The sequence below is a fragment of the Lytechinus pictus genome, chromosome 2 (assembly GCF_037042905.1).
Source record: "Lytechinus pictus isolate F3 Inbred chromosome 2, Lp3.0, whole genome shotgun sequence".
Taxonomy (NCBI): domain Eukaryota; kingdom Metazoa; phylum Echinodermata; class Echinoidea; order Temnopleuroida; family Toxopneustidae; genus Lytechinus; species Lytechinus pictus.
This window is the reverse complement of record NC_087246.1, coordinates 21,084,164-21,141,645: the sequence shown is the minus strand read 5'-3', so window position 1 is coordinate 21,141,645 and position 57,482 is coordinate 21,084,164. Positions and strand designations below refer to the sequence as shown.

General features: G+C 35.7%; 2 protein-coding genes across 3 annotated transcripts; both read right to left on the bottom strand.

Moving 5' to 3' along the window:
* Window positions 1-17,264: 17,264 nt before the first annotated feature.
* LOC135157444 (uncharacterized) lies at window positions 17,265-27,929 on the bottom strand. The gene is made up of 9 exons (XM_064112746.1): window positions 27,824-27,929; window positions 26,799-27,084; window positions 26,304-26,501; window positions 25,616-25,709; window positions 23,390-23,569; window positions 22,956-23,156; window positions 22,243-22,423; window positions 21,743-21,819; window positions 17,265-20,471 (listed from the first exon to the last, which is right to left on the bottom strand). Exons 2-9 carry the CDS (start codon window positions 26,978-26,980, stop codon window positions 20,199-20,201), a joined length of 1,386 nt encoding a protein of 461 aa, XP_063968816.1. The 5' UTR covers window positions 26,981-27,084; window positions 27,824-27,929; the 3' UTR covers window positions 17,265-20,198.
* A 19,849-nt stretch (window positions 27,930-47,778) lies between these two features.
* LOC129283615 (transmembrane emp24 domain-containing protein 2-like) lies at window positions 47,779-55,110 on the bottom strand. Of its 2 annotated transcripts, XR_010296421.1 has the most exons (5): window positions 54,759-55,074; window positions 53,955-54,147; window positions 52,984-53,091; window positions 50,027-51,632; window positions 47,779-49,643 (listed from the first exon to the last, which is right to left on the bottom strand). XR_010296421.1 is itself a non-coding variant. In XM_054919344.2 (4 exons), the coding sequence occupies exons 1-4, from the start codon at window positions 54,942-54,944 to the stop codon at window positions 51,508-51,510; spliced, it is 612 nt and encodes a 203-aa protein (XP_054775319.1). In that variant the 5' UTR covers window positions 54,945-55,110; the 3' UTR covers window positions 47,779-51,507. The 2 variants fall into 2 exon arrangements, 1 of the variants encoding a protein (XP_054775319.1); XM_054919344.2 differs by having other exon boundaries at window positions 47,779-51,632; window positions 54,759-55,110.
* Window positions 55,111-57,482: the final 2,372 nt, after the last annotated feature.

Sequence of the window (57,482 nt, the reverse complement as noted above, 5' to 3'; positions counted from 1 at the left end):
CAAGGATAAAATGTACAAAGTTTGAACACAACTGATGCAGAAATAAAGAGATGAGAGCAAGTGGAACAACAACTTAAAAAAGAGCCAAAAATTTCCTGGTTATATCATGGAACAGGAAATGGCGTCATGAGGCAAACATTTTTAGGGGGCGATATGGTGTATCGGGCAAAAAATGAAAATGCGAGCGAGCAAAAATTTTGACATTTTACAAAAATCCAATTTTGTGATAGATTTTGACATAATTTAAAAAACAAATATCATATTTCACCCTTATCTCTCTTTTTTGTACGTCACGGTGAATAGGATTTTTGTTATGATTGTGCGCATCAGGGCGAAGCTCTATACGCTCGAGGGGGCCCAGTATAGCATATGTGGCAAGAAGTAGCTTAATATAAGTCCCGAGCGAGCGAAGCGAGCGAGATAAAAAAAATCACCTTTTCATGAGAATCTATCATGAAGATAGATTTTGACGTGATATTCACGAAAATATAATACACTTTTCCTTTGCTTTTCTTTCTGTCTTTCTTTCTTTCTTCCCTTTTTTGTTTGTTTGGTTGTAGAACTTTTGGGGGCCATGGTCCAAACTCATCCATACGAGAGGGCCCAGTATGGCGCGTGTGGCAAGAAGTAGCTTAATATAAGTCCCGAGCGAGCGAAGCGAGCGAGATAAAAAAAATCACCTTTTCATGAGAATCTATCATGAAGATAGATTTTGACGTGATATTCACGAAAATATAATACACTTTTCCTTTGCTTTTCTTTCTGTCTTTCTTTCTTTCTTCCCTTTTTTGTTTGTTTGGTTGTAGAACTTTTGGGGGCCATGGTCCAAACTCATCCATACGAGAGGGCCCAGTATGGCGCGTGTGGCAAGAAGTAGCTTAATATAAGTCCCGAGCGAGCGAAGCGAGCGAGATAAAAAAAATCACCTTTTCATGAGAATCTATCATGAAGATAGATTTTGACGTGATATTCACGAAAATATAATACACTTTTCCTTTGCTTTTCTTTCTGTCTTTCTTTCTTTCTTCCCTTTTTTGTTTGTTTGGTTGTAGAACTTATGGGGGCCATGGTCCAAACTCATCCATACAACAGTGCTATGTGGGTGGGGTCCTCTTGAAACCTCTTGATTTTAAGGCCATTTTAAAGCATTTAAAACCTTACAGATGGCCACTAATTTTAATCAAATTGCGTGTATATTTATATAGCTTTCACACAACACATAAATTCAATGCAGTTGTGTACCATAATCATCCAAATATTTTGAGGGGGCACACCATAGCAAATGTGGGGAATTTGTTTAAAGTCGCAAGCGAGCGAAGAGAGCCAGAAAGAAAAATGGCCTTTTAAAATGAAATTCTAATTATGTGATAGATTTTTACATCATAGCAAATATTATGTCATATATTTTTTTTTCATGCATCTCATTTCGCTGCCTCCTTTATTTATGATGGTACCACCCCCGGTACGCAAGTGCTTCAACGCAAAGTTTAATGCAGGAAGGGTCCATACAATGGCCGTTATAGAGCCCTTTAAAGGTTACAGATGAAGAGCCCCCACTGCACGGGGTCTTGGACAGAGCCCCCGCGGCAGCTTTGGAGATTTAGCAAGTTTATATATATAAGACAATGCAAGATTCTTGTCATTGAATATTGCCTATCAAAATACAATCTGATTAAATATGATTTTTGGGTTTTCCCCGAATGCACCGTATACCCTGCATGTTAATGACATTGGCAAACTCCCCAACTCTCAACATGAGCATCCATGCCATGCATGACCCCGGAGTATGACAGGAAAGCAATAATACATGCCTACATGTAAGTTCACGAATAGCCTATATATTAAACCATGGAGCTCCGATCTGAAGGACATTATTATATATACATGATATATGTCTTCTTCGAACGTCACGATAAAAGTAAGGAGAAAACAAAGAAAGATCATTAATCAACTTAAAATTTGGAAAATCGGTTGGCTAGCAAATAAGGTAGGATTAATTATGTTAGTGTATCACATGGATTATACCTAAACACACTATAATTTCATGACTATACTACATGTATCAGCTTGCAAGTGCAAAGATGAATTAACTATGATGACGGTCTTGTCGGTAGGCCTATATATCTGTATTTTCATTTCTGATTTCAACGTTGTTCAATAATAATGTTTGGTTGTTAGTATATTCATCTACAATTACGTTGCACTTATTGACATATTGTAAACAATGCTCAGTTTTGGCCCGGAGTTTTGGTTGCATTTGGACCGTTTTTAAACCGAATAGATAAAACAAGGAAACGAAGTCTTTCCTAGAAATTTAGAAAAAAAACTTCCCTGTTCCCAATAATTCTGCCACAACCTTAAAAAGTTGCATTTCTTTAAATCCAATAGATTTGTATACAGTTGCCTAACATATCAGGTTTTTGTTGTTTTAAACGACCCCTTCTGACCACTGTTCTTATTTTTTCACTATCTCAAAAAGGGGTCGGGATTGAAGTTCAACCTAAATCAACTTGACATTCATCTTTCGAAAATTTTAATTTAATTGCATCTTATTATTCAGCAGGTCGGGGTTGAAGATCATATGTCACCCTCTTTCAAGAATTCAAACGATTATGGAATTTAGTAGTAACTGCCCAGAGATGACTGGTCAAGAGATACTCGAGCTGTTCATCGAGAGCGGGCTTCATGCTATAGGGAGTAAGAAAGTTCAGTGGAAGTATACTTCAGTATGCGTTGGTATTGTAAGTCTGGAAGGTGGAGCTAAAACAGTCCTCGTCAACAGAAACAATATCCAGGGCAGTAACCGACATCACGCTGAAGATGGCTTAATCAGATTCTTTGAAGAGAGCAAGAAGAGAATAAGTTCCGTGAAGATTTTGAGTAAATCTTCACCCTGCAGCAATCCGGGTTTTGACTGCTGTAGCAGATTACGCGAGATGAAGAAAAAACTTTCCAAGGGTGATGGTAATTAACAAATGAGTTTGGAATTGGTGTTTTCCGCCCTGTACAAAATAAACAGACCGTCCTGTTTGCAACGAAGTTGCTTCAATGGCGATGTGGCAAGTGGGCATAACCCAAACGAAGAGAGCAGCGAAAATATAGAAAATCTCCTGTCACTTGGTTCGAGCGTCAGAACCTTCGAGACCGGAGACTGGGCCGAGTTGATAGAGCTCTTAGCTCTATGGGAGGCTTCAAGAGGCATGCTCGCCACCGGTCTCGCTGCAATCCGCTATGGAGACAAATACGGCCGGTGGCGCGACTTTGAGGACGCAGAACTCAAAAGGGATTTTGAAATCTTGAAGCAACGTCATCAAGGTGAAGTGAGAGTTAGGATGAATTCCTTGCGCAAAATTGATGTCACGATTTTGGAAAAAGAAGTTTGTAAAATCAAGAAAGCCTTAGCACAATGGAAATAGTTTGGTATTAAGGTTGAAATATAAAAGGGCACCGCACACATTACGACTGGTCCACGATCCGATTTTGGAACAAATCCCATTTTGCCCATTTTCTGAAAATATTAATGAAAAGTATTTTTCATATAAAAAAATAACTGAAAGAATACTAAAACATTAATTTTGTATGATTGCAAGCCTTTATTTTGGAGCAAAGGCCAAATTAGTTTGAAATCGTAGCCAATCATACAATTGCTAAGACGTCATAGATATTAAATTTTCTAGTAAGGATGATAGCGATAGCATAGTCACATATTTGAACATAGGTATTCGTACGATGATTTAGAACATTACAGAGTTAGATATTCCATGCCTCAATATTGGCATCCAATTCTACTACATCAAAATCAGGTCACAGACCAATCGTAAGGCTGTGGTGGCCTTAAGATATTTAGTAGTTTCCTAAATGTCACTATTTCTACCAATATTTCTCATAAACTATACTGGTATAAGTCAAAGATAATCGTTATATTTCAATAGATGTTTCAAATCCTATACGCGTAATATCGGTACAAGCATACTATCAATCATTTATGATGGAAAAATAAAACGAAAATGTAGAAACGTTTTCGTGAAGCTTATATATTCTGAGGTGACTGTGAATAAATGGATGAATTCATTTGATATACCATCAAGAGAATTTCCTATCATATCCAAAATATAAATCGGATGAACTAAAACAAGATTAATAATTTCGATTGTCTCATCACCCGTCAACATAATTTATGCTGCAAAATACTGAAGTTGCATTTCTCGCAAAAACTTATTGTATCATCGTAAACAAGACTTGATTTTACAAAAAATGGAAGGTGTGTATTTGAGTTTTGTCAGACGTGTATCAATCAGATATGATTATTTACGTCTGGGACCGACCTTTAACGTCACCATCCGAAAGACGTGACCAGGGATCGAACCTCGAATCTCTGCATCAATTTGTAACTTCCCCACATAGCTTGGATTACAGGCGCACGCCACAACGCCCAGAAGGAAGTGGGATTAAGAAATAAAGCGGGAAAGAAATGAACAACAAAATTAGTTTGTATGCTATGTGGACGTATAGGGCCTAACAAACAATGATTGTGGGCTTGTTTAAGTTTTGAACCAATTGAACAACAACGGAAAACGTTTAATGAATTGTGGTATTACGCTATACTTCTGCATCCCAATTCAAGCCCACCCCAGTAAAAGGAAATAATTATTATTGTCATGGTAACATTGTTGCTGTTTTATTGTGATGAAAGTGATATATGATAAGCCTCATGATGTCTGTAATATAATGATAATGATGGTGATGGTGATGATAATAATATAAAGAAAATATGAGAATGACTTTTACGTTATTCAGACTAAAAATGTCATATTCATGTGCACGTGAATTATATAATAAGATAATGTGCGTATCTTCTGATCTATCGTAAAAACTCTTGTTTTTATACTTAACATTCAAAATCATTATCGCAACGATGCTTTGGTTTTATGTTATTCCTTTAAAATCATTAATTAGCTTCTATGAGGCAAAAAGTAAATTTTGTGGGTGTACAAGACTGTAATTTATATTCATGGGCTGTATTTTCTATTTTGTATATTCATATCTATAACTTTTGTTATGCATATTGTATTATGATTCATTGAAAAGTTCATAGTTCAACTGTGTTTGTAATAAGATGTTCAGAACTTTAGTTTCAACAATTTTCCTATTCCAAATATCTTGAATGCGAAATTTTGAACTTTATAATTTCCTTATTTATAAAAAAAAGATAATAGATTCATGACCAACAAAAGACGAACTAATATTTCTTTCAATCTGACCAAAAATATATGGATATGCTTTTTTCAGATTAAATGACAAATTATAAAATATCTGTTTGTCAATAGAACCTCGTTTTTATGCATTTTTGAATGAATTCCATTCCAAGATATGTTATCGATAGTATTTTAGTAAATTATTTATGACATTCACCATAAATAATCTTTCATGGTGTAAACTGTACATGCAGTGTGTATTTTTTCTGATAAAATGAATACCATAGAGTTTGACCAATTCTATCGAATTCATTATTGTTAAAGATTGCGTCTGACATCTCCACCGAAAAATGAGTTAAAAATAATATAATGAACCAAATAATTGGTTAGAATCTATCAAAACTTTTGTTGATATTGATCATTATCTTGGGTCGGACATAGTCACCAACATATCACTTTTGACAAGTATTTCGTGGTTATAATAAAATGAATTTGAGAAGTAAGGGAGTAGGGCTTTTCTTTCACTCCCTTATCTCTTCTAGCACACCTAGATTTGAATTGTTCACTATTTTATTTTCATTAATCCCTTTGCTACAGAACCCTTTATGTATCAGGAAAGTATTGAAAACTTGCCACCCATTCTGAATGAAGTGAAAAGTGAAAAAAATATTTATTTTATTATTTTTTGGTATATTTGCATGGTGTTGCTCTTGTCCATTAAACCGCCCTTAGACTAGCACTGGGTATGTTTTAATGCAGCAACATGCTACAGGAACAGGGTACAGGACCCCCTTTTGGCTTCCCATAAATTTTTAGATGGGCAAATATAGATGACCCACTTGCATTACTCTTTCTCTAGGAAAATAGGACTCGCTACTGCTTAAACAAAAATCGCGTGAAATATTATTTAGAAGTAAAACAAAGGAGGGCCTAACTTGAGATCCCTGTCATTGCTACAAACATTTAAACAAATGTACATTCTAATTGGGTTTGATTCTTCAGCGGCACGTCCCGTTAAGGCCAAAAAAGTTTTTTTATTTTTTTATTTTCGGGGGCCACTTTTCACAACCTACTGCCTGTGTACCCCAGGGGCCCCGTCTTACAAAGACTTATGATTGATCCGATCAATCTCAACTCTCAGTATGGAAAACCATTAATGTCATAATTTTTTTCCAAAGGAAATTTGTACATTGTCCTCTGTCAACAAATAGAAGCACATTGAACTTTAAAGAAAACAATGGATGTATATAAATATACATCATTATCTAGAAAATATATTGAACAAACATGAATTTTAGGTGTTGGGGTTGCTGGCTTTCCATAGTTGTGATTGATTGGATTAATCGTAACTCTTTTTAAGACGCGGGGCCCAGTTCTCGTGACTGCAGACCATCCATTATGCCGCCTCTGCTTTTTTTTGGTTGTTGTTGATACTTCAATGTTTATGACGGTAGGTCTGTCATATCATGCATGGTGACGTATACAATAGGATATTGCCAATGACACGTATCGTAAAGGAACGACCATCACGGCGATTGCGCAATTTTAAGGCAACGGCTACCAGACATTGCAAAAGATGAGAAATGTCACCCTGGTGCCAATTTGCCTTTTGAGCTCACATGTTTAATGGCCAAGTACTACGGAGCTCCTTAGGTGACATGCCATGTTTTTGAAAAGTCATTCCCACAACAAAGAAAGAAGGGAAAATAAAGAGAAAAAAGAAACAGGATGCGATATGATATATTTTAAAAAATATCATGTCAAAATCTGTTGCATTTACAAAGGTCAAAATTTTTGCTCGCTCGCAGCTTTTATATAACTTTTGCCCCTGCCTCTGAGCCCCCTCCCTAAACTAAAACTAATATCTGAAGGAGAACAAAATTTGTGTCAGTCATCCCCCAACCAGGAACACCGACCGACCCTTCCAAACATTGAACTCTTTGCACGCTGATAATCCACGGGGGGGGGGGGGGTAAAAATGACAATTATATTAATGATATTTCCTTTATTCTCTTAATTTCTACTTTGCCATTGACACTGATAGTTATAATTGTATCGATATTACCCCCCCCCAAAAAAAAAAAAAAAACATAGCCATTTATCATTTGATCCAGTATGATATATATTCATTACGATTTTTGTTAAATCTCATTGTATGAATATTAATTAACATTAGTGTGTCAACGTTTGATGAAAAACACCCGGAAGTGGGGAATTCCCAGAGAGGTATATATAGGCCCAGCATATTTTTTTGTGTATACATTCGATCAATAAAGGCCCACATGGTTATGCAGATTATTTCACTTTTAACAGCTCGATCATGCCCATAATATAGTTTTTCCTCCGCATTCTTTGTTTACACTATTTCACATCAGGATTTCTCCTTTTCCCATCAAGAATATTGCTTGGTAAGTCTTTTCTCTGATCTTTACATTTCCATTATTTTTTAAACATGGGTTTATTATATACACACGGAGTGTTGATATTACATGTAGGCCTACATAGAAATAATCTATCTAGTAAACCGTTTGAGTACGTCAATATGTGGCATCTCATTCTGTATTTTATTCTGAATTTAGTTCGAGTATGAAGTTAGGGATAGGCCGGCATGAACGGTGGACATTTGAAGAGGATTAATCATGGTTTTCAAATCAAATAGCTCTACTCCTTGCCGATTATTCCGATTTATGTACTCAGTTATTGTTGTTGTATAGGGGGGGGGGGGTGTTTTAATGTGCCCCATTGCATATTCAAACAATGTTGTGATTAATCTTTTATCGGTATACACAATACGAATTTCAAAACTTGAACTTGAGGGTGTCATGGTTAGGCGCATACATTCGTAATTCCGACGCTTCGTAATTCCGAAGGTTCGTAATTTCGAAGGTTAGTAAGTCCGAAAACGAAAAAAGGTTCGTAATTCCGGAGGTTTGTTAGTCCGAAAACGAAATGAGGTTCGTAATTCTGAAGGTTTGTTAGTCCGAAACGAAATGAAGTTCGTACGTAATTCCGAAGGTTCGTTAGTCCGAAAACGAAATAAGGTTCGTTAATCCGAAAATGAAATAAGGTTCGTTTGAAGTCATTATTCTATTCATGTATTCCATGAAGTTCTCAAAATATTCATATTCAGGTCTGATCATCAAAACTTATCACCTCGCGCTACGTGCTCGCATTTTCATTAGTATGTATATAAGCCTATATACTTCTATATGACTTCTAGTCTTCTAACAAACTACTTAAAATTCATCTTTATGACAGTTTATCAAAAATTTCAGCTCGCTCTTCGCGCTCGAAGTAGTTAGTTCGTTTCATATGCGTCTTGTTCATGATCACAAACATTGCTAAAGCCCCAGTCACATATAGACACGGATCCTCACGGATCAACACGGCAACGCCGGCATGATCCGGGGAGGTCCGGGATCGTTTTGCCCCGGATTAAGCGTTGATGACTGTAAACACGGCATCTACACGGCATCTTCACACGGATCTACACGGACCATGCCGGCAGAGCACGTCATCAACACGGACCTACACGTCAGCAATACGGACCTACACGTCAGCAACACGGACCAACACGTCAGCTACACGGATCAACACGTCAGCAACACGGACCAACCCGTCAGCTACAAGGACCAACACGGACCAACACGTCAGCAACACGGACCTACACGTCACCAACACGGACCAACACGTCAGCTACACGGATCAACACGTCAGCTACACGGACCAACACGTCAGCTACACGGACCAACACGTCAGCTCAAGGACCAACACGGCAGCTATATTGACCAGCACGGCAAATGAAAATCTGCTCATAATATAATGAGCTGATATTTATTTATTTTTTCTCATCCTTGTCGCAACATTATATTATGTTGTTTTTAAAAAAGATATCAAAATTTAAAACTTCCTTAACCAGTAAAAACGCTGTTTTTTATACAACGCAGTTTACTGTTTTAACAGTAGTTAAGTACTTTAAATATCGAACGACAAATTTAATTTCGATTTGATTTGATATCACTTTATTGAAATCACAGTAAAGGAAAGAAATTTACAAAGTCAATAGAAAACATTATAAAAATTAAGATAGGCCCAGGTCATGACGCATAACTGTCGATGCAGGGCAGTGGTATAAAACTTAATGTACAATTTTGATGTAACAGGTACATAACATTTATTTTAAGAAAATGAAATGTGAAATAGTAATAACATACAAAGTTGGGGTAAATATTAAAAAAAAAAAAAAATTGATACATGCACTAAGTTGACAGATATTAGGTTGGGGCCAATCTCCAAAGCGTAAGAAAATATCCTGAATCGTTAAATCATCCATTTAATCATAAATAGATTAAGCAAGTTTGTTTCAACTGTTTAACAACTCCTGAAAAGTTCATAAAGTAAATAGCGTTTGATTTGATGGGAAAAAAGAACACGGACTGCCAAGGATACTCCAGGCAGCCACACGGACCTACACGGCAGCTACACGGACCTACACGGCAGCCACACGGACCTACACGGACCATCCCGGATGGCTTTGCCAACCCGGCAGTCCACGGATGACGCCGGATGTTTTTGACAGTCAAAAACTGCCGTGTTGGCCTCCCGGACGTTCAAGGACCAACACGGACCACCCCGGACCTCCAAGGATGCCCAAGGCGCCAACACGGATCTCTCCCCGGACCACCCCGGATCAGATCCGGGATGGTCCGGGGTGGTCCGGGGTCTATATGTGATCCGGGGTGATCCGGGGAGAGATCCGTGTTGGCGCCTTGGGCATCCTTGGAGGTCCGGGGTGGTCCGTGTTGGTCCTTGAACGTCCGGGAGGCCAACACGGCAGTTTTTGACTGTCAAAAACATCCGGCGTCATCCGTGGACTGCCGAGTTGGCAAAGCCATCCGGGATGGGCCGTGTAGGTCCGTGTGGCTGCCGTGTAGGTCCGTGTAGCTGCCATGTAGGTCCGTGTGGCTGCCTGGAGTATCCTTGGCAGTCCGTGTTCTTTTCCCCCATCAAATCTTTACAACGGTATTTACTTTATGAACTTTTCAGTAGTTGTTAAACAGTTGGCACAAACATGCTTAATTTATTTATGATTAAATGGATGATTTAACGATTCAGGATATTTTCTTACGCTTTGGAGATTGGCCCCAACCTAATATTTGTAAACTTAGTGCATGTATCAATAATTCTTTTTCTCTTTTTTTTTTAATATTCACCCCAACTTTGTCTGTTATTATTATTTCACATTTCATTGTTTTTTTTTATGTTATATGTATTTGTTATGTACCTGTTACATCGAAATTGTACATTAAGTTTCATACTACTGCCCTGCATCGACAGTTATGCGTCATGACCTGGGCCTATTTTAATTCTTATTATGTTTTCTATTGACTTTGTAAATTTCTTTCCTTTATTCTGATTTCAATAAAGTGATATCAAATCAAATCAAAATTAAATTTGTCATTCAAGATTTAAAGTACTCAACAACTACTGTTAAAACCCCGGGGGGCCACTTCCATTGACGAGTGGATACCATGCGCGACCATGGGGTCTCGAAAAGCACCCTAAACACGTATTTTCCATATTCTGAAAATGCACCCCTTAACAAGTATTGGAAACAAAACGATACTCTTGGCAAGTATTCCCTGAAATGAACCCCTTAACAAGTACAGCGATATTTTATTGTTGTGTCACGGGTCCGTCGGTCGTCGGTTTTACCTTAATTTACACACCATTTGGTTTTTTATTACGGCCCCATGCACCTTCCTCACCTCGCGCAAATCGGACTCTAAACACGTAGTGTTGGGGCAAAAAGGACATCCTTTATACAACATTTTGATTTTTTTTATCATCCCCGCAAATTTGACCCTAAACACGTAGCTTTCCTAGCGAAATAGATACCCTTTTTCATTATTTTTGTGTTTTTGACACCCTTATCACGTTACGTACGTAACGTGCCCTATCTTGAAAAAGACATCCTTTTTACGTGTTTTTTGGTCGCGCATGGTATCCACTCGTCAATGTAAGTGGCCCCCCGGGGTTAAAACAGTAAACTGTGTTGTATTAAAAAAACAGCGTTTTTACTTATTAAGGAAGTTTTGAGTTTTGATATCTTTTTTTAAAAACAACATAATATAATGTTGAGAAAAAATAAAAAATAAAATAAATATCAGCTCATTATTATGAGCAGATTTTCATTTGACGTGCTGGTCAATATAGCTGCCGTGTTGGTCCTTGAGCTGACGTGTTGGTCCGTGAAGCTGACGTGTTGGTCCGTGTAGCTGACGTGTTGGTCCGTGTTGCTGACGTGTAGGTCCGTGTTGCTGACGTGTTGGTCCGTGTTGGTCCTTGTAGCTGACGTGTTGGTCCGTGTTGCTGACGTGTTGGTCCGTGTAGCTGACGTGTTGGTCCGTGTTGCTGGCGTGTAGGTCCGTGTTGCTGACGTGTTGGTCCGTGTTGACGACGTGCTCTGCCGGCATGGTCCGTGTAGATCCGTGTGAAGATGCCGTGTAGATACCGTGTTTACAGTCATCAACGCTCAATCCGGGGCAAAACGATCCCGGACCTCCCCGGATCATGCCGGCATTGCCGTGTTGATCCGTGAGAATCCGTGTCTATATGTGACTGGGGCTTAAGAATGTTCAAATTTTAGGACAAAATTGTTGAAATTTCTATAAAATTTAGCTCGGCATTATTCAATAAGGGATTAAGAGATACAATTATCTTGTTTATTAGAATAAAGCTAAGAAGTCACTGTTCGGACTACCCCTTCAAAGAAAAAAAAAATCAGATTTGAGCAGCCGATCGGGGAAAATGTGAATGAACCCCCCCCCCTTATTGGACAAAGCTCGATCCATAATTATATGCATACACATATAAATTTAATGTGAAATAAATATGTGCCCCTCCCCCCTCATTCCGAAAAGCTGGCTACGATGGCCGCGGATGGCTTTTTTGCCCCAACCCGGCAAAAAAGGGGTCTTTATCACCCCTATTCTGGTCCAAACAATCACCCCCCGTGCAGAGCGATTTGTTTTAGGTTTATAAGTGGTAACCATTTCATCAAGAAGGGATCTTTAAGTAGACATTTTGAACTTTGACAAAACAATTTCAAACTGCATCAACACGCCCCTATCGATATTTGATTTGATATATGATAACAATTCTGCTCTTATACTGGTTTTCGTTAATAGGTTATTTATATTTTATTAATTTTGTTTGATGTTCAGTAGTCTGTTGTTTTAAAGGGATGGTCCAGGCTGGAGATATTTACATCTCAATCAGGGGCGTAACAGGGGTCGGTAGCCAGGGGGGGGGGGGGGGGGGGGCAAGAGCCAAAAATTTCCCGGTCATATCATGGAACAGGCAATGGCGTCATGAGGCAAAATTTTTGAGGGGGCGATATGGTGTATCGGGCAAAAAATAAAAATGCGAGCGAGCAAAATTTTTGACATTCTCATTTCAAAAATCCAATTTGTGATAGATTTTGACATAATGTTAAAAAAAGATAATATCATATTTCACCCTTCTCTCTCTTTTGTATGCCACGATGAATAGGATTTTTGTTATGATTGTGCGCATTAGGGGCAGGGCGAAGCTCTATATGCTTGAGGGGGCCCAGTATGGTGCGTGTGAGAAGTAGTTTAATATAAGTCCCGAGCGAGCGAAGCGAGCGAGATAAAAAAAATCACCCTTTCATGAGAATCTAACATGAAGATTGATTTTGGCGTGATATTCAGAAAAATGTAATACACTTTTCCTTTGCTTTTCTTTCTTTCCTCCTTTTTTTGTTTGGTAGTAGAACTTTTGGGGGCATGGTCCAAACTCATCCATACAACAATGCTATGTGGGTGGGGTCCGGGGCGAACCCCGGAACCTCTTGATATTAAAGCCATTTTAAAGCACCGGAACCTCTTGATATTACAGCCATTTTAAACCTTACAGATGCGTTTATATTTATGAAGCTTTCACACAACACATAAATTCAATACAGTTGTGTACCGTAATGATCTAAATATTTTGAGGGGGCACACCATAGCAAATGTGGTAAAATTTGTAAAAAGTCGCCAGCGAGCGAAGCGAGCCAGAAATAAAATGGCCTTTTGAAATGAAATTCTAATTATGTGATAGATTTTTACATCATAGAAAATATCATGGCATGTATATTTTTTTTAATTCATCTCATTTCGCTGCCTCCTTGATTTTCTTCTATTTCCCCTTGGCCGTGGAACCACCCGACCGATACGCCAGTGCTTTAACGCAAAGTTTAATGCAGGAAGGGTCCATACAGGGGTCGTTATAGGGCCCTTTAAAGGGTACAGATGAAGAGCCCCCACTGCACGGGGTCTTGGACACTGAGCCCCCGGTAGCTTTGGAGATTTAGCAAGTTAATGATAGACTTTCATACGACATTATGCTATATACCATCCATCTTTCTTCCCGCTCGTTATCGTCAGTCCTCGGCAGCCCGGTAGCGTTATCTTGTCCCTTTTCTTTATTTTCCAATTTGGATTTTGGCTCATTCCATTCTACCTTCATTTCCCGCTTTTGTTTGCCTTTCTGTTTTTTTTCCGTTTTCCCTTTTTATGTTTTTTCTTAGTTTTCTTTTCCCTTTCCTGTCCCCTTTCCCTTTCCTTTCCACCCTTTCCTCTTTTTTTCCTTTCCCTTTCCCTTTCTTTCTTTCTCTCCCTTTCTTTCTTTTCCCCGGTTTTTTTATTTTCCCGGTGAACTCCGCCGGGGGGGGGGGGGGGGGGGGCAAGCTGCCCCCCGCCTGTTACGCCACTGATCTCAATAAATAGATATGACATTATCAGCCCACCTAATGAATATTCATGACGATGCGCATATAACTATTTTCCCATAATATCGATAAACTTTAAAATTCAATAACTTTGTTATTTGTTATCCGATTTTGATGAAATTTTCAGCATTTTGCTTTGTGAATTTTTACTCTATTTATTTTTAGCCTTGACCATTAACCGGATAAATTAAATGAATAATAAAATATATATTTGCAGGTCTAGCAATGAGAGGAAAACATGAACTAGCCTCATAAGCCTGTGATCATCCCTTTGAGAGAATTCTGCGTACGTAAATTACGCCCCTGGTAACGATAGATCAGCCCCTTCCCACATCAGGGGCGGTGAAAGCGGGGTCGGGGGGCACTTGAACCCCCAACAAAAAAAATCCCCGTATAAACGTTATACTATTTATTCCCTTGTTTTTTCCAAAATGAAATGTGCCGTTCTTCATGTTCTTCGAAATGAAATACCCCTTTTAAAGTATACATTTTAGATTAGAAAATCAAATTTTGTTGTTATTGTTATCAGTTATTGTTTAGTAAGGTACTCACCGTTTCTGGTTATAAAAAGACTCCAGATTTCAGGCTGGAATATCTTTTTAGCTCGCGCTTTGCACTCTCATTATTCGATATATCCTGTATTCATGAGTCACTAAACGTAGTCCTTAACAGGTTCCTTTCGTGGTCAGTATATTTCAGCTCGCACTTCGCGACTGTGTTAATTCTTCAGTTAGATGCACATCTTATTAGTGATTGCAAAAACTTCTCAGAATGTTTTATTTTCATTTCTTATTAAAATGTCCAAAAGTGTGAGATTGCGATTCACGTTCGCAACACCTCCCAAGGATATCCTTTTAACAGTAATTGACCAAAAAACGGGTTTTACAACATCAGCTTTGAATTTTTTCTCCAAACCGCTTGCTCGTCACACTCTCTCGCGAAAAAAAGCCTAAATATATATCTTACCATAATCAGAAATCACTTCAAAAAGGCGTTCCTCTACTTTACTTTACTTTGCTCCGCCGCCCTTCTTTTTGCCTCCACATCCTCTTAACAATTGAACAGCAACGGTGTTTCCTTTTTCCCCTCCACCACGCTTACCCTTGGGTGATTCCATACGTGTCGTACGGGACATTTAGAGAACATTTGACAGTTTTTTGACAAGAAAAACAAAAAATATTCCAGTAACTAAAGGTGATCATCAAGCCCGGTCGTCAAGTACTACCAGAGTGTTAGAAAAACCAAGACTTAAAATGACTTGAATTCACATCCTGTATAATACAGATTTAAAATAGTAATGTGTCGTACGGACGCAGAAAAAGTGTTTTTTTCGAAACCTCAAGTTTGTACTCTAAAGTCTGTGAGTTGGACAGATAATTTTCATAGAAACTGAACTCAAATTGATATTCAATTACCCAAGAATAAACACATCTATGAAAGAAAGCAAAATAAACATTCATGAATAAATAAAGCAAATTACAATTTTCGAGAACATTGTGGCGTACGGGACACTCAAAATGTGTCGTACGGGACATCTCTAAATTGAAGCCAAACTTTTTTACTGTATGTCTCTTTGACTTCTTCAATCACTTTATTTGGCTGATGATAATGATAATCCTATCAAACTAAAGACATTCATTATGTTAGAAACCACTATTGGCTGAATATTTCTGTCAATATATCATAAACAAAATAATGTGTCGTACGGGACACTTGTGTGTCGTACAGGCACTTGTGTGTTGTACTGGGCAGCCTGAATAAAACCTTTTTATCAATCAGAAGGGGAACATTGCCCCTAAATTCTTCCTTTTTAATGAAAAGTCTTTTAATAAGTAGTCATTCAGGACAATATAATTAAGTAACCTCAATATATACAATCGGGAGCAATATGTTATCATTATTTTTTCATGATGGGAAATGTACAAGGGTTCACAGCATTTTTACGAGCTGAAAAACCTGAGGTTTTGTGTGAAGTTATATTTTAGTGAATTAATTGATGATTTCCAATACACTATTTAATCAATGAATGAATGAAACTGTTTGTGTAAATTATGGGGCTAAAATGTTATAATTTTTCATATAAAATGTATATATACATGATATATATATGTCACAACTTTCACTTGTAATTCCACAAAATGTTTTTTTTCTAAAGAAATGCGGTTCTACTTTTTTAAACCTTTCTGCATTTCATGAAACCATATGGTTTGTCTTATTTTCCAGATTTTGTTTTGAACAACATGGTTTGTCTTATTTTCCAGATTTTTTTTTTACAACTTGAAAAAAGTAAGGAGTTTCAATACTGTATATAAAAAATTGTGATCATCAAGGGAAGTCCAAATAGTTAATTGATATGTAATTTTGTTTTACATCTTATAATAATTCCTAATTAGCATGCAAGAGGAAGACATCTTCCAGGTTAGGGTGAATCAATTATAAAGGTATTCTTTTCATGCTCAGTGACAAAGAAATTAACCTGCTCTGACGAGTGAAAATCACCAGTTTAGTTGAAGGGATTCACAAAAGAATACACACATGAAGTCAATTAAAATGGTTAGAATCACCTATTTCATGTTCTACACACAGAGAAATTAGGGTACAAATTTGTACCCCTAGGGGTACAATCCAATGCAACACCGGCTGCACCCTATAGGGTTCAAAGTTGTACCCCAAAGTTGGGGTACAAGTTTGTACCCCATGATGGGGTACAATATTGTACCCCCGGGTACTCCTGGGGTACAAATTTGTACCCCTTTTGGTAAAATTGTATACCCCTTAGGTAGAAATCTTTACCCTTTTCGTACAATTTATACACTTTTTCATTCATTTCCGGTGCAATATAATACCCCTTTGGTATAATTTTATACCCCATTTGGTACAAGTTTTTACCCATGTGGTACAATTTTGCACCCTTTTTGAGACAATGTTATACCCTTTACGGTATAATTTTATACCCCTTTTGTACAATTTTACACCCTTTTGGTACAATGTCCTCCATGTAGGGTTCAAATTTCAGACCCCTTAGGTACATTTTCATACCCTTTGTGGTACGATTTTATACCCTTTTTGGTTCAATTTTATATGTTTGGGGTGCAATTTTTCACCCCGTTGGTACAATTTCATTCCCTTGCTGGTACAAATAATACACACAACCACACACGTACACACCCACCTACCCACCCACAGCACACACACACGCTAACACGCACAACACACACACACACAATAAAAACAAACCAACTAACAAACAACAACAACAACAATAATAATAATAATAGTTATAATAATATTTTCAAATGAGCTGCAATAGGTCCTAATTGTGACACATGTATATGTATATGCCAATGAGGAGCTATTACAGTACATGTACTAGAAAGGAGAGTAGTGAATATACATTTGGAGTTCAACACATTTAATACATCATACATATTAAACACCATTTCTTGGCACAGACTTAATCAAAATCTGTAAACATGCCTTCAGACGAGCAATAATAATTATGTAAAGCAAAAAGGATGTAGCCTCACACTCTTTGTGGACATACAAGGCAATCTGACGTGTGGAATATCTATAAGCTTATACATTGTGATGTAAATAACAAACCAGCTGAACCAAGTGTCACCTATTGCGAGAAATGATGAGAAAGAAATATTTTCTCATTCATTGAAAAGGTACAAAATAATCGCATCGGTATCTTAAAAGTTTTGGTATCTGTTTTTGGAGGAAATATATGGACAAAAGTTTATATTAAAAAGTACAATCTAAGAAAAAACAAGTGGAGTGCCTCTGGTGGTTTTGCCTGCTTCAGGCAGCAGCACTTTTACAAAGAAATCAGGAAATATCACATGATACTCCTACCATAATACAGTCCCAACACCAAATTTGAATGTGACTGGACAAAAACAATGACTAAAAGAAATCTGAAAAACCATGATTACCATGGCAATAATGATTATGCCCACACCCTAATTCAATAGGCTTCTTAATATTACACATCAACACCAAATTAGAATATGAGCAGATGAAACATCTGGCCTGTAGAGTGCTCACCCTGAAATCTTCATTATTTCTTTATAAAAATTGTTACCATGGCAACAATGACCCTGCCCATATCCAAGAATCGACAGCTTACTTCCACTTGCCATAATACACGTCCACACCAAATTTGAATAAGATTGGATGAAAATTTTGGTCTGTAGAATGCTTACTAGACAATTTTAATTTTTTTTCAATATAACCATGGTTACCATGGCAACAATGACTCCACCCACACTACTAATGCATACGGAACGATTGGTGATGCTTAATGACCCTAATTACAAAGTTTCATGGAAAGAGACAAAAAAATTTTAAACCTACGTTGACATTTCTAAAATATAACCTCCAAGTTAAGTTTTTGATGTTTTTGGCTTGACATACCAAAGTTTGATGACCTCTGGTAACCTTTGACCTTGACCATGTGACCAGAAACTCATATTGTAACGATTTTAAGAACCCACTAAATAGTTATATTGACGTTTGCAACAAAACGTTGCCTTGTTTCAGCACATTAAAATGTAGCAAATGTAACAAATTAATACTTTTGAGTTGATATAGGATAAAAAACTTGACTTCATTTCAGCACATAAAATAAATGAATCAATCGTAAAAAATTAAAATGTTTGAGTTGATAAAAAACTTTGCCTCATTGCAGCACATAAAATAAATGAAGGAGGTGTAATAAATTAAAATGTTTGAGTTGATACAGGAAACAAAACTTGGCCTCATTTCAGCACATAAAATAAATGAATCAATCGTAAAGAATTAAAATGTTTGAGTTGATAAAAAACTTTGCCTCATTGCAGCACATAAAATAAATGAAGGAGGTGTAATAAATTAAAATGTTTGAGTTGATACAGGAAACAAAACTTGGCCTCATTTCAGCACATAAAATAAATGAAGCAATCGTAATAAATTAAAATGTTTGAGTTGATAGAGGAAACAAAACTTGGCCTCATTTCAGCACATACAATAAATTAAAACGTTTGAGTTGATGTAGGAAACAAAACTTAGCCTCATTTCAGCACACAAAACATGAAATAAATGTAGCAAATGTAATAAATTAAAGGGAAACCAACCCCTGGAATTATCCTCACCTCAGGATATGAAGAAAATCCAGATGAACAAACTGAAAATTTGGGCAAAATCGGACAACCCGTTCAAAGGTTATGAATTTTCAAAGTCACAGAGATTTGACGATCACTGCCGCTCATGGGCATCCGTGCGATCGGCAAATTCGACGGAATCTGTGACGTCACGTCGGACAACTCCTCATTCACTCTGTACACCAAACTTCACATTTTCTCCTTTTTCTCGGAAAAGTCAACAAAATACCATTTTTTGGTTGCGGTATAGCATTTCTATATTGTTTTTGCTTGTATTTTGAAAAGATTCATGCTGCAACCTCACTCTAAATTTGACATTGATCAATTTTTAAATATTCTATGTACAAAGTGAATGAGGAGTTGTCCGACATGACGTCACAGATTCCGTCGGTTTTGCCGATCGCACTGATCCCCATGAGCGGCAGTGATCGTCAAATCTCGGTGACTTTGAAAATTCATAACTTTTGAGCGAGTTGTCTGATTTTTATCAAATTTTTACAGTTTGTTCATCTGATTTTTCTTTATTCAATGAGAGCACGATAATGTCAGGGGCTAGTACCCCTTTAAAACAAAACTTGACCTCATTTCAGCACATTAATGTAGCAAGTGTAATAAATTAAAATGTTTGAGTTGATACAAAACTTTGCCTCATTTCAGCACATTAATGTAGCAAGTGTAATAAATTAAAATGTTTGAGTTGATACAAAACTTTGCCTCATTGCAGCACATAAAATAAATTAAGCAGGTGTAATAAATTTAAATGTTTGAGTTGATACAAAACTTTGCCTCATTGCAGCACATAAAATAAATGAAGCAGGTGTAATAAAAAAAGTTTGAGTTGATCATGTTGATACAGGAAACAAAACTTGGCCTCATTTCAGCACATAAAATAAATGAAGCAATCGTAATAAATTAAAATGTTTGAGTTGATACAAAACTTTGCCTCATCTCAGCAAATGTAGCAAGAGAGTGTAAATCTTCTCATGTACACAGAACAGTCTTTAATTTTAGGGCAAAATAATAGAAATTTACGGCGGAATTTCCAACCAGAAATAAATCAGTCTAAACAAGGCTGTTAAGAAATCGCTGGACTCTGGGTGGTAGGGGACTTCCATCATCCAGTCCTGCAAAAAATTTCTGGTATAGCTGTAGGGTCCTCTTTCCACGTTGTGGGTACTGGACCCCAAACACATAAAAACTTGAGAATGTTGCAACAAACCCGGATGTGAGATCTGATGCTCGACAAACTTCTATCCCGTCCATGAATATGGCTAAATCACGACATTCAAAGGGGTTCCCTGATATCACTAGGGTAGGAGTAGGGCTCTGGGGTTCCTGACAAAATTGAGAAAGAGAAAGCCAATCGGAAATATAAAAACATATAAATCTTTAACCCTATTCCAACTGGGGAGGGGGGGGTCAATTTGACCCCCCCCCTCGACAAATTTCGCGATCACTCAGCCGCGCAAAATTTTTTCACCACGAGACTCGCTGACTTTTTTCTTTAACGTCTTGCGCAACTTTTAAGACTGTTTTCGCAAAAATCGGGTATGTGGTTATGTTGCCGCACCACTTTTTGTACATGCATGTCAGACCGAAAATGGCTCAAAAACGTGATTTTGTGTGCAAAGTCAATGTAAATTGTGATTTCAGTCAGAATCCATAAAGATGTAGTTATTTTTTGTTTGATGGGCTGAAACTAATTTATTTCAGCACAAAAATGCTTCAAAAATGTCCTGCAATAAATTTCATAGAAAAAACAATAGAAAACACAAGGTCTAAAAAACAAAGAAATACATAAGAAATTCATAAATCAATAAAAAACATAAGAAATAAATTGTCATACCAAATTTTTTTCAAGTTGTGTCATGAGGGATATTATAAAGAATATTCACACCAAAAATTAGCCTTATAGGTGCTTTATTGAGGGAAATAGAGCAGAAAGTGTGATTTCATGCATAAATTTGCATAATTAATTATTTAAAAATAGAAATTAGGAATTTTCGGAAAATCAATCCATACAGTCTTGTAGTTTACATTTTGCTCTATCCGTGTGCAAAATTTTGCGGCGATTGCGCGATCCACGGCCGAGATCTGAAGTATAAACTTGGTCTCAAAAAGCCCAGTTAAAATAGGGTTAAAAAAGATTCTCGATATTCATTATTCCCTTGGAGGGAAAACAAATCAATGCAAAGAACTCTGACCAAAAACATTACTTTAATATACATGCATCAGTGATCTTTATAAAGAGGTTAAACTGTATTATTGATGGTACATTTCAGGCACCATGGAACGTTTTTGAAGAGTGGGGGGGGGGGGGCTGAGAGTGCGGGGCCTGTGGATAACGATTTTTACACATTGCCATAGGCTTGCACGCAATTTTTATAAAGTGTGGTGGCTGCAGCCCCGAGCACCCACCCCCCCCCCCCTCCCCCCGCCCCCGGTTCTGCAGTCCCTGCAATTGGTGTCTATCTTAAATTAGAATTGTTAACATAAAAAAATGATAGCCTGGAATGACCTGGAATGACAATTAGATAAAGCCGACAAATGCAAAATTTAATCAATCCCAAGGAAAGTAGATACTAAATGCGGAATCTGAATGTTACCTTGTTTATAGTGTACATGGAGTCCTTTTCCCCAAATATCAAAGGAAACAGCAAGCATGACAATGCCACCAGTAAATCTAAAACAAAACCAAACAAAATAGATACATGTAAATACATTGTATTTCAGTTTTACGCTTTTGGAAGCTATTTCTTCTAGATCATAATCATGAAGGAAAGATAACGAAATATCCATGTTAATTGTTAAGGAAACACGTCCATTTTTTCTTCTCTTCTCTGAAAGGGTGATGACAGGGAAATTGAGCACCATAATAAATTATGATAAGAATAATAAACAAAGACTATGACAACTAATGTGGGATAGTTATGTTCCTCCTCATGCAATTAACTGATTTTGAAGGCATGGACGACAGTGACTTTAGCAGTACCAATTCCTTTTTATATGTAAGCCGAAATAAATGTAAATATCGCAAATAATTCCATAGCTTTTGGTACTATCCTCTACACCATAAAATAAATTGGAGGTATGAGGCACAAAATACCTTTCTTCTGCTTGTCTGTAGTCGCACCATCAACTTTGTCCTGATATTGCTCGATCACTTCTTGTGCTGCTGGCACCTTCAATCCTTCTCGGAGAATCACTTCTCCACTAGCTGTAACCGATTCGGCAATAGCGGCTGCTATTTCCTTTGCCCCATACGTATTTTGAAGCTCACGTATTAGCTAAAAAGAATGGATGGACACAAATTAAACAAAATGAGCCAATGTTCATAGAAGGTAATCAATAGCGCACTTATAACTAGCGCCTGGAGGGCATTTCATGAGGCTTGTTGCAGCAACAATACAAGCCTCATTCTCCGACACTAATATTTATTAAAGAGTAAGAGACGATGCTTTTTATCCAATCAAATTCATGGATTTCATTTGATTAATCCGCGCTGATTAATTTTCATTAAGTTTCATCAAAATATCCTCCATATTTCTTAAATGAAAACCGAACATCACACATGAATAAAGTAGTTAACTTGGTCGAAGATGTGCAGTATCTATAATCTATTGCATTTTCATCCATTTATTCCGAAAAATAGGAGCCGATATTTATAACTCTGCAGTTTCAATATTTTTTTGTACATGTACAATTTTAATAGTAAATAATAATCAATGTTGCGTTAAGATCTGATTTGGTGCGCGAAGAGATTGATGTGTACGTAGTAGTTTTAATGTTATCAAAGAAAGAAATACATTTAGTACTAACCTGTTTTTCAAACCTCAGTATCGGATATTCATTCAGAACATCCTGCAAAGCATTGGCTTGAATAAAACAAAGTCTATGACTTCGCGTCCGCTTCATTTTGTCCTGAATAATTGACGGGTCTGCGCCCCTCTTGGATGCCAGATCTTTTAATGACGCGATGTGTCTTTGGATGCTGGCTTCGTCTTCTCCCCCATGTGAGGTCTAAACAAAAAAAAAAAAGAGCACATTAATTTTAAACAAAACGTCACATGAGTTCTTGAATACATGAAAAATCATCGGCACACAAGATTGAAATTTCATTTGTTTCTATATATAAATCGACACATGTATTACAACCAACAATCTAATAGATGGCTTCTTTCACAATCAGTCATAACATTGAAATGCCAGATAGATGCTACAGATAACTCTAAAAAAGTATACGGTTGCTTTACCTCAATGCTATCCCGCTTCTTCCTTTTAACAGGAGATGGGGCCTTTTCCACGTTGTCCTCAGCACGCTTTCTGGGGCCATTGCGGCCATACAACTCCCTCCTCCTGGCTACATCAGTTGATGGTGTTCGAATCCCTCTCTCGTGTTTAAACTTTGTCCTCAGCGACTCTTTTATTGTATCCTACAATGCAAAAATAATGTGAGACATGAAGCATAACAGCATATTAAAAAAAAAAACCTGGTTATTTTAATAATTAACCCTGCATTAACCCTAACTAGGCCGGGGGCCGACGGATTTCGCGATCGTTTCGCTGCACGAAAATTTCTGATAACGCGGCTCGCTGACTTTTTTCTTTCAAGTTTCCCGCAACTTTTAAAACCGTTTTCATGATAATCGGACTTACCGTTACGAAATTACGTAACATTTTATACACGCATGTCAGCCTCAAAACTGCTCCAAAACGTGTTTTTGTGTACAAAGTCAATGCAAATTGTGTTTTTTCAATTAATTCACATAATAATTCATGTTTTTGCTTTCAGTGGCAGAAATCAATTCATTTTAGCATAATTATACTTGAAAAAATATTTGTAATAAATTGTGCCCAAAAAACAATAAAAAAAAAAGGTCGAAAAAACAATGAAATACATAAGAAATTGAAAAAAAAAAAAAAAAAAAGAAATTCAATTTGTCAGTGCAATTTTTTTTATGTGGAATTGTTAAATATGATACCAGGAATACTTAGACCAAAAATTAGTTTGCTATCACTAGTATTTTGTGATTTAGAGAACAAAATGCCTTTTTATGCATAAATTAGCATAATTAATTAATTAAAAATAAACGGTGTATTTTTTCGAAAATCTGACGATGGTAATTTGTAGTTTACATGATGCTCTACTCGCGTGCAAATTTTCGCGGCGATAGCGCGATCGACGGCCGAGAACAGAAGAGGGGGGGCCTGGGAGGCCCCCCCCCCCCCCCCGGCTCTGAGAACTCTCAAAATAGCCCAGCCTATTTAGGGTTAAAGGCCAAGTACAGTTTTGGTAAAAGCGAAATTTTTTATCACCAAATTTTGACTTCAAATCGGTATAAAATGAAACATGATATCATGAACATGTTGTACAAAAGATTGTGCAAAAAATGAACAAGTTTTGGAAAAGTTATAACCTAAAATGTGCAAAATATTTCAGCGTCGTGTCCCCCGATGCGAATTCAATATTTTCTTTCTTGATAAAGGACGACTTCTCATGCATAGAATTGGATGAAAATTTCAGAATTTATTCTTTGTGTATTCCTTTTTATCATGCTTTAATCAAGTCTTGGAAATAACTTTGTATATGCCCGATAAGAAGCAAATTATTGTTACAACCAATAGAGGGCGCTAAATACGATTTAACGGTCAAATTCAAATTTCCAAAAGAATTAGCTCGTAGAAAAAATGCTATGGTCTTAAAATGTGTATAAAAACTATATGTCATGGTAGATATCCCAAAAATTCACATTTCTTAATCCTTACCAAAACTATACTTGGGCTTTAAAGGTATTGTTTAACTTTGTGAGCAGCCGATTTAAAAAATTCTCAAACCAAGATGAAACATATGTACAAGTGCATGTATTAAAACTAATAAACCCTGAAAACAACCATTATTGAGAATGAAAAGCTAAAACTACAAGGCAAACCCCGATTTTGTAAATAGGCGTCTTATAGACGCCTGAATAGTACACATAAGTGTATGGGATGAAATTAAGATGATGTTTTCGGTCACTTTATATTTCAATTTTTGAAGCACTAAATAATTATTTTCGAACGCAATTTTTTCTGGGCTTCATTTTTGTAACATATCACAGACACAGGTGACAAGTGTGACCTTCTAGCTCAGATCTTTTAAAAGTCAAACCAATGTTAACCAATCACTTTAACGTAATGAAATGGAATGATTGAAAAGGTATTTAACAAGTTATATATTCTGACACATAATACACAATCAAGTTCCAGTCAAATCTGTGCAAAATCGATCTTTTTCATGGTATTTTTCCTCCATTTTGAAGTGGTATCAGACTCGCAAACACAAGATGTGTAAGGAAACACAAGATGTGTAAGGAAAAAAAAAGAACAAAAAATGTTTCAATATTGCATATTTGTTCACTACAATTTACTACTTATTATATGTTATCATCTCAAGAATCATTATCATTATTCTCACACACATGCGCGCATGTAAAACTTACATATCCCGAACCATTTATGGTTCGATCCTTCAAAATCGGGTGCTTGTTAATCAGTGCACTGCACACAGCATTGTACTCCCATGAATGAGGGTACCTGTAGTTAAAGAGAGAGAGAGGGAGAGAGAGAGAGAAAGAAAGAAGAGAAGACAGAAACACACACACAGATAGAAAGAAAGAGAGAGAAAGAGGGAGAGAGGAGAGGAACCAAACATAATAATGTACATGCACAAGATTCGATTAAATTTTTGAGGGTACATCAAAGCAATACAAAAAAATTGGTAAATCTATAAATTATGTACAGCTGATCCCCTGCATACAGGGCCTTCATAAATTAACTTTCCATCATTCATATCTGATTTGCAAACTCGGTGTAATGGTCTTTCATGATGATGGCCAAAATAGTGAAATAGCAAAGTAAAATAGCAGAAAAGTGAGGTCGGACGTACAAAAGGTTGATCAGTTTACGGAATTGCCCGTATACATGTATAATAATGATACAAATGTTTGAATATGTACACAAACCAAGCAATATATATTTTGTTCAATACAGACTTAATATTGTAGGGTTATAATAAGCTTTATATGGTTTATTATAGATTATTGTAGGGTTCGGGCGCTGATTGAGCCAATATATGTCCTAATAATGAAAACTCACTGAGGAGAAAGACAAATTTTAACGCAAACTTACACTGCCACTTGAACCATGTTGTCATACAGATGCGACACAATTTTTCTCCTCCACTTCCTTTCCAGAACAGCCTTGTTGTTGTCATTTAAGAGTTTTTGCACATCGTGGGGCATTTCAGGCACTTTAAAATTTACAAAAAAGCTGCTCCTTGCTCCTTCAGATGTCAGCGTCTGAGGACATGTGGAAGCGACTGAAGTCCTGCGCAAAAAGATGATGATAACAATTATAATGATAATAATACTAATAATATTAATGGCAATAACAACATCTCGTGTATATAAAAATCAGCCAAATGCTTAATTGATTTACAATAATAGAAATAAATCATTGAGTGAATAAATTACAATCCGATTAAAAGAAACATGAGGAAAAATATAAGTCTATGACATTTACTACTCCAGGCGTTTGCCTCACGCATTAAAATGGAAAAGATGAACAATATATGCGGATAACGTCAACATAATATGCATACAGAACAGACAAAAAATAACCTACTGTCTTGATGGGACCTCCCTGTCTTCATGGATATCAGAACTCGCTTTGTCTTCTGTGTCCTCGTTTGGGTCATCCAAAACCTTCACCCTTGACATTGTTGGAGGAAGTTCATCCTCTTCTTCCAGGTCCAGCCAGTCACCAAAGTCTTTATTGAAGACCTGCAGGCTGTCGGGTCTCCTCATGTTAAATTTGGAGGCAATCTTCACCCTCAAGTCATCAATTGTGGCATTTTCTTCAATGATAACCTGCTTCTTTGAAGTCCCACAAGAAACATGATACTGCAACACTAAAGGAAGAAAGAAATATGCACGATATGTCATTGATTGTCTTGATTGGGTGTATTGTTGAAGCAAAACAGTGCGCAAAATATCTGAGAAGTATTATTGTTTGTTGTACTGCACTTATTATATAGAGTAGCCATGAACAATGACAGTAATTATCAATAAATAACACTGCTAACAATAATAATAATAATAATAATAATAATAATAATAATAATAATGATAATAATAACAATATTATTATTATAATATTATTATAATAACAAGGCATTAGCAATATTGTGTCTCGCCCACTTGAGAAAATAACCAGAAATATTGTGATCTCTGTTGCCACGCAAAAGAATTGTATCTATGGTTGATTGTGAAATATCTGCCATAGAATGTAATATCCCATGAGAAGGGTTATTTCATGAAATGCTACTTCCTCTATCTACTCCCCCTTCCCCCACCTTCCCCCGTCTTTGAGACAGAAGAAAAAATCCATTCGTATGATTTTTCTGCTTCTAATCAAAGCAAGATATTTCTTGGCCGGAGCGAGCCTTTAAGCCCGTGCAGGTAAGTTTTTTTCTGGTCCCCAAATAGCACCTGGGTGAAAGTGGCAGATGTAGTAAAATTTCTTGCCAGAAAGTCCCAGGAATTCACATCTAGACCACGACACCTCCACTATTCATGACAAATTTGTGAATTTCACACTATCAACATCAAAATCGTATCACACTGACATTCAGAGAGGATTATACATACCTTTTAGCCGGCTTAGAGATGACCAACTGACAAGCTGGGTCGATGCACTCTCACCCCAAAATTGCCATGATAGTGGCTGTATAATCAACCTACATCTCTCTCTATATATACATTAATTTATTCATTCAATTGTTAATTTACCATTTAGAGAGTAGCAAAACTACTTGAACGCATTGGAAAATATGTTAGATACTTATTCAGACTCAGTATCTAGACTATTAGAAAAAAATCTTCTTTGCTAGGTGAGATGAGCATTTAAATTGTAGCCATTATAGAACCACAAAATACAATATATGTTAATTGGAAAAACATGAAGTAAAAGAGCCTGAGCAGTCAGTCCTAGCAGAACCTTTGTCAGAGACAAATGACACATGTATGAGATAAACGAAAAAGTATATAAAGAAGGAGAGAAATAAAAAACTACTAGAAACCTAAAAAGAAACTGGACAGCACAGGACCTCTACTGTTTTCTGAACACACCACAAAAATAGCAATAATTGCATGAAATGCTGAAAATAGGTTAATAGAGGGCAAGATTCAATTTTCCTTACAACAACAAAGGTCTATGTTTCAACGATACCATGCACTTGTCATCTATCTCATAAAGACTAAGACTCTGGAAATCCCTTCTTGGTCCTGCCTTCATCACACTCCATCTTTCTGTTACACCAATTTCATATGCATGAAGATGCCTGTTAAATCTGCACGTATCAAACTCCTTGATGCATATATACCAATGTGTGTCACATTGTAAAATATGCTTAACCTTCCCAAAGACAGGAATTTCTTCATGCTTTATATCTATGATGATAACATCATCATCTTGATAAGTCATGGAATTTACTTGCACAGAATTTGTCTTCCACAAATTGCCTTCGTGGACAAGACTCATTTCAGTCAAAACTCTTTGGAGAGCACGAGGCAGTTTAAGCACTGAAATCTGTCTGCAATTACTAAGAGCACTCTCTTGCTGCTGGAAAAATGACCCTGCATTCATTTGCCAACATTGGAGAGACTGATGACGTGTTGTCAGGGTTAAGGCAACATTTCTAAAGTTACGGACCACAGACGATAGATTCTTGAAATATTGGTGCTTAGATTCAAATCTCATACACCAAAAGTTTCTAAGAGGTCCAAAGTCTGAAAGATGTCTGTGGTAATGGATCAAATAATGAAGTTTGCAAGGATATTGATCTTGTGAATATTTTGCAAACAATTCACTTAGATCGATTACCTCTTGCTGCAGATATGGAAGCCATGATTTCTTTACAATGGGTGAGAGGCAAATATCCACAATCTCTCTGCAAGAAAGATAAAGCTCCCATATATCTGCATCTTCAGGCACAAATTCACCTATCAAAAAAGGCAATAGCCTGAACAAGCATAGTTTCTGTGACGCAGAACCAACTATATTGGGCTCATTGTGCTTCACATTTTTGGCCTGAATTACAACGGGCTTGCTCATTGCATCATTTCTACCATATTTAAATTCTTCCATTTTCTTCTGCAGTTTACTACTGGAAAAATTCAAACATCGTTGTGTCAATAACTCTTTGAGGACAACTCTTATCACATGATGGACAACTCCCTCAAGCAGATCATGCATGGGATCAGGGGGTAAACACTTTGTAACATCAAAATATCGCAATTCATCGAGAACACATGGACGATAAACACCATAAACAGAACAATTGTGACTGTCTGCTTTAATGGCATTTAAATGATATGCATGTACTTCTGTGGTTCGGAGAACAAACTGACTTTCTTCAAATTTTGTGCAGATCTCAGGTTTCAATGCCATACAGTGCCTACAAATACGCCCAGAATTGAAACAACTGGAAAACCCACCAACAGCATGAGCCGAGAGATTGTCACCACACATTGCAATGACAGAACCAAGGCGGTGATGCGTTGTGCCATTCACATTTATGAAGATGCCATCTTTTTCCAGAATCTTTAGGTCAGTGATGAGGGGTTTAAGTATCCCTTCATATCCATATTTTTGAGCGATTTTGTTCCTAACAAGGAGAGCAAGATGGATATTTGACAAGGTTGATCGATATTGAGCCTCAATATTTTCCACCATGTAGTACACTGCAAGCAACTTTTGCTGACCACGTTTTGCCCCCAATGGGTTGACAATTTCGAACTCGTCAGTGTACAACACAATCCTCAATGCATGTGGATGGGCAGAGTAAAATTCACTACTCTGGAAATGAGCCCCAGCTTTATATCCTGCTAATATATCAGGATCAGAAACCTCCATGAAGTTGGCATTCATACTAGCCCATACATCTTCCTGGCCAAGGTATTGTTTTAACACCTCAAGAATGGGAACATACTGCATTGTATGTTTGACCGGCCGACCATTTACCAATTCTTCACCTAAGATCTTTTCGTGAGATTCTATCAAACCTAAATTGGCCTTGCAATATTTCTCAAGAAGAAAATCGGACCCAATCGACTCAAAGATTGTATCACATGTAAGATCATTGAGTTCATCTTCTGGTTCTCGACATGCAGGAAAATTATAAGGACCTTCGTGATCTGTGGTACTTGTATGGGACTCATTTACAAATGACACGAGAGAACGTACACTACTCATGATATCTTGTACAACTACTCTAGGGAGATTATATTTCTCCCTAGTTTTAAGAGCAAACATTGCCAAATGCTTTTGTAGCATTTCCCTGTTTGAACTACGATCTCTTTCTCCCAGTTGCACATCATCAAGCACGTGACCATAATTTTCAAGTTCATCATCAGAATGCTGTTCATCATTTTCCTGGGCTAAGTGGTTAGGGTTCTCTTCAAGATCAAGGAATAATCGATGCTTTCTATACATATGTGATCGATAGGAATGGAATTTGCTAAACCCTTGTACGCAACCCTGTATATTGCATGTGATATAAAGGTTGGGCTCATGCTGATGAACTGCGCCTACATGACTTAGCAGTCTTTGCAGAGACCGTAAATGGATACCACACAATGGGCATCGAAATGGCAAAGGTTGAGGAAACATGACAATAATTACCGTTCTGGTCAAATGATAAACAAACTGATGAACGAAAATTATAAAATCATGAAAATGTATCATCCAATGACTAACAGTTGCAGTTACACATATGCCATATGGCTATGTAAGTTATAATGTAGCATATTTATTTAGATTCCACGTTAAATGCACACTCTCATTGTTAAATTCCTCAATTTTTTAGTTTCTCTGCTCTGGCCAGAAGGAAATTAACTAAAGAAGTTGAAAAATAAGTGTCAAAGTGGTAATTAGTAATTTTTATGTCTCGATTCACGTTAGTCGCACCACAACGAAAATGAAGGAGTGGGACTGGTCAGAATTTCTAACCAGCGTCCGTTCGTGGCAGTTTCGCTACTCATAACTGGAAAAATTTGCAGGTAAAAGATCAATATTCTGGCAAAATTATGATAACATAGAGAATAGATGCTAAGCGGCTGAAAATACTCACTTTTAGACGGATTTGACAATGATTTCCAGAGAAATTGCACCACCGTTCACAGCTTGCACGAGCGTCCACCGTTCACAGCTTGCACGAGCGTCTTGCACGCCGGCTCAAAGTTGGCGGCAAAGTTGACGGCATGGTCTTATCTTTAAAACCCATTTAAGGATGATTCTTATTTTAATTTGAACAGTATTAAATATTCTACCAAGAATGACACTATCTTAGGGCTAAATCGCATAGTAAATAATATATATTCATGTTTAATGCGTTAATCATACATTGGGAATTGAATTATCTAATATTTATGTAATATAAAGCTTATGTATGGGTCTGGAAACCACACTAATCTTAACACAAGAAAGGTTCAAAATTATACCCCTCGCAAGAATCCGCTGTTCTTGGCTAAAAACCAGTACCCCAAGGGTACAATATGATCGCGTGGGTGATAATGTCTCGAAATGTACCCCAAATGTACCCTAATTTTTCTGTGTGTATGGAGATAAAAAAGTATTTTTCAGTTCACTTTATGTCAAATCAATTACTTGAATTAAAATAGGCCTACAACTTATAGTTTCTGAATCTAAATCCTGCAATTAAATGCATTATATAATGTGTGTCGTACGGGACAACTTTTAATAGGACAATTATTGAAAAATGAAGGGCAATAATTAGATCTTTATGGGATAAATCGATCACCCATGGGTCAAAGAAAGAGAAACTGATATTATGGAATTGCATCATCAAAAATAAAATTGTAGAAAAAACTTTTGCATTTTCATGTGTCGTACGGGACATTGTCAAAAATAGGTTCGGAAAAATCAGGGCTGCCCCTATTATGGATCATGAAAATGTTGTAGACATTATTTGGAACCATCAATGATATATTATTCCATTGACCTGCAATATTTTCAATCTTCTCGTGCTTTGCCAATAATTGTTTCAGGCAGTGTTTGCATTTGACTATTTAATAAGCAAAGTTATTGAAAATGGAAAATTCCATTGTTCCCCCCAAAAAAAACTATATCTGACTTCACTTTTGGTTAAAACTCATAATTTTCATAAAATTTAGGTATCATAGTGAAATATTACACTACTTATGACTTATTGAAAGCATGTTTAAATTTATTAGATTTTTGAAGTTCTAGTGTGGAATCGCCCCCTTCCGGTTTCCCCGGCTTATTTCATTTTTCGGATTAACGAACCTTCGGAACAACGAACCTTATTTCGTTTTCGGATTATCGAACCTTCGAAATAACGAACCTTATTTCGTTTTCGGACTGATGAACCTTCGAAATAACGCCACAAATGTTTCGATTAACTAACCCTTTTTCGTTTTCGGATTAACCAACATCGAGGTACATAGGCAATTTACGTGTTTCGGAATGACGAACCTTCGGAATAACGAATCTTCGGAATTACAAAGTGTAGCCATGGTTAGGTTTATTCGTCACACTCGATTGACCCAGGTGATTAAATAATATTCAATTATTTTTTCTTTGCTGCTTATTCAATCTTACCATATTTAATCAAATTAATTTAAGTGTCCACAGTCGCGCGTCCACAGTTCCCTCCCCTTTTCTTTTCTAGTTCAAGTTGACAATAAACATGATAAAACTAAATGTGATGAGTCTACTTATTTGGTGACAAAAATAAGGGAGAAAATTGCCATTTCATAACGGCATCTTTCTTACATTTAGACCCTTTTCTTGTACTAGAAAAAGATAAGAGCATAAGTCATTTCTTTCATTAATTTTTTTTCTTTCGACTATTATTTATGTACACAACAATAGGGAGACAATTGCCATTTAATAACGCCACCTTTCTTTCCTTTTAGACCCTATTCTAGTACTATACTATAAAATGAGAAAAGATTTGGACATAATTAATTCCTTTCATTGAATTTGAACACTCATAGAGCCAATTGCAGTCAACTTGCTTTACCGTACCGCAACTATACGGACTAAATACTAGTACACGAATTGTACATAGTAGTATTGGTCTATAAAAGTGGCTTATTTTATTTTATTCTTTTTATTGTATATTTGTTAGCATTCGGGATGAAATTGGATTGAAACCTGAATATAGACGCATAATGGAAGTCAACAGCAATACCAAACTGAATGGCGAGTGTATTCTAAGATTATTTATCGAGAGTGGACTCCACCCGCGTTTCGGTAATGCCTTTTGGCCTAAAGCGGCCGTTTGCGTCTGCCTTGTGACATTTTTTGGCGGGAGAAAAACACTTCTCCTCCGGCAGTGCAGTCCTCATCACCACGCTGAACATGGCGTCATCGAGTACCTTCGAAGAGTCTACCACGGAAGGGTATTCTCCGTCAAAATCTACTGCAACTATTCGCCATGCAGCAAACCTGGGTTCGAATGCTGCAGCAGGATTTTTAAGATGAAGGAAGACCTGATGAGGAACTGTGAAAGGATGGGGGCTTATCGCTTCGGAGATTCCTTTTCTTTTGAATTCATTTTCGCTCAGATCTACAACATTGCCAGACCATCTTGCTGGAGAAGACGTTGCTTCTTGCAAATGGGCCCGTATGGGCATTCTCAACCGGAACCAAACGACCGCAGTGTAGGTATTCTCTGTTCCTTTGGTCCCAACATTAGAAGCTTCCAAGGGGCCGACTGGGAGGGGCTCATCGACCTACTGGCTACTTGGGACATGAGATGTGGGATAAGCCACGTTCATATCTGTTTTCCTTATCTAATGTCAATTCGTTTTGGGGAGTATGGCAACTGGCGTGACATAGAAGATGCAGAAGTGAGAACAGATTTCGAATTATTAAAAAGAAAGTATTCCCCTTCCCCATGTTTCTCATCATATTATATTCGGTAATTTTAACACCCAAGTTGCCAAATAAAAAAAAAACATTGTTCATAGTTTGTTATGGGGGTTATGGTAGGCCCATTTTTTAAATTGTAAATATATTTTTTAGACAGTATCGTTTTTATTTTTCTATCTAATTTAATATCAATATATTTTATCACAGAACTATTTCCCAACACTCACTTGCTCAGCAAGAGAACTGGTACCTTCACCTATGTGTTTCTTTATAAAAGTCTTCTCTGGTCATGCTGGTTGCTCCTGAAGGAACGCATAGACATATTCTTAATTCCTTCTCTTGGACTTTCACATAGTTACAATAAGTCGTCGAATATAACTACCAATCCTTAACAATCTCTTCTCATTGACAAGCTTTGGTTTCTTATAGGGACCATGGGGTACGGGTTTAGTTCATCGGGGCAAACAGTAGGCAGTGTCGGGGATGTGTGACTGGTGGTGTTATTTAATTGCACCTGGCAAGACATTATTGAACTTTTTTATTCTGTCAAACTAGTCTTAAGCATTACAAAAATCTAATATCACTTTTTTTTGTATTTTTTTCTTTTGAATAATATATAAGTGTAATTTTTGTATGTATAATCTTGAGAGCCAATATCTGAATGATATTACAAGATTAAATAGATTTTTATCACCTGATGTTGATACCGAAGATGCTACTTTTAGCTTATCTAATAATGTTTTTTCTATTTCTAAATTCAATACCAAATTGAGGGATTGTGTGTCAAATAATAATTGTATAAATGATAAACATTTTTCATGTATACATATAAACTGTCGAAGTCTTTCTAAGAACCATGAGAATTTGATTTCATTCTTAAGCTGTTTAGATATCAAACCTACAATTATAGGCCTAACAGAGACTTGGATTTCCGAATCCACACCAAGTGCAATATTTCATATCGATGACTATAAATTTGTTGGTTTAGAACGTAAGAATAAAAGAGGAGGAGGAGTTGGTTTTTACATTCGTAATGATGTTGAATACTCCCATGTAACAGAGTTTGATATCAATGAATGCCACGTAGAAGGTATATTCTTGGAATTGAAACTTTGTAATAATTCTATATATATCGCATCTATTTACAGACCACCTGGTCAGCCCATTGGTTTATTTGTTGATTCATTATGTGCAATACTGGATAAAATAAATATATCTTGTAAAAAACTGTATTTACTAGGGGATTACAATATCGACTTGTTAAAAGTGAATAGGAATTATGAGGTTAATATTTTTTTAGACACTTTGATATCTTATTCCCTGAACACTTTAATTCGTTATCCAACCAGAATCACTGATCACTCTGCTACTCTTTTGGATAACATCTTCACCAATGACGAAAGTGTTTTTTTGTCAGGTGCATTGTTTTCAGACATAAGTGATCACTTTCCTGTTTTTTTGTTTAAGTAACACCATTCTTAACTGTAATAAATATAATAATATATCTGGGAAGCGGCGTAACATCACAGATCAAAACATTGCTAAAGTCATTCTTGAATTAAATAAAGTTGTTTGGAATGTTGATCATGAAGATCCTAATAAGTCTTATGATGAGTTTTTAGACAAATTTTTACATGCATACAATGTATGCTTTCCATATTCCTCTTTTTCCATAACCAATAAGAATAGGAGCTATAAGCCATGGATGACAAAAGAAATACAAAAGTTAACTAAAAGAAAATGTAAGATGTATAAGAAATTTATTAAGAATCCATCTGAATATAGGAAATGTGTTTATAAGAAATCAAGAAATAAACTCACAAATTTAATTAAAAAAACAAAAAAATAATATTATCGATTACAGTTCCAAAATGCCTCTGGTGATATGAAACAAACATGGAAAGTGTTTAACAAAACACTTGGTCGTTCTCAAAAGAAAACTGGTCTTGATAAAATTACATACCAGGATCAGGTCTTAACAGATAATAAAGTGATATGTAATACAATAAACAAATACTTTGTTAACATTGGTCCGAAGTTACATTCTGAATTTACATCTAATATAAATACTCAATCTGATTTATTAAAGTATATTACTAAAAACGACAAATCTTTATTTTTGTCCCCAATAACTCCTAAAGAAATATTGGATATTGTAACTGGTTTTAAAAATAATGTCAGTGCTGGTTTTGATGGTATTGATGTCAAGGTTGTAAAGAAGTCAATACATGTAATTGCTAAATTATTATGTGATATATTCAATTCTTCTTTTGTTACTGGGATTTTCCCAGACCAGCTTAAGATTGCAAGAGTGGTCCCTGTTTTTAAATCTGGTTCTCCTGACATTATTTCAAATTATCGTCCAATTTCCGTTTTATCAATTTTTTCAAAAATATTAGAAAGATGTATTTATTCTCGTTTACATAGTTTCATTTCTCAGTGCAATATTCTTAACAATAATCAGTTTGGTTTTAGAAAGGGGCACTCCACATCTTCGGCCTTAGCAGAATTTGTATATAAAGTCACAAGTGCATTAGATAAACAGGAAACAATGATTGGTCTTTTTATTGATTTAAGCAAAGCTTTTGACTCACTTGATCATGATTTATTATTACGTAAATTAAGTTATTATGGAATTAGGGGGGTTGCACTCAGTTTATTTGACAATTATTTTCAAAATCGTAAACAGTTTGTTTCGATTGATAATTTTTCTTCCTCGATGCAAGGTATAAGATGTGGAGTTTACGTTAACGATTTAAGTAATGTCTCCAAAATTGTGGACTCTATATTATATGCAGATGACACCAGCTTGTCCATGTCCCATAAAAATGTACAAACTTTACAAAATATTTTCAATAAGGAACTGAAATATGTATCTAACTGGCTTACTGTTAATAAATTAACCTTAAATGTTAAGAAATCAATTTTTTTGGTTTTTACAAATAAAAATATATCACAATTCAAATTTGAGGTTTGTTCAAATGATAAGCCAGTTAATGAAGTAACATTTACTACCTTTCTAGGTGTTAATGTTGATAATAAGTTAACTTGGAATGAACATGCTGGTGTCATCTGCAATAAAGTTGCCAAAATCGTTGGTGTTATGTATAAACTCCACACATTGCCGAAGAATATTCTTCTTTTATTGTATAATACCTTGATTTTACCATTATGATATTTGAATTATTGCAATATAGCCTGGGGTAATGCCTTCCAAACACATATTAACAGAATATTTCTTTTGCAGAAAAAGGTCATGAGAATTATAACTCACTCTTCTTATCTCTCCCATTCTGGACCATTGTTTACATCTTTGAAAATGTTGAATATAATGGATTTGAATAGAATGAATATTGCACTTTTCGTGTTTTTCTATAAAAAGGATCTCTTGCCTAATTCACTTAAGAATTATTTTTTATTAAACACATCTGTACATACTTATTCAACAAGAAATGCCCAAAATATCCATATTCCACAGTGCAGTACTTCCATCTTCAAAAACAGTATATTTTATCAAGGACCAGTTATTTGGAACTCAATCCCTTCTGACATTCAATCAAGCCCTTCGGTATCTGTTTTTAAAAGGAAATACAAAACATTTTTATTGTCTAAGTCTTAGATTTATTTTTGGTTCTCCCCCCCTCCATTTTCATTCGGTTAATGTTTAGTTAGGTGATTGTTTGTTTGTTATGTTTTTTTTTTTCTCATTGAATTTGTGATTATATGATGGTTTTAATATTTCTTTAACTTTAAGTACAATTTTTGTTATGGGTTGGCCTCACACAAGGTTTCTTCCTTTTTGGTCATTACCTTCCTCACTTTCTTTAAATTTGATGTTCATTGTATTTACATTGTCTATTTTTTATGTATTTTTATCTTGATCTCTTGAGGAGAAATAGATGAAACTTGAAACTTGAAACTTGAATTTTAACACCCAGCTGGACCTGCGACCACCTTCAAGGGGCAACCTGAAACACACACTTGTTGGCATACAAACATATATTTATTCATTCATTGTTAATGTTTGAATCTATATCGTCTATCAGAATGGCGCGGAGGGGGGGGGGGGCTGAGGTATTGAAAATTTGTTTTTTCTGGAGAGGAGAGACCCTTTATCCGAATAGCACGATTATTTCTCCTAACTTTGCCACATCTTTTTCTCTCAAACAGAAACAGAAGGCAAAAGACGGGCATTTTATACCACACGTAAGGGACGTCAGGCATTATTACTGCAGAACATTGGAGTAGAGGGTGGCACTTTTATCTTACCCATGAAAAAAGACAATATTATATAATAAAGGCCAATACGTTTATCCAAGAGAGAAAAATAGTTTGTACCAGAAAAAAATACATGCATTTGATATGGATTTAAGTGCGATCTCAGACTCCTTGTGAAGGGGCATGAATTAGCTTGTATGCATGTACACTGTTAAACAAACCCTGATTTTACAGAAAAAAAATAAGATTTTGCAGAAAGCAATAACATAATCATTCTGTAAATTCATAAAACATGAATTTTTCCGCAATTAAACAAAACAGGTCTGTTTAAAAATGGGAAAAGGGTGTTTTATTAAAGGAAATTTGTAAGGTTCCATACACCAAATACCGATTTCCTGTAAGATTACGCAATCTGATAAGATTACAGGTGTTCTCGAGACTCTGCTGCAGGAACTTCTTTTATTCATAGGATAAATTTTCTAACAGTGTAGCTAGGTTTAGGCATGAGAAGAGTGTGTAATATACTCCGGACGAACACGTTGGACTCCGAAAATTTGAGTATTTTCCTACTTGATTGGCCCCAAAACGCATTAGCTTTCAGAATTAGTTTGTTATCATGAAGCCAATCGTGAAACTGTATGATATATGTATATATTTTCAGCAACGTCCTAGAGTCTTGTTTTTTCTTCAGTACACACACACACACATACGCACACAACACCCACATAATATAAAACCACGAATTCATTCAGCCAAGCTTTCGACTTTAAGTGTTGTATTTTTAAAAGAGCATTTTGAAGAAAAAAAAAGAAAGAAAACAATAGTCATCATGTGCAGTGCTGTTTCTAAAATAAGAGAGGGAGATCACCAATAGGGTGATATGAAATTTTGTTATTGAATGCGAATAAAGGAGGGTCAATAAAAGAAAGAGAAAAAAAAACAATTTTCAGGTGATATAAACACCCAAACACGACACACAAGTCGGAGAAACAATTACAATATACGCCTCTTTCTATGTTATGTCATAATTATATTATACTTAAACAATGCTTTGAAATTATAGATTTTGTCAATCCTTAGTTCGGGAATGAGTCATGTTGACGGAATTTTTTTCGTACACAGATACGTCACAGAACATTAAATTTGATTCTCTCCCAGAGTAAACAGGGGCCCGTTTCATAAAGAGTTACAACTGCTGTAACTTTGTTATTATGGCAACTACCTTGCCAACCGTGATTTTGATTGGCTGCTGAGCCCTGTTGCCATGCATGGTAGTTGCCATAATGGCAAAGTTACAACAGTTGTAACTCTTTATGAAACGGGGCCCCAGAGCTTGAAATTAATTAATGACAAATTCTCGTACTTTTCGTTCCATTGGAATTTATAGTACAGAAAACTGGAAGACATAGTATATAAGTCTAATTATATATGATTGTTCCACATAATTTGAAGATGAGGATGGATGCATGCGCTATTTTTTCTTTTCTCATGCTATATCCAAAGGATGTAAGGATTATACTTTTACTGCACTACTTTTTTACACACTGGTGATTTAGAATATTCTTTATTTCCATGAAAATCTGAATGAATTTGAGATGTCATATACACTTATTTCTTGTTTTACTATAACTAAATCGTCACAAACTTTCCATTTGCTTCTGATTTCAAAGAAAATGTTTACATGTTTATGTTTAGGTTAATTTCCTTCGATTTGACCTCCTAATTGTTCTTCATAATTCGACTTTCCCTTCATTATTATATTTTACATACATGTAAATGCAAATGAATGATTAAATGACCCGATCCGATGGAACGATGACACCTTATATACTGCATTGTCGAATTCAGCCTATAATTCAGTTCATGACATGAATTATATTGATGCCACTGACACAAACCCAAACTGTTATGATATTGTACATTTAATCGACCACCTTTATCAGGTCATTGCACCTTCTCTATAATAAAGTTAATCTAATTAAATATCTACTCATTTTCGCTTTGTAATTTTATTCAGAAAGAGTATTCTCTTCCGATTTCGCATCAAGTATTTTATATTCAAAGGTATTTTGACAGAGGGTGCAGGGGATATAGTGGGGTAGGCAAAATAACCCAAGGGGGGATATTATTTTTTTTAAATAAAAATGGTGCTGTATAGTGACATAACAGAAGAGTTTATTTTTCATACCTTTTCCTTCTCCTTTCACATTTGCTCCTCCTTCCCCCTTTTCACCTTTCCCTTCTTTTCTATCGCTTTTCATTAATCCAAATATGTAGTGTGGGATCCCCGATGTACAGCGTGTCAGCGTTGTCCCAAAATATTGATATGATTGAGACTTAACATTCCATATATACTCGCCCTTAGTGACATAACAGAAGAGTTTATTTTTCATACCTTTTCCTTCTTCTTTCACATTTGCTCCTCCTTCCCCCTTTTTTGTCCCAAAATATTGATATGATTGAGACTTAACATTCCATATAATTATACTCGCCCATTGGTACGATGTAAGGTACACTTTCCCATGGCACTGTAGCATGATAGAGAGTTAATGAATAAAAAGTGTTTTGGTATCAAGTTATGTTGGTGTCACTTCCTAGAAACGTGGAAAAAGGTGTTAATGTAAGTAATCTTGATTTTTTTTGGGAATTTGCAGTGATAAATTTCTTCCACATTTGTTTTTGCTTTTGAAATACTATATATTTATACTTGTAAATTCAAAGGCAATCTTCCAAATTTCATTGCGTTAAATGTCCTGTCAAGAAACAATTAAAGAGATTGAATATATGTCAGCCAAAAAGAGAAATGAATTGCCAATTCATTTTAAGAAATGGCGTTTCACCTTTTAAAGTTCCTGATTCATTTTCTGTATATTTATTATATTTTCATTATTATTAATACACACTCTCTGTTGTTTACTTTGTGCATTTGGCATCTTGTTTAACGTCTTTATCTCCATTGTTAAAGACTTACGCAAATGTCGACAGTTGAGATTATACATCAGTCTTTATAATATTTTGCCTGCTATTGTTGTACGGTTATACATGTACTATATGCAAACATTGTTCACATGCATTTATTCTTCCTTATATTTATGGCCTCCTATTTGATTTTTGTATGTATAAATCTGCTGCTTTTTAAGTCATTCTTTGATTTTGTAACTTGTTTATCATTCGCTAATCAGACTAATTGTTGGTATTTTTTGTATTTGATATTGATTTCCTGATAAAACATTATATAAAAAAATATTTTTTACGGTTTTGTGGTAACGAATTAAATATGTTTGATATATATTGAGATAGTTGGTATAGGATATGTAATTTGATAACAAATTAAATATATTCATTGGTGATTTACATTTTCCCTCTACTATATGCAATTATGATTCCTTTAACTTGGGCTACTAGTGCCGGCGATGGGGGGGGGGGGGCGTGTCCCCTTTGATTTTCAAATTTTGTACAGAAACCTATTAGAGATGGTCGTCTCGTACCCCCTGCATGGACCAAAATTCTCATGAGGTCGCCGCATATGCTTGAGTCCACTCCATCCATTAACTGGACCACTTGTATTTCATCTTGAGCTTGAGAATGATGAGCGTCAGAGAGTGGTATAAGAGCACTTGGCCGCCATAGGCGGCGGAAGCGGGGGGGGGGGGGGGGAAAGGGGGACACGTCCCCCCTAGATTTTAGGAGGAGGGGACGGCAGGTCCCCCCCCCCTAAACAAAGAACGAGAGAAAGAAACAACGGAAGGAAGGAAGAAAAGAAGGAGGAAGAAAGAAAGAAAAAAGAAAGAAAGAAAGAAAAAAGAAGAAAGGAAGAGGAAAAAGATAACAAGTAAACTGAACAGCTGAAACAAAGAAATATTAAAACCTATATATAGAATAATAAGACAGTTTTTACTATCGAAAATCCCCAAATTTTAAACTCGTTCCCATTGCGATGTTGTACAGAAAAACTTGACAATCAACAAAAAATAGTTTTTTTGCACCGCGAAGAAGAAAATATGTATAAAAATAGTTTTAAAAAAGATTTAAAAAATGAGAAGAGAGCAAAATAAGGAAAAAAGGATATGCGAATAAAATAAGGGGAGGGGATAATTGGAAAAAAAAATATCGGGTCACTACATAAAAAAAAATTTCGCTCACACTTCGCGCTCGCATTCCCTCCTGTTAGATGCAGTAATCTGCTCATTAGAATACCATGGAGCTTAGAATAGGCCTATCCACTTTTAAAGTCAATATGCACAAATTATTTTGCTTGCGATCCGAGTTTCCATTGCATTCTGTTCATGCTTACAAGTAGTACTGAATATCAGAAAAAAAAAATCAGCTATGGCATTATTTGACAGGCAAAATGTAGTGAGATACGTATTCTCTTCATGTATTACAGAAAACAGTAATTCAAGAGTTACCGTTTCAAGTCAGTATATCACTTATTTTTATCTCGCTCCTCGCGTCAATTGTTTAGTAACATGACCATCAGTATTCATCGTTTCAAAAAGTGCTTAGAATCCGAGGTTTTAGGTCGGAATGTCAATTTTTCAGCTTGCGATTCGCGCTCGCATCAATTGTTTAGATAGATACCCATCAAGTTCATGGTCACAATAAGTTTATTAGAATTTTGAGGTTTGGGTCGGAATATCAAAAATGTTTACCTCGCGCTTCGCTCTCGCATAAAATGTTTAGCTAAATAGCCATTCTGTTCATGATTACCGAAAGTGCTCAGAATGTCCCAATTTTAGGTCAGATTACCAAAAATTTTCAGCTCGCGCTTCGCGCTCGCATCAATTGGTGAGATAGATACCCATCCTGATCATGGTCACAAAGAGTGCTTTAGAATATCAAATTTTGGGCTCGCAGTACGCGCTCGCATAAAATGTTTAGTTTAGATTCTGTCCATTCTGTTCATGATTATCAAAATTGCTTGGAATGTCTAAATTTTAGGTCAGAATATAAAAAAATGTTTACATCAATTGTTTAGATAGATACCCAACCTGCTTGATGACAAGTGCTGAGAATGTCAAAATTTTAGGTCAGGTTATCAAAAAATTTCAGCGAGCGCGAAGCTCTCGCATAAAAGGTCTATTTAGATACTACCCTGTTCATCATTCATGTTCATGGGGGCGCCATTTTTCGAAAAGTACACAATGGCACCAAAATCACGTAGGCCCACGGGGTGCAAAATCCTGTAAATGCGCCTGCCTTGTTAGATATCTCATGTTTGTAAGAAAAACTAAGGTGTACTTAAAACTATAGACTTTAGAGTAGACTACCCCGTAAACAAAAATATAAACAACAGCTTTCAGCAGTCGACTCGGAAAATTCGGGGTGTCCAGACAGATTATGATGGCAGTTTCTGGAGGAGTTCATAAGCCCCCCCCCCCCATACTCACCGATATGATTGGCATGCTCCCATTGGTTGACGTTGAGAATCTCGTAGGACCAAGGCAACCAATCAATGTAAAGGATGGGTTGTATGTAGATCGGGATAGATCTCGGGTTGATGTAGAATCCACCGAGGACGTTCATGACGAAGATCTGAGGGGTGGTCACTGTAACTGTTCGTCCCGGTTTCTCCCAGATAACCGACTGCATGGCAACTTTAAATTTGAAATGCGATGAAATAAAATGCATTATTCAGTTTAAAAAATCGTTTGATTTGTTCTAAAATGGTGAATTAGTTCTGCACTACACTGTTAAGCCACTCACTGCAAGTGGGTTTTTATCTAAGTAATGAATGTAATTATAATCATTAATGTCCGAGGGAAGACATGCGATTTCGTTAGTCCTACTTTTTAGACAGCATATACAACATGTAGGGAGAAGATCTACTGCAGATAGAAGCTATGCTTCTATTCAAAATTAAGAAGAACGTTTATCTATTCTAAGGCCAATTCCATATGTACGTCGATCCGACTACCTATGTGGAACCTTCCTTAAGTTTGATTTCTTGTTCTTTTGACAGCTAGGTATGTAATGTCCTCGAAGCATGGGCCGAAATCCCAGGGGGGATCGATGTGTCCCCCATACTCAAAATAGTAGGGGGACACAATATAAAATGTCCCCCAACTATTTTTGGTCTTTTATGATGGAAAGAAATACATCATTCAAGAGCCAAAATTTTCCCGGTAGTATTATCATGGAACAGGCAATGGCATCATGAGGCAAAAATTTGGAGGGGCGATATGGTGTACCGGGCAAAAAATAAAAATGCGAGAGAGCAAAAATTTAGACATTTTTTTTACAAAAATCAAATTTTGTGATAGATTTTGACATAATGTTAAGAAAAGATATCATATTTCACCCTTCTCTATTTTTTTGTACGCCACGGTGAATAGGATTTTTGTTTTGATTGAGCTCATCAGGGCGAAGCTCTATATGCTCGAGGGGCCCCCTTATGGCGCGTGTGGCAAGAAGTAGCTTAATATAAGTCTCGAGCGAGCGAAGCGAGCGAGATAAAAAAATCACCTTTTCATGAGAATCTAACATGAAGATAGATTTTGACGTGATATTTAGGAAATAAAATACACCTTTTCTTTCTTTCCTCCTTTTCTTTTTGTTTGTTTGTAGAACTTTTGGGGGCCATGGTCCACTCATCCATACAAAAGTGCTATGTTGGTGGGGTCCGGGGCGGAGCCCCGGAACCTCTTGATATTAAAGCCATTTTAAAGCCCCAGAACCTCTTGATATTAAAGCCATTTTAAGCCTTACAGATGGCCACTAATTTCAATCAAATTGCGCGTATAGCTTTCACACAACACATAAATTCAATGCAGTTGTGTACCGTAATCATCCAAATATTTTGAGGGGGCCAGCGAGCAAAGCGAGCCAGAAAGAAAAAACGGCCTTTTGGAATGAAATTCTAAATATGTGATAGATTTTTACATCATAGCAAATATCACGTCATATATATTTTTATAATTCATCTCATTTCGCTGCCTCCTTTATTTTCTTTTATTTCCTCTTGGCTGTGGAACCACCCCCCCCCCGGTACGCCAGTGCTTCAAATCAAAGTTTAATGCAGGAAGGGTCCATACAGATACAGGGGCCGTTATAGAGCCATTTAAAGGTTACAGATGAAGAACCCCACTGCACGGCTCTTGGACAGAGCCCCCGGTAACTGGAGATTTAGCAAGTTTATGATAGACTTTCATACGACATTTTCTATATACCTTCTTCCCGCTCGTTATCGTCAATCCTCGGCAGCTCGGTAGTTTTATCTTGTCCCTTTTCTTTATTTTCCAATACCTTCATTTCCCGCTTTTGTTTGCCTTTTGTCATCTTTAATTTATTTCCCTGTCTTCCTAATCATGCTAATGTATTTGTATATCGGGGAGAATTGTTCTTTCTCACTAGTTTTCTTTTCATCCTTTCCCTTTATTTCTTTTTCCCCTTTTTTCTTTTCCCCCCGTTTTTTTCCCGGTGAACTCCGCCGGGGGCAGCTTGCCCCCCGCATGTTACGCCACTGAAGCCCAAACAATATAAAAATGGGAGCAGTGGCAAATACCAATTTTTCAAGGAATGCTTCATAAGAATATATGGGCCGAAAAAAAAACATCACTTATTTTTATTTTTTGAAAAGTACACCCCAACCTTATACGATTAGTCCAAGATTATATATTCAAGACATACAGGTCCCTGGGAACATTTTTTTTCTTTTACTAGGGGTGCTGATGTAAATTTGACAAGCCAAAAAAAAAAAGTTTCACGACAAAATGAAGGTCATTTCGGTCCAGAGAAATATGAAAAGCAAAAAAAGAAAAGAAAAATTACTAGGGGTGCTGATGTAAATTTGACAAGCCAAAAAAAAAAAGTTTCACTACAAAATGAAGGTCATTTCGGTCCAGAGAAATTTGAAAAGCAAAAAGGAAAAAAAAAAAGGCTTTCAATACAAAACGTAGGTCTTTTTGGTAACATTTCTCCATTTTATCAAAATTTTAGGGGGTTCTGCCTATGGAGGACAATACACACAGCACCCAAAGGAACATCTGGACAGCACTTTTACATTTTTTTTTTTTTATTACCATTGATGTTTTTATTTTCAGGTTATAAGCATTTCTTGTTCTTATATTCCATTTCTTTCATTCTTAATTTCCAACAGACAGTCTCCACAAACATTAATATCATACCCATCTCATACACAGGTTTGGTTCCCCCTTTTTATGGGATTTTCATCAGAAATAGTATGAGATAACTAAATACTGCAACAAACTTACAAAGTCACATACACTGCAAATATTTATAGTTATATAAAGTATTTAAGTCTTTAATAAATCCTGAAAAATGGAGAAATGCACAGGTACATATGTTTACAAAACAGATATTCTTTGAAATTAATAACTCAAGAACAAAATATACTAACACCAAAAAAAAAATCAACCAACATTAGATGTGCTTGTATAAACTATTGTCTACCTTCTATTCCAACTGAATCATGCATTTGAAATAAATGACATACTTTTACTGATACTGAGGCAGAGATCATTAAGATCCTGTTCTACATACATGTATTGAACAAGTTCCATTCTTGAAGACTCAAATTAGAAATAGAGTACCGAAGCGATGACGTCAGTTGCCATGGTGTCATGGCGGCCTGGTTCTAAACAAATGAACATGCCGAATGAAAACGTGTGTTTCTTATAGGAGAAAATGGAATGGCTGCTATCAGAATTTGATCGTTTGCAACCTATTTTGCAGACGAGCCAATGTCATACAAATGTGTACAGACGATCATCAGCTGCGACTATGTTTAGAACCAGCCCGCCATGACACCATGGCAACTGACGTCATACTTCGGTACTCTATATGAACATTCATTTTGTAACTGTACCTCACAAAGGCAATATAATCCTGCATGCACACTAACACAACCTATAAACCATTGAAATTGTAATGAAAATACAGTATGCATAACAGTCAAATTAACATACTAATGAACTCGCGTTTAAAAGGAGAAACCTGACATTATAACCATACTGGACACAAATGATAAAAAAGCTAACTGCGAGAAACATCTGCCTGGAATTTCATTTTTGAAATACATGTATACATGGACGAATAAAGAAACAGAATTTGGAGGTACCTTAAATATATTGTACATAATGTAATCTGAAATATTGTACACTAAAAGGCAAATAAAGTAATTGCACATCACATTACTTGCTTGCAGTCAAATATCACTGAACAACATACATATGTCCCAATAAGGCCCATAGACATTGAAATAGAAATGTGGTTACTACATGTATTAGTCAAAACAGATTTAGTATTGACCTTTCTAGGAGATACAATTATATGTGTGGGTCGTGAGAATTAATTCAGATAATCAGATTCTATGACACAAAAATGCATACAATGATTTTAAAAGGGATCAATCATCAAGCAGACCGGTAATTACTATATTTAAATCACCAACTTTGGTGAACAAAATTTCTTTATTTTCTTTTTTATAACGAATTATCTAAGGTGAGTAATTTTCTTACACTAATGATGGAATATCTGATTATGTATTATGATCATAATTGCAAAACAATTTGTCATCCAGTGTGATTGTTACCATGTAATCTACAAAATTCATAAGGAAAATAAATGTTACAAATTCAGGTAAATAGCTGCCAAACAAATCACAACTGTCAAGGCCATTCACATGGGAAATTTCTAACATGAAATCTACCCTCAGACAGAGTCATGAATCAATAAAACTCAACCTCACTGACAGAAGAATTATAAAGACACATTATATCTCAAACATGATGAAATGAATAATTCAAGGAAAGATAGAGAAAAGTACTGAAAACAAAAATATATCTAAAAGAAAATATGGATCCTAGAAATAAACCATCGGACCATGACAGACCTTACGTACCTAAACGATTCATGCAGTCTACATATACTTCTTTGCTACGAATGAATTGATGACCAATTTTATACTTATTAATTCAAATACTATCTACATGTACATCTAAATTGACAAACCACAAATAAGAAATGAAGATGCAATCCTATATTAATAAATACAAATTTTTCTTATTTAAAATGCGCTACACCCTTTCTGTACTCACGACAGTTCACAAAATCAAGTTTTTTTTCTCCAAGTTTATCATTTGAAAAACACTTTAATAACAAAATGAATTGACAATTTTAGGATTTAAAAGTATAAATCTAAAATATCATGATTGTGATTAATTTGAAATTTTCTGCTTATATCAACATCTAGCTTATCCAAAATACCGTATTTTCCAGTGTATAAACCGCACCTTTTTTCCCGCTTTTTAATCTTGAAAAAATTGGGTGCAGTTAATCGAATCCAAAGAAACAAATTCTCATCAGGAAGCTGACTATGTTTCTTCAGTAATTAGAGTGGTCAACCAACCAAGAATTATATAGAATATTTAATGTATAATTATTTGTTGGTTACTTAAAATATATTTTGTGAAGTTTTCTTTGAAAAATCTTCTTTGTAAAGGTTGTTTTATATTATTCATTTAATTACTATCAATTTGTTTTGTGATGAAAACTTTTTTTCAGCTAAAAATGCATGGAAAATGCTCTTCAATAAGCATGTAATCATAATCGGTTATTTAAAAAGGCAATAAATGTTGTTCTTTATTCTTTATTTCTCTCCTTTTTCTCTCAATATGAAAAAAAATAACTTTCCCTTTTTATACCATAATTTTGATAAAAAATTCAAAAATGCCATTTTATGAACTCCTTTTCCTTAAAATATCCCTGGTTGTCTTGTAATGAAAACTTTTTTTACACCTAAAAAATGCATGGAAAATGCTCTACAATAGGCATGTAATCATAATCGGTTAGAAAAAAGGCAATAAATAATGTCCTCCATTCTTCATTTTCCCCCTCAGTTTCTCAACATTTTTTTTCTTTTTAGACTATAAGTTTGATATACAATACTGCCATTTCATGGCCTTTTTTTCTTTATTATACAAAGAAATAATTTATATTCTTTGAAAAATAATATTAAAGAATGAAGCAACCATTTTTTAAATACAAAAATTAGTAATATATCTGATCTTTTAAAATTATGAATGAAACTGACTATCCCAAAATGTCAACACATTCGGTTTGCCAATTTTTTTTTTAGCCTCCCGATTTGGGGTGCGGTTAATACACGGCCACGGTTGATATTCCAAAAAATATGGTATGTCTTTTCTATATCATATGTATTTGAATGGAAAATTTGATATTAATGGGTTAAAGGAGAATGAAACTCTTGGAGCAAGTTAGCTTTTGTGAAAGCAGAAAAATCAAAGAATAAGATCAACAAAAGTTTGAGTAAAATAGGACTAGCAATAGAAGAGTTATGAGCATTTGAATGTCGAGATCACTAATGCTATGGAGATCCTCCCATTGGCAATGCGACCAAGATCTATGATGTCACAGATGAACAACTCTCCCCTTTTGGACACTGAAAATATACCCCAAAACATCTCTTTTTGCTCATTCTAATCATATGACAAACGATTCATCAATGATATAATGTTGTGAAACCTCTTTACTTGTCATCTCATAAAGAGAACACCTCACCTTGTGATAGACTCTATAAAAGTGAGAATATAAGTGAAATAAGTACTAAAGTAATGAGGGAGTTGTACGTGTGTGAGATCACAGATCTTGGTCGCATTGCCAATGGGAGGAACTACATGGCATTAGTGATCTCAATATTCAAATGCTCATAACTTTCTTATTATTCATTCAATCTTCCTCAAACTTTCAACAATATGTTTCTTTGATTTTTCTCTTTGATATGGATTCAGCTGGTTTCAAGGGTTTCATTCTCCAATAAGAAACTGTTGCATTCTTTTTAAGTGTCACTTTTCGTATTCATTCTACAATTTAAACAACATTCATACTAAACTTTAGCAGTGACAAATATTTTTTAATTTTTATGTTTGAATATTTGTATTTTCAAATAAAGAAAAAAGCAAAAGTTATGTTAAAGTCAATATTAATTACATATTAATTACTGGATTCAAAAGTTTATTATTGCAACAATAGAAAATACACTGGTCAATTTTTTAAGCACATCAAGTATGGTCCTAACAAAAAGATTTATTATAGGTAGATTTGAAATTACAGGCACAATTTTTTCTCATTTTATAGCAACAAGGGATTCTGGACTGGTAATATGGTTATCAAGCAGAAAAAACAACCCAATAATCAATACAAAGTCATGAAGTTGAGGCAATACTGAGCAAGAAACATATCATATTATTGGCTAGATTTCAAAATGACCTTTAATTCTAAAGTATCTTTAACATACAGTTCTAGGCCCATATTCATAAAATAAACTCAGTTTTGGATTCTTAAGTATTTTGAAAGGTAGAGCAAATAGCAGTCCTTGCCAGGAATGATTTAAATACCCCAATCTGTCTACAGCAATTTGCCATAGCACATTGACTACACAGAACAGACCAATGAGGTCATATGTTATGTAGAGCATGCAGCTGGGAGTATAAAAGATGTTTAACACTGTCTGTCAAACAGACCCCAGGCCTTGTAAGGCTTTATGAATATGGGCCCTGAGAGCATGTTTCATAAAGACAAAGATTTACCAAAATTTCACATAACTATGGGAGGCCAATAAAGCCATTAATACTATTGGTTATCATCATCATTATTTTTCTTGGAATGTTCTGATCATGGTCAGAAATAAACAGAATATTTTTTATATCTCTGATATTTGTTTAAAAATAGGTCTATGCTGTTAGTGTACGATGACGATCAAATGTGCATATATTATCCATTATAAGAGTATCAGACTGCTTTGTATGTGATGATATTTTTACAGACATGTATGGATCTGATTATTTTATATCGGAAAACTGACCTATAATGTCAAATACTGGACCAAGACTCTGAATCAATTGATAACTTCTATCTGTAGTAGGTTTACAGGAACGACAAAGCCCGACTGAAAAATCAGACAGTGTTATGGATGGATGGCCTGCCATACAGATAAGTGCAATCTCAGTCAATCTTGGTCTTTGCGGGAGAATCTCCCATGACAAGAATCTCATCAAACCTCTTATTCCTGATTCTCACTGACCACTATAAGAAGCTTATGAAAACCTCCCATCTGATTGGCTAAGAGCAAAATTGTCAGTGAAAATCACAGATAAGACGCTTTGTGAAACTCTCCCGTGATATTGAAGCCTACATACTACACCATAATTATTATTTACACCACTCTTCTGACTTCGAAGAATCGCTTGAGGTAATACACCTGTCCCAGCGTCATGGCAACCAACACCAAGCTCTCAAAGAAAGCCCATAATACTACTCTGGAATTTGTGTTGTCGTTGACTGCAAATGGGAAAAGAAGGCATAAGTGATAATTACAGAATATGAATTCTACAGGATGTTGTTTGTATGTAAATATTGTTTTACAATTTACGTACATGAATCAACTTGTCCACTTCAAAATTATGAGATTCGCATCAAGGCTATGTCCACGGTCATTCTGAATCCAGTAGCCAACAGGTTAACAAACAAAGAGAAAAAGGAGAAAGAAATATGGGGGGAGGGGGCAGCATGCTCTATTCTGGCCCGTATTCTGAAGTCAGGTTTAACTTAGACCATGTTCTAACTCTGTGCTAAAAATATGGGAAGCCAAATATGTAAAAATTATGTTAACATTGTATGCTGCTCATATTTACAGTGCTCTTACCTAATTCTTTATGGTGAAGACAACTAACTTACTCATCCTTCCCAGACAAAGATTATTTGAGACTAAAATGAGCTGATATATTCAACTTCTACTGTTACAGAATTATGTCACAACTGGCTTCCCATAGTTAAACAGAGTCTAAATTAAACCCGACTTCAGAATATGGGACAGTCTTATGTAAATAATTTCCAGAAACATAGATATCAATGCCCATCTGTATTTGTATGATTGGAGCTTGTGTGCACGTATTATGAAATGCAAGAATTGCAGAAGATAGTTTAGTGTCAAGTTTAACTTTAAACTAGTCCCAAAATGTACAGCACTGATGTCAAATATATGTGACAAAGGACACTGATATTTATTGCATTACAATGGCATCTAGGAAGATGAATATATAAACACTGTATATCTTTACAAACTTACATGTAGCCTTTCTGGCCGTTTGACTAGTCTACCATAATGAGTATATACAAATTTGTATCTCTCCTAAGTAGTAGTGTTTGTTCTCTGCTATTTGATTTTTTTGTTTCAAGTGAAGTATATGCTTTTGTGAAGGTTTTTTATCTCAAATTGATGAAAATTTGAATATCAAAAAGTAGGCTTCATTCTTTAATTTCTTTTCACATTTTTCAAGCATCAACTTGAATAAAGATGATATATTTTGTATCATTTGAAATGGGAATACAGTTTCTCCAAATGATTTTGAATATGAGAAGCAATTGTTCATGATTTTATTGGAGTCTCTTGACGAATAAACCCCTCATACTGTTCAAGCATCTACACACTGACTGAACATAGCAAAGTGGAAATGTTTTTTTTTTGTCTCTACTACTCTAACAAGACTTCACACTAAATCATTAACTATGTCTGGATGCTTGATCTAAACTCATTCTGTGAGTGGATGGATTGATACGGTTTGAGTCACTGTTACCCAGATAGCACTTGGAGTGCAATCGCCTTCATGGTTAATTATGGAATATTACTCACTTGATCTATGGACTCTTTCTCTGACTTCCATATATTCTAGTTCATGCTTGACTCCAGTTAGACCTGTTGCCAGTTCATTTACCATTTCTTCCAGTTTGCTTTGATGTTCTGATGGCGAAAGATGATGAGAGAATTGAACAGAATTACTGTACATTTGCGGTGAACTAAAGATACTATTTTATCAAAACAATTAGAAATACATTCATATGCAAGTTGTTCATATGGTTTAAAAATATTGATAACCATTTGAGTCTTACTGATAAACAGGAATGTTTTGAAGAATGCTGCAAATACCTTTTTTTTTCTATGCATATATTGTGGTATGGAAGTTGATAAAGGTTAGGAAATAATATTCTTATGACAATATTACCACAAATATGCTATGTGCGTATGTCTGTCAAATGTGTCCCTATGTATTCTTTGAAAAATACAAAAACATTGAGAATAGGAAGAAAGTTGCTGGCATCAAAACACGATTTCCTTCAACTACTTTTAACTATATTATATTGGGTTTGCTAGTATAAGCAAGTATGATCAAATTCAGTTATAATGGTAATAACAACTCTGATGAATGAAACTTATGGAACAAAATCAATATAAATCATATATGATTCAAAGTACAATAGAAAATACAAATATAGTAAGAAAAGAAAGATGAACATTATGTTAATATAACAATTTACTGATCTACAAATTATTATAGATTAATAATTAACATAGGGTACATATAGTATTCTCCCACTACTCTCTTGAAGGGAAAAAATCAACCCTGTGTGGGTCCTATAGACTATTGCCTGGAGGGAATATTTTTTAAAAAGAGTGCCACAATTATAATATTATTTCAAATTTAACCAAATCATATACATCCATGGGCTGTTCTGCATAGTCCTAACAAAGGCTTTTTTTGACTTTTGAGGGGCAGATCACCCAGTGTCCCTGGACACCAGTCTTCAAGATATATAATTTTTTACCTTCTGTCTCAATTCCCTGATCTTTTGGCTGGTCCCCTACGTCCATAGAGAACATAACAATCTTAGGGGTCATCGTGGACATCTTATTGCTAAAGCAGTATCTGTACACTCCATCCATGTGTGCTGCAAAAGTGTATTTACCGTTAGATTCCCTCTCCCCTGTGTGAATAGCTTTGCCATCTGGTCCAGAAATCTGAAATTAAAAGTGGAATAACAAACAAAAACATATAAAACTTATTGTAATAACAATTTACCACTTAACTCTAATCAAGCCCAGCCGAGTTGGCATCAATTTGGAAGCTTTTTTTTATGTAAGATGGGGGTTGGGTGTCCAGACTAAAGACTAAAGTTCTAAACAAAAACAGTGAATTGAAAAAATGTAATCGTCATCAGCATATTGATGTTCTCTATTATTAATACACATTGTACTTTGTAGGCCTACTTTGTAGACCTATTAAAATTGTAGAAAATCTGTGTGCAAAAGTGTCAAAATGGCCGTTTCACATTGATTGTCCGGATACACGACCTGTCCAGACACACAACATTTAACAACTGCCTGGGTATCGATAGATTCAACACGACAGTGGCATGTGACACTGGGCCTGGGCGGTGGGCCATTGCCTTGGCATTCATTGCCAACCTTTACCTTGCCATCGCCATTTGGCATGTTTGGGCAAGAAGATTGAAGAAAATAATGTCTTGATAACATCAACATTGTCAACAAGCAAACACTGTTTGTGCAAAGTGAACATTCTTTGGAATATGTATGGGGCAATTAACGTTAAATTCAGAAGTCAGATTCACCTTGACATCAATGTCGAGAAATCCTCCCTCAGCAACTTCAAATGTGAGAGCCATTCTCGTTCCCGATGACACTCTGTCGTGGAAACATTCTTCGGCGTGGGCATCAATGGCGATGAAATATGCTTTGATTGTTGACATACACATTGCCACAATAGCAATGAAAAGTATGCAATTACAGGTTGCCATCTTGTTCTGATAATTCGACGACAAAATAATGCAAAAGTTAGATCAGCCTGTCCCGTTGTTTCCTTTATTTTTTTTTACCGGTAGTACTTCACACACACGTCAGCGTACACGGTATGCCATGCCTACGTTTGGCGACCATTAAGCAGCGCAGCTCAGCGACAAAATCGGTTGAAGATACCGATCATTAAAAAGTGTTATGGTGTATCAAAAAGAACATTACGTTACAGTTTATTTCCCCCCTTTCATCTCGATTAGGGGCTCATAAAAATATACCCAACTAACAATTAATAATTGTAACTGAAATCATTTAAAAGCAGAATAGTTTATGCTACCATCAGTCCTTCTAAAGCAGAGATTACACTTTTGTTTATGTGGGGCACATGTAGGGAATGAGGGAGGGGATGGAGGTGCAGGATGCACACAACCAAAATCATCGTTTACCCTGTATTAATTCTCTCTATAAAGCTTTTAAAAATCTAAATTAATATCAATTGCAAAATAAACTTTTGAAATTATAAAACGGTATATATATATTTGTTAATATGAAAAACCCATGTTTCATATTCAAAGATAACATGCATATATAGCTTACCTATATAGAGCTATTTTGATAAGTAATTAAGTAAAAAAAATGTCTGTGATAGGCAAGTAGGCCCTATACCACTTCTTATTTTCTTCTTCTTTTTTTTTAAAGGATTTGTTATATAATCATTTACAGATTATATGCTTACGATACGTATCTCTCATGGACCCCCAAAACCGTGGTTGCGGAGCTGGTATCCTCAAAATTGATGATGGTTTACTACTCATTTTTTAATTATCAAACACATGCAAGGGCGGATCTAGGATTTTCCAAAGGGGGGGGGGGGGCTAATTTTTCGGATGAAAATTTTGACAAGCCCCCCCCCCTTAAAAAAAAAAAGGTTTCTAACCACAAATTAACGATATTTCGTATCCTAAAAAATTTGACAAGCAAAAGAAAAAAAAAACAAGGTCTTCAATTTCAACAGAGAGGGCACACCTCGGTTTTAATAGCATTTTTACATTACAAATTTTAATTTTGCTTCTCAAGGGGGGGGGGGGGCACGTGCCCCCTGTATCCAAACATTATCAAACAATATATTAAGCGCTTTATAAATGTATATTATTATTATTATCTTATTGTATTTCTTATTTTTATCTGTCCGGAAGTTAAAACAAATACAAACAACCAAACAATGCGAGCCCGAAACACACGCTTAACACGTTTGTGGAAGCATTTTTCTTGAAAAAATTAAGGGACACTTTTCAAGTTCAAGCTTCGAAGGGGGTTGGGGCACTGTGTCTCCTCCCCGATTATGTGTCTACTATGGCATTTTACCGAAGGTATTCAATGCTATTAGGGAAGTGTACATGCTGTAATGAGCTACCGGCAAAAGTTTCTTATGACAACGTAAATGTTTCGCAAACAAAATACACGAACCGTTTGATTTTTTTATATAAGTATATATTAGGCCTACAAATCACTGTAAAATATGGGAATAATCGCCGAATTTCGCTTCCCAGATATTTTGACATTTTGTTTCGTTGCATGCTGGAATAAGAGTAATCACTTTCTCAAACAACTCCATTACATGATTTTATTTGAATGAGAAAACTTTAAGGTGAAATTTTATCTAAATAACTTATAAATAATGTACGATTGGGACTCTAAATGTTATACACTTTTAGAGTGACTAACTGATTACTATAAAATCCAACAGAAAAATAATATTTAAAACATCAATAAATCATTGAAATCGAATTCTTTAAAAAATGTTATGAAAGCTTAAGATAAATAAAATGACGGAAAGGAATATCTTTCTATAGCTTCTACATTACTTTAGTATATACATTGAAAAATATTTATCCAAACAAATACAAAAGATTTTTGTTGTCATCAATGTTGCCATTATCTCATGTAACGTGTGTAACATATACTATACGGCATGTTACCACAACGTAATAAATGGTTCATAGCTCTTCAAAGTCTTTTAGTCTTATTCACTATATACTTAGGTGTTGCACAGCTTTTCATCATTACATTTTTATAAATAAATTATTTTTTAACTGCGAATAAAACAATTTTCCTTTCTTTTCTTTAATGTATAAAAAAGTGAGCACATCAATTAGATTTAAGATAGATGTGTACAGCTGAAGAGGGAAGAAAGCGGCAAAAGAGCGAGAGAGAGAGAGAGAGGGGGAGAGAGAGGGGGAGGGAGGGGGGCGGCGGAGAATCTTAAAGAAGAATAAAGAAAGAGGACAAAGATATAGGTGTGGATAGAGATATATTTAGTGAAATGATGCACCATTCAAAGGGCAAGTCCGCCCCAACAAAAAGTGAATTTGAATAAAGTGAGGAAATCAAACAATAATAATGTTGAAAATGTTATCGAATCGGATGTAAATAATTCAAAGTTTTGTGTATTTTTTTTTACAAAATAGTTATATATGCACTGTATGCACAACACATTAATATGCAAATAGGATAATCGATGATCGATTTCACTTCCTCACTAT

Excerpts from the sequence above, each read along its gene's own strand:
- LOC135157444 (XM_064112746.1), bottom strand. The coding sequence starts at position 26,980 with ATGAGGAGACCCGACAGCCTGCAGGTCTTCAATAAAGACTTTGGTGAC. Across the intron at positions 25,710-26,303 it reads AACATGGTTCAAGTGGCAGT|GTACCCTCATTCATGGGAGT; the intron begins GTAAGTTTGCGT and ends CTTTAACTACAG. Across the intron at positions 21,820-22,242 it reads TACAGACAAGCAGAAGAAAG|ATTTACTGGTGGCATTGTCA; the intron begins GTATTTTGTGCC and ends GTTTTGTTTTAG.
- LOC129283615 (XM_054919344.2), bottom strand. The coding sequence starts at position 54,944 with ATGGCAACCTGTAATTGCATACTTTTCATTGCTATTGTGGCAATGTGT. Across the intron at positions 53,092-53,954 it reads TCAGGGAATTGAGACAGAAG|AACATCAAAGCAAACTGGAA; the intron begins GTAAAAAATTAT and ends TTTCGCCATCAG. Across the intron at positions 51,633-52,983 it reads AGAAAGAGTCCATAGATCAA|TCAACGACAACACAAATTCC; the intron begins GTGAGTAATATT and ends TCCCATTTGCAG.